The sequence below is a fragment of the Amblyomma mixtum genome, chromosome 4, assembly GCF_055824585.1.
Source record: "Amblyomma mixtum isolate Tamu chromosome 4, ASM5582458v1, whole genome shotgun sequence".
Classification (NCBI taxonomy): domain Eukaryota; kingdom Metazoa; phylum Arthropoda; class Arachnida; order Ixodida; family Ixodidae; genus Amblyomma; species Amblyomma mixtum.
The window spans coordinates 28,507,284-28,579,372 of record NC_143015.1 but is presented as its reverse complement, the minus strand read 5'-3'; the positions used below and the strand labels follow the sequence as shown (position 1 = coordinate 28,579,372).

General features: G+C 46.8%; 1 protein-coding gene and 1 long non-coding RNA gene across 5 annotated transcripts; both read right to left on the bottom strand.

Annotated features, from left to right (window-relative positions):
• Nucleotides 1–17,763: 17,763 nt before the first annotated feature.
• LOC149346029 (uncharacterized) lies at nt 17,764–47,806 on the bottom strand. Of its 4 annotated transcripts, XM_089586315.1 has the most exons (4): nt 47,194–47,506; nt 45,140–45,181; nt 23,323–25,204; nt 17,764–18,101 (listed from the first exon to the last, which is right to left on the bottom strand). In XM_089586315.1, exons 3-4 carry the CDS (start codon nt 25,164–25,166, stop codon nt 17,819–17,821), a joined length of 2,127 nt encoding a protein of 708 aa, XP_089442441.1. In that variant the 5' UTR covers nt 25,167–25,204; nt 45,140–45,181; nt 47,194–47,506; the 3' UTR covers nt 17,764–17,818. The 4 variants fall into 4 exon arrangements, 3 of the variants coding, with proteins under 3 accessions (XP_089442441.1, XP_089442440.1, XP_089442442.1); XM_089586314.1 differs by lacking the exon at nt 45,140–45,181 and having other exon boundaries at nt 47,194–47,503; XM_089586316.1 differs by lacking the exon at nt 23,323–25,204 and having other exon boundaries at nt 47,194–47,501.
• A 20,117-nt stretch (nt 47,807–67,923) lies between these two features.
• Nucleotides 67,924–71,670, bottom strand: LOC149346028 (uncharacterized). The gene is made up of 3 exons (XR_016292354.1): nt 71,344–71,670; nt 68,456–68,515; nt 67,924–68,204 (listed from the first exon to the last, which is right to left on the bottom strand). It is a non-coding gene; the product is annotated as an uncharacterized LOC149346028 (long non-coding RNA).
• Nucleotides 71,671–72,089: the final 419 nt, after the last annotated feature.

Genomic DNA, 72,089 nt, shown 5'->3' with positions numbered 1-72,089 from the left:
TGCAAATAACCACAAATATTGTGTTCGCACACTTGTTCATGAGAAATTCGTAGTCCTCTCGTATGACAGAAAACTCAGAAATTACACCAAAACAGAGATCGTGTTTTACATAAAAAGCGACACCACCCCATTTCTTACTTTTCCGGGAAACTGAGCAACACCTGTACCCTGAAAAGTGAACTGCATCGTAATCGTCGCGAAACCATGTCTCAGAAAAAGCCAGGACATCAAATCCGTGCTCTAATTCATCTAGGAGCATACAAACAGATTCGTGCTTGCTTTTAAAACATTGCCGTTCAAATGGAATAAGGACATCTGATTGTTGTCAGTTAACGCTCTACTCTGCTTGAAAGAAAGCTTATCATAGTACTTGCATCCATGATGGTTTGGTTTGGTTTATGGGGGTTTAACGTACCAAAGCGACTCAGGCTATGAGAGACGCCGTAGTGAAGGCCTCCGGAAATGTGGACCACCTGGGGTTGTTTAACGTGCATTGACATTCGCACAGTACACGGGCCTCTAGAATTTCGCCCCCATAGAAATTCGACCGTCGCGGCCGGGATCGAAAGCGCGTCTTTCGGGTTAGTCGCCGAGCACCACAACCACTGAGCCACCACAGCGGGCGCTTGCATCCTTGAAAAGGGTTGCCATCTTTAAAAATTAGCATACAAAAATATGCTAACTGGCTCTACCGTATCCTATCCAGATCTTCCATTCAGGTAATTCTGATGACTCGGAAACGAGGACCACGACGTAGAAAAAATTTCCCATTCTTGTGCCAAGCAAACTTGTACTCCTTTTCAGCCGCTCGCGTCTTCATATGCCAGAAAAGTTCTTGTTTTGCGCTGTGAGATTTTCATTCAGGAAAAGTTTTCAGTCTGATTCTTTCAGTTGAGCTTTTTTTCCAAGCCAAGCATCTCTCGTTGCGCGAAATGTAAAGCGAACCAAAACAGGCGGAACCTTTTCTGATTTTTCTGTGCTGGGTTTCTCTTTTTCATCGCCTACTGCATCAGCCCTGGACTTCAACGGAATGCGGTGAACGGCTTCAATGTCATGTGCCGAAAGGTGGGGAAGATCGAGATCGTCTGTCAGGCAGTTTAGCTTTTGTAGGAGGTTTTCACTGACATGATGGGGCACACCATGCACTTCTAAACTGAGTTACTGACACAATCCTAGGGAACATACCTTATTGCACCATTTACTGTTTAGGTTTCCTGCTAATCCAGGTTGGGTACGACAACTTCACAAGCTGATATGGCACGGCTAAGGCATTCATAAAGTGTTTCAAGGAGCTGTCTTCCAGTGAAATCACGAGTCATAGCAGAACTACTCATGGCACTCATATTGCAAAAGAACGCTTGCAGTACCTTGAAACAAAATCCTCACCCAGCTTTTGCAAGGTGACTTCGCAATAACTAAGCTTCAAAGAGACCCACGATGGGATCATCACCATAAGCATGACAATCGCAGGAAAGACAGAAACTATGAAATAACACATTGAATTTTGCGGCGTGCAGTCGGCGAGTAGATAATCGGTACACATTTTTAGAGAATAATATGTAAGCCATGCTGAAGAGCTACCGCCACTTGCAAAATGTGGAATGAAATTTATCAAATTTGCCTTTCACTGAATGGCAGATTTTTAATCTTAACATGCAATGTCTCACCATGGAGTACGCATATTAAAGGTAACAAAAGGCAAATATAGTAATCAATACAAATGATTCCATTTTTAGATATAATATTGTCACGGCTATACAGTCGGGACAGCCAGGTCACGTTTTACTGAACAGCGCCAGGTAGCAGCGAACTCCCGAGCGGAACCCGAAGAAGAGACGACGAAGAAGCCCCGCCCGCCACCATGGCTAAGGCTAGCCAGGATGGCGGTTGAGACAGTTCGGCCAGGAGACGGCGCCACGAGAATGTCCAGGAATGTGGCATTGCTCCCCCCCTCTGGAAAGCGCCGCCCGCGGCGCTGGAGGGCGTGTGGTCCGGCAGCCGCTTCCCCGGGCACAGGCTTTTGGGGCACGAACATCCGCTGATCATAGAGTGCCCTTGCAGAGGCGCAGTAGTCCTGGTGTATATAGTAGGTATCGGCGACGGGCGCGGAATCCACTTTCTCGGCCGTCGTGATCTCGTACGCGAGGAGAGGGAGGCATTAAGACAATCATCATAGATGCGGATAGCTGGAGCATATGGACGGTCAGGATGGAGAATGCCATGATCTTTGCGCTCTTAGTCGTCTGGACATAGGCTACTTCCAGTGGGAGCAGCACGCGGTCGTTCAGCGTTCGCGACAGTGAAGCGTGGGTACTCCATCCGACGAAATATTCAAGCTGCAGCGTGTTGTGGTCGAACAGCACGGCAAGTGTGGAATGGATGTTCACGTTGCCGAATTCCATGAGGCGGTTCTGGCCGATCACCATCTCGACGGGTGCGCACGGTGAAGAGCCGAGTGGAGAGAGAGAAGGTAGAGACGAGTGAGCTGCTAGCGGGCGTGGTAAGGCTTCATTCGGGCGACATGCACAACTTCGGACGTTGGTCGCCTAGAGGAACAAACAGTTCGTTGAGGGAGAACTTCATAGTTTACCTCGCCGAGTTGGCGTAACACTTGATAGGGGCCAAAGTACCGCCGAAGAAGCTTTTCAGAGCGCCCTCGTTGACGGACTGGGCTCCACACCCAAACATGTTCTCCGGGCTGGTAAGTGACATCCCTGTGGCGATGGTTATAACGGCGAGCGTCTTTTTCTTGTTGATGCCGGATATTCTGCCGAGCAAGTTGGCGGGCGGCCTCGGCTTCGTGAACAAAGCGGTCGGCCCCCACGACAGTGGAGTTTTCACTACCAGGAAGCAGCATGGCGTCGAGCATTGTCACGGCCTCGCGACCATGGACTAAGCGAAATGGTGTGAAGTGAGTAGTCTCTTGCAGCGCGGTGTTATATGCGAACGTAACGTAAGGGAGTACTGCATCCCAGTTGCGGTGGTCGTCGTCGACATACATGGAAATCATGTCGGCGATCGTCTTATTTAGGCGCTCAGTGAGTCCATTAGTTTGGGGGTGATAAGCTGTTGTTCGTCGGTGACTCGTGCCGCTGAGTCGCATAACTTCCTGTGTCAGCGCCGAGGTAAAGGCCGTTCCTCTGTCAGTTATAACGACCGTGGGTGCACCATGACGAAGCACGATGTTGTGCATGAAGAAGGTGGCAATTTCCGCAGCTGTTCCGCGGGGAAGAGCTTTCGTCTCACAGTATCGACTGAGGTAGTGGGTGGCGACCACAATGTACCGGTTACCCAGCGAAGACTCCGGAAAGGGGCCGAGTAAATCCATGCCGACTTGGTAGAAAGGAACTTGTGGTGGATCAATAGGCTGCAAAAGTTTGGCCGGCTTAGTCGACGACGTCTTGCGACGTTGACACTCGCGGCAAGTTCGGACGTAGCGTTTCACAACCTCCGCGAGCTTGGGCCAGTAATATTTTTGCCGTATGCGGGCCAACGTTCGGGAGAAACCAAGGTGACCAGAGGAAGGATCATCGTGGGACGCCTGCAAGACTTCATCGCGAAAGGCATTAGGGATAACGAGCAGATAGGCAGGCTCCGTCGACCTATAGTTCTTTTTGTACAGGATACCCTCCCGTAAGCAGAATGATGACAGGCCGCGTGAAAAGATGCGGGGCGGAGGCTGAGCGCTTCCTTCGAGATAGTCAATCAGGGACCGTAATTCAATGTCGTCTCGTTGGCGGTGAGCCAGGGTGGACACGGAAATGACCCCAAGGAAAAGGGAATCGTCATCGAGGTCCACGGGACTGGCAGGAAGTGGGGCACGGGACAAACAGTCTGCATCACTGTGCTTTTGCCCTGATTTATGCACGATGGTGACATCAAATTCTTGCAGTCGGAGGCTCCAGCGTGCGAGTCGCCCTGAGGGATCCTTGAGATTTGCCAACCAACACAGCGAGTGGTGGTCGCTCACCACTCGGAAAGGGCGGCCATACAAATAGGGTCGAAATTTCGTTACTGCCCACACAATAGCTAGACATTCTTTTTCGGTGGTGGAATAGTTCACCTCAGACCGTGATAACGTGCGGCTTGCGTAAGCGATTGCGCGTTCGACACCATCCTGCCACTGTACAAGTACCGCACCAAGGCCAACGTTACTCGCGTCTGTGTGCAGTTCTGTGTCAGCGGCCTCATCGAAGTGCCCAAGTATGGGTGTATTCTGAAGACGCGTGCGTAGCTCTTCAAAGGCATGTTGTTGCTCCCGACCCCAGACGAACGGTTCGTTATCTTTGGTGAGGCGAGTAAGGGGCTCAGCTATTCGGGTGAAGTTCTTCACAAAGCGCCGATAGTAGGCACAGAGACCCAGAAAACGGCGCACACTTCGCTTGTCAGCAGGAATGGGAAAAGAAGCGACGGCGGCAGTCTTGTCGGGGTCTGGACTAACGCCCTTGGCGCTCACAATGTGGCCCAAAAACTTCAGCTCCTGGAAAGCGAAGTGACATTTCTCGGGCTTAAGGGAAAGACCAGCTGAACGGATATCTTCGAAAACAGCGCGTAAGCGGCTGAGGTGTTCTTCGAAAGTGTCGGAGAAGATGACAACATCATCCAGGTGCACAAGACACGACTGCCATTTGAGATCAGAAAGCACAGTGTCCATCATCCGTTGGAAAGTTGCCGGAGCTGAGCATAGGCCGAAGGGGAGCACCCTGAATTCGTACCAACCGTCCGGGGTAATAAATGCGGTCTTCTCCCGGTCACGTTCGTCCACCTCTATCTGCCAGTAGCCGCTGCGTAAATCGAGTGATGAAAAGTATCTGGCGTGGCGCAGACGGTCTAGGGAGTCATCAATGCGCGGCAAAGGATAAACGTCTTTCTTAGTGACTTTGTTCAGACGTCGGTAATCAACACAAAACCGGAGGGTCCCATCTTTCTTTGCAACTAGGACCACAGGCGACGCCCACGGGCTCTTCGATGGCTGGATCACGTCGTCGCGGAGCATTTCTTGAACTTGCCTTCGAATTGCATCCCGTTCCTTTGAAGATATCCGGTACGGCGACTGGCGTAATGGTCTCTGGCTTTCATCAACTATAATTCGATGTTTTGTTATCGGCGTTTGCCTAACTCTGGAGGTTGACGCAAAACAGTCCTGGAAAGAGTCAATGACAGTCTGCAGGTTGCGTTTTTGACTAGGCAGGAGATTCGGGTTCACGTCGAGTTTAACCGGAGCATTCGTTGATTCCACGGACTTCGTAGTCCCTGTCAACGCGTACTCTCCGGCGCATTCCCCGAGTTCTTCAAAATAAGCAATCGTTGTGTTGGCCGCTAAACGTTGGGGTTCACCACCGAAATTTGTTATCAGTAGTTCGGCTCGCTTATTGTTCAGTTCTATAAGCCCGCGAGCTACACACACTTGCCGACCCAGGAGCAGTGAGATGTTGGCTTCAGCGATGCCATGAGTGCCGGCGCTGTCATCGCACTCCACAGTTACTAGCATGGTGGTTCTCGACGGAATCACCATGTTATCATCGCAGACCCGCAACTTAGTCCTGCGTTGCTGCGGTTCGTCGCCAACAGTACGGTGTGCGGCAAACGAGACGATCAGCTCCTTAAAGTCGATGACAGCCCCATATTCCTGTAGGAAATCCAGACCGAGAATCAGGTCTTTAGAACACTCAGGAAGCACAGCAAAGCAGCCGGGGAAAGTGACGCCGCGGATCTGAATTCGTAAGGTGCCAACGCCGGTCGGCGTCACAAGATGGCCGCCGGCTGTGCGCATCTGGGGCCCAGTCCAAGGTGTCAAAACCTTTCTAAGGGTCGTGGCTAGCCGGCTGCTTATCACAGAGAAATCAGCGTCGGTATCTACCAGTGCGGTTACTTCACAGTTATCGGCGTTTACTGGAATTTCCGTAGAAGCCAACTGCTGGCTCTTCGTCGGCGGTGACCTGGGCGCGTGAAGTACGAAGGGAGTGTCAGCTCCAAAATGTTGAGTGGTCTGGCTAGCTGTGGTTGATGTCATATCTCTTGCCGGTTTTGTCAGGCCGCTGAACTCTGGCTGTAGGCCTCGCAGGCGGCGGCTCGCTTCGTGGACGGGGGTTGTGTCCACGCACTGAGGGCTGGCTTCAAAGGTGTCTTCAGAGTCAGTGTACATGGGACGTTACCCAGCCGGCTCCACCAAATATGTCACGGCTATACAGTCGGGACAGCCAGGTCACGTTTTACTGAACAGCGCCAGGTAGCAGCGAACTCCCGAGCGGAACCCGAAGAAGAGACGACGAAGAAGCCCCGCCCGCCACCATGGCTAAGGCTAGCCAGGATGGCGGTTGAGACAGTTCGGCCAGGAGACGGCGCCACGAGAATGTCCAGGAATGTGGCAATATCATACCAAAAAGGCGCTCTTTTTTTTGTTTTTTAATTCCAGCAATATTATGGCACAGGTGGTAGCATCTCCCGCCTATGGACGTCAATAGATCTACTTCAAGCAATGTTTTTTCTGGATGCAATAAATTATTCCACGCAAAGACCGCTTGCGCAGTTTTGCAGAATGCGCTGAACGCAGGAGACTGAGGGCACCCTTGCTTTTGCAAAAAAAAGAAAGCAAATTGCCTATCTGCTTCGCTTCACGTGCATTTAAAATGGGAGAAAAAGTTTTACTTGAAAACCACACGAAAACACTCCTCTGAAAGTCCGATGTTTTTTTAGTTCCGAGAAAACTTGGACAAAATCTGCTCGCACCAAGAATTCGGTACATTCTGGTAGGCCTGCAAATGCCAAAGGAAAAAAAATCATGAAAATTACACATAATCTGACTAAACTACTCCTGTGGAATAAAAAGCGTTTCTGATTCCCATTTTGCACAAACGGTAGACGACCAAACTCTTCAAGAACACAGCATATGTCGGGCCGCCGAACAATCCTCCCCGCGGATTGAAAAGGTGGTCAACGTTGGCTGAATTCATTTAAGAAAAGCCGAAAAATAAAGTTCTCAAAATTCTGGATGCATTCCTTTGCGTACAACGTCAAGTTAGAAATTTCGCGATAAGAGTTGGCAAACAGAAGTTGTCCCATCGCATTGTCGCTTTCTCTTTTTCCCCACCCAGAACCGCATTCATTTCCGAACGCATTTCAAGCTACGAGGACGGTGATACTCACCAGTAGGATCTTTCAAGCCAGGCTACTGTATTACGTCAGATTGTTCATAACGTACAAGATGTGGATTTTCGCCTGCGCAGAGTACGATCGGCTTAACCTCTTGGGTGCATGCTTTCCCGGTGCGCTGACAGTACTGCTGTTCGCCCTCGCGCCAGCCACAGGGGAAAACCTTTGAGTCGGGGCTGCGGAGTGGTGATGTAGTCCAAGGAGAGTAACAAGGGAGTCGACGGTGGGTGGCTGGGAGGGGTCATTTTCTTGTCGGGAGCTTTTCTTGCTGCAAGAGAGCGTTTGCACCTGTAGGGCACATAAGCGCATATGAATAGAGGGTGCATGAGCGGAGAAACGCGTAGCTGCGTACGAGAGAAATTAAGCTGGAGAAAGTGAGTACATAAAATCACAAAGGAGAAATACCGCCGAGCTCGGTGGGGCTCAGGCCTCTACCGAGAAACAGGCTCGGCCGGGACAAAAGGCTTCGGCATGGGACTTGAAAGAGAGGAGGAAGGGGGGAAGCGAGTGCTTGGAGAATGCGCTATATCCAAATCAGAAGGTGATAAGAGGCAAGGAAACGACGACATGGTGTCAAGCTACTGTCTCAGTGCAAGAGCAAAAGCAAGAATGAAAAGCTGAGCCTCATTTTCAGTGCATTTAAAATTATGAAATACCTGTAGTTCGGGGTGCTTTGTTCTCTATTTAATTGGAATATGTATCGTATAGCCTCTTTTTTTGAAGAATAAAAATTTTTTAGAGATTACCCATGGACGTGGTACCCCAGACAAGGTGACAGTATTGTAGCTGTGAACAGAATATTGAGTTATATAGAAATTTCTTAAAATTGACTCGAAGAATAGTTCTGTGCCTATACATTTGCCCTACTACTCGTGCAAGTTTCGGAAGAATGCTGTCAATATGACAATCACACAACATTTTCTCATGAAAGATGACACCAAGTGATTTGAAGCTGCTTACAATTTCGATTGCGTTAGAGTTGAGTACTAGATTTTTCTTTATGATTACGATCTTTTTTTTGGACGAAATATAACGGCCTTGCTGTTATTATAATTGATTTTTAACGCATTATGAGCTGTCTAGACACTTAGACGGGAGAGTGTGTCGTTAAGCGTAGAAAGTTGGGCTAGTTGGTTGCTAGTACTATTGTGAGACATTCCAGCGGTTAAAAAGACAGGGACAGAGGTAGACGACACAAGACGAACACCGGCACAGGCGCCTTCTGCATTTTTTGGATTATGGGTTTATCTTATCACCGATTTCTTTTCTTTGCGCCCCCTTTTGTATAATATAGCTGTTTGTGAAATAAGCCTCAGTTGAAATCCGGCGTTCGTCCTGTACCGTCTACCTTTGTCCATGTCTTTTTAGCCGCTGGAATGTCTCACAAGAGTGTGTCGTTAGCCTTGTCTATTGGGTCATCACAGTCATGAGCTGAGAAAAATAGGCTGGTATCATACGCATCTTTTATGATAGATATATTGGTCGCCGTCGTTTCTACGACTATGATTCTCTCTTGGCAGACATCAATATGTGTACCCTTGGCGACAGGCCACTGATACATGACATGCAGTTTCGGCAAAAAGTCATGCGCGGTTTCATTATCTGTGGGATCTTACTGATGTCGTTGAGTTTTCGTGGGCCGCATACAAAAGCCGCACAATGTTTTGACACATTTTATCCTGATTTGCACGCCATCTGTCAAATGACTCGTTTACAAATCCTGTATAACAAAACGTTTATTTACACGGACATATTTGCCTAATTGTTGTTTTCATGCCCGGATTTAAATGTTTTAAGTGGTCATTACGATGTATCTGACCTAGTGTGCGCACGTTTCGGCCACTTGGCTGTTGAGGCACACTCAAATAAACATCCATCCATCCATTCATCCATCCATCCGTCCGTCCGTCCGTCCGTCCGTCCGTCCGTCCGTCGGTCTATCTGTCATCGGCATAGATAAAGAAAGCCGCTTTGTTGTCTATGTTTACTATGTCATTAATATAAAAATTAAAGAGAATAGGTCCGAGTACGCCTGTTTGAGGCACGCCGCAACAAATTGGCCTTGTTTCTGAAACAAATCTATTTATATTGACGTATTGTTACCGATGAGAGAGGTACGATTGGAGGAGCTGTAGTGGGAGGCCTCTTATGCCATACAGTTCAAATTTCTGTAATAATATATTATGGTTCAAGAAATCAAAGGCTTTTGAAGATCAACAAATACCCCTAGTACAAATTTTTTGGTTTCAACGCTGCGTAAAATATATTCTTTTTGGTGAAGTAGTGCTTATTCTGTGGATCTATGTTTTGGAAAACCAAATTCAGAATTTGTTATAAGAGAGTGCTTATCACGGAACTTAGACGCGAGAGGATTATTTTCTCAAGTCCTTTAGAGAGACAACGCAAAACAGAAATAGGCCGGTAGTTCGCTAAAAGAGCACGCATGCACACTGTGTGCTCTTCGAGGTTTTCATATCTGATGCATGTGGCAAAGAAGGATAACACACGTCCAAGCAACACCATTCATTTATACAATGAATCGCTGGTGCAGCGAAGAATGTTGTCCTTTTTACAAAGCAAGGTAGACAGGTCGGCCATAGTCATGTGGCCCATTAGTGCGTGTCTGGGCTAGCTCGGAATGACGCGACGCATTACTCAGCAATGCAATAATTTCGGATTGCTGGTATTAATGCTTCGCGTAAATAAATAGCAAACAAACAGAAACGAGTTGAATCCCTATTAGTAACAACTCCCGATGATTTTATTAAATGAACGCGATGTTTATAAGCAAACACGTATGGAAGAGCTATCAGTACAAAAAAAACTCAAAAGCACAGTGACATAGCAAAAACAATAAAGAGCATTAAAAAGCTAGCCACCTTCATCATCATCATCAGCCTGACTACGCCCACAGCAGGGCCAAGGACTCTCCGGTGTCTCTCCAATTAACCCTGTCCTTCGCCAACCGCGACCACCGGACTCCCGCAAATTTCTTAATCTCATCCGCCCACCTAATATTCTGCCGCCCCCTGCAACTCTTGCCTTCTCTTAGAATCCACTCCGTTACCTTTAAGGACCAGCGGTTATCTTGCCTTCGCATTACATGCCCTGCCCAAGACCACTTCTTCCTCATGATCTCAACTAAGATATCATTAACGGGCGTTTGTTCTCTCACCCACTCCGCCCGCTTCCGATCTCTTAGCGTTACACCTATCATTTTCCTTTCCATAGCTCGCTGCGTTGTTGTTAACTTAAGCTGAACCCTCTTTGTTAGCCTCCACGTTTCTGCCCCATAGGTGAGTACCGGTAGGATACAGCTGTTGTATACTTTTCTGTTGCGGGATATTGGTAAACCTCCATTCACGATCTGAGATAACCTGCCATATGTGCTCCACCCCATTCTTATTCTTCTAGTTATTTCCCTCTCATGAAAAGAAGGCAGATACGTTTTGCATTTATTTCTTTTTCAATTAAGGTATATCTCTGTTTTCTGTCCTGTCACCTGCCTCTTCATGCAATAAATGTACACCAAGTGACCACGTCTGCTGTTATTTATTTGTGAAAACGTCTAAATCCCGCTTTGTTGACATTGTCTCTTCTATAAAAATCCGCCACGCATATATTGTTACGAGGACGAAGAGGAGGGCAGTGGCGCGGGACGGAGCGCTCGCGCTAGGCCCACAGCCATTAAATCATATTATCATCTGTCATCATTTCGTCCTTTTCCTAGGCTTGCCACCTCGTAACAATATGGCCGAGGATTCATCATCATCATCATCATCATCAGCCTGACTACACCCACTGCAGGGCAAAGGCCTCTCCCATGTCTCTCCAATTAACCCTGTCCTTTGCTAGTTGCCGCCACTGTATCCCCGCAAACTTCTTAATCTCATCCGCCCACCTAACTTTCTGCCGTCCCCTGCTACGTTTGCTTTCTCTTGGAATCCACTCCGTTACCCTTAAGGACCAGCGGCTATCTTGCCTTCGCATTACATGCCCTGCCCAAGCCCATTTCTTTCTCTTGATTCCTACTAATATGTCATTAATCCGCGTTTGTTCCCTCACCCACTCCACCCTCTTCCGATCTCTTAGCGTTACACCTATCATTTTCCTTTCCATAGCTCGCTGCGTTGTCCTTAACTTAAGCTGAACCCTCTTTGTTAGCCTCCACGTTTCTGCCCCATAGGTGAGTACCGGTAGGATACAGCTGTTGTATACTTTTCTCTTCAGGGATATTGGTAAGCTACCGTTCATGATCTGAGAGAACCTGACATTGGCACGCTCGAAAAGTGAAAACAGAAATGAATGCCCGACACGATCAAATGCCTTCGCAAGGTCAAATCTGCCGTAAAATAAGCTGCTCATAAAAGCCGGAGCAAGATTCGAGAATTGTACATGTGGTACGTATGTTACTTTGTATGGAGCGGCTTCTCAAACCGCACGTCTGGTCAGGGCCAATGAAAAGTGGCATCACGCGTTGCAGACGATTTGAGAGTACTTTCGCGAAAATTTTGTAGTCCACATTTGCCAACGTGAAAGCCCTGTAGCCGTCCACTGAGCGCAACTTTTTTTTGTCAGTGCTCTTTGAAATTAAGACTGCGTGATTCTTAGTAAACGGCTGACTAAGAACATCTGCTTCTAAACCTAAATCGAAAATCTGGAGCAGGACTGGGCTCAGCATAGATTTAAAAGCTTTGTAGAACTCGCATGAGGTGCCACCAGGACCAAGGGCTTTGGAGAGGGGTAATTTATCAACTGCTTACTGATTACTGATAAAAAAAAATAAAAATAAAAAATCAACCATTACTGATACAAAAAAAATTAGGCAGTGGCAAGCTCTGTTTAAGCCTGGATATACAAGCGAAAAGCTGCAGTTGTACTTGGCTTGACGTCATGGCTGTCGCATGTGGCGCACAATGCACTGGGAGCACCCCGATAACGGTGGAGGCGTTCGCCCGTCCACGCACTGCCTGCACAGAGGCGGAGGGGGAGACGCGCGTGTAGTGAAAATCGTAATTTGTGCACCTCCGCCCCTCACAGAAGTGCACAACTAAAATCTCTCTTTCTCTTTAGAGTAGTCCCATGCGCGAAAGTGACGAGATACGGGTACTGGGACTCTACAACCACAAACACAGACGACCAGACACTACATTGGCCAAACTCCTTGCTCTCGCGGGCTCGCATTCGGCTTCAAAATACATAATCACCGACTCGCGAGGGGCCTGTCGGAACGTCGAACAAGGCTGCACTCCCGTCCTAGCCTATCGAATCTAGCAAAATTGCATACGGGATACGGATCCCGCACCCCGTTACCTTATATGGGCCCCTGCTCATCAGGGCTTGGCAGGAAACGAGGCAGCAGACGCAGCCGCCCGCGTGCTCTCTCACTGGTCTGTTTTCTCCTCCCCACCCGACCAGGAACCCGACTTATTCCGGTCTATACATTCAAAGGTATTACAACCTACTATCAAAATAGTCATCGCATTTACCTTAGCCCATGTAAAGGGCTGGAGAAGGTGGACGAGCGGCTCCTTCTCCGTCTTCTCACCAATACATTGCTGTGCCCGGCAGCACTAAAACATTTCGACCCCTCATTTAGCGGCAGCTGCCCGCACTATAGTGCAGTGCCTTCTGACACCTATCACATGGCGTGGGCCTGCCCCTCCAACCCCGCTATTCCCCCCATCCCCAACCCAACCCGGGTGGACTGGGAGGCGACCCTGCTCTGCTGGCGCGACTTACAGGCCCAACAAGCCTTAGTCGGGCGCGCCCGGGCGGCGGTCACCGCCACTGGGGTCCCATACCAGGGACCTCCACCTATAGTGCTTGTCAGGATCGGTCCCTTACGGACTGATCCAAACATACCTCCTGTCCCTTCTTAATAAATGTTTTCACCACCACCACCAATACGGTGCTGTCTTAGAAGGTTGGATGGATGGAAAAACTTTATTTTCGTCAGAGAGCATGTGTGGACGATTCCGTGTTAGATGGCCATCAACCCGTGGCTGACGGCGACCTGGGTGGCCCACTCCACGGCCCTGGTCTGGACGACCGGGTCTGAGCTGGCCAGCACGGCCTCCCACTGCTCGAGGGAAGGATCACGCATAATGTCCGCCGGTGGCGGTGCTATGCTACAGCTCCATAATACGTGGTCATAGGTTGCCAATTCGTGACACCATTTGCACTCCGGCTGAATGTCCGGGTAGATTTTGCTCAACACGTATGGGTTGAAGAAACATCTGGTCTGCAATCGGCGCCAGACGCATTCCTGCGCCTTCACCAATTGCTTGTCCGGGGGTGGGTAAATCCTCCGGTTAAGTCTGAAATGAGTAGTAATGTCATGAAAGGATACCAGCCCATCTCTCGTGGACCTTCCCGGGACGTCCGGCTCACCTACTCGGCTGACGAAACCTCGAGCATTCATGTGAGCCGTCTCGTTCCCAGGGTTCCCAGAGTGTGCAGGTACCCAGACAATTTCCGCCTCTGTAATCCCTCGCTCCGTGGCCCGATTCAACAACCGCGCCGCTGTGACAGATATTCTGCCCCTCGCCAAATTTCGGATGGCTGTTTTTGAATCGCTGAAGATCAGGTCAGCATTACTACTAGTCATAGCTAGTGCTATTGCCGCTTCCTCTGCAGTTTCTGGGGAGCGGGTTTTGACTGATCCAGAGGCGATCAAGTGGCCCCGCCCGTCCACCACCGCAATTGCAAATGCATCCTTGTTCTTATACTCGGCGACATCTACATAGACTGCCCCGTTGTACTTCCCGTACTTAGCATGTAAAGCTTTGGCTCTTGCCTTCCTGCGGTCCTCGTGATGTATTGGATGCATGTTCTTGGGCAAAGGTTTTATGTACAAGCCCTTGTGCATTTCCCGCCTCACCTGAATTTTCGTGTCACCGGCTGGAACGTCAACTCCAATGCCGATCCTTTCCAATATGTCCGTCCCTGCTTTTGTTTTTGAAAGCCTACCGAGCTGCATAACCAAGTGCGCCTCCCGTAGTTCTTCTAGGGTGTTGTGCACCCCTAATCCCAGCAGCCTTTCGGTAGACGCATTCTGAGGCAACCCAAGGGCCGCTTTATACGCCTGCCTAATCATAGCCTCCACCTTTCCTTTTTCCGCCGCGTCCAGCTTCAAATAAGGCGTCGCATACACTATTCTACTGAGCACAAATGCCTGCACTAGCTTACACAAGTATTTTTCCTTAACACCTCTCTTACGATTGGCGATTCTCCTGATTAGCCGCACGGTAGCATTGACCGTATTTTTAAGCCTTTGCAATGACTCGCTATTCTTCCTGTTAGTCTGCAGATACATACCCAGGATCCTGATCGTTTGGACCTCAGCGACCGGTACTCCCCCCACTCTCACCTCTAAAGGTGGTGGCGGCACATAGTGCCTCGCATGTATCCCTCTTGGTTTATCCCTCAGCACAAAAAGGTCGGACTTGGGCTGAGAACACGAGAGTCCTGCTTCCCCTGCTAGCTCCTCCACAATATCCACCGCCTGTTGTAGAGTTTCTTCCAACTGTGCGTCACTGCCTCTTGTTACCCATAGAGTAATGTCATCCGCATAAAATGTATGTTTAAGTCCCGATATCCCTTGCAGCCTGGGTGGTATCTTGATCAGGGCGAGATTAAATAGGAAGGGCGATAATACCGACCCTTGCGGTGTCCCCCTGCCCCCCAATGGGAAGGGATCCGATTTCATTTCTCCGACTACAATCTCCGCAGTCCTACCCTCCAGAAACGATCTGATGTACCGGAAGGTTCTACCCCCCGGTCCTATGTCCGATAGGTTCCTCAATATTGCCTCATGGGTAACATTGTCAAAGGCCTTAGTGAGGTCGAGCCCCAAGATAGCCTTGGTGCCCGTGCCGTACCCAGGATCAACCACGTCTGTTTTGAGCTGTAACATGACATCCTGCGTCGATATATTAGCCCTGAAGCCAATCATTGTTTCAGGTATCAACTCATTGTCCTCTACATAACCCTGAAGCCTGTTCAGGACTACATGCTCCATCAATTTGGCCAAGCACGACGTTAGCGAGATGGGACGCAGATTCTCAATGCAGAGCTTCTTCCCTGACCTTGACGCCATAGGATCCGAACCCAGCCTTGAAGCCATAGGAAGCATAAGAGGGTTCTCACGCAGCTTCCACCCTCTCCGTTCGATGACGTTCTACGTCACACCTGCGGTAACTCAGGATGTTCTACATCCGCCGATTATGAACGTGGATGGCGCTGATGAACACTCTCAAGGGTAGGTTACTTGTAAACATAAATACCCCCGAAAGCAGATGATTTGACAGCCGTCGCCGTAGCTCAGAGGCAGAGCACCGGACGCGTAATTCGGAGGTCGCGGGTTCGGATCCCACCGGCGGCATGTGGTTGTTTTTTCTTCTGCTTTTCTAATCAATTATCTTTAAGCGATAACATATTCAGTAATATTCTAAATTGATCAACACCACAAAATAAATAAATAAATAAATAAAATCCCCTGTGCCCCTTGGTTTCTGTGGCTGTTGGCTTCTTTCATATTTATAACGAGCCCCTCATCCCCTTCCCTTGTTTGCTTAATTGCTTAGCGAGGGCCTCGGTTCTGGCAGCCTTGACGCCATAGGAAGCATAAGAGGGTTCTCACGCAGCTTCCACCCTCTCCGTTCGATGACGTTCTACGTCACACCTGCGGTAACTCAGGACGTTCTACGTCCGCCGCTTATGAACGTGGGCGGCGCTGATGAACACTCTCAAGGTTAGGTTACTTGTAAACATAAATACCCCCGAAAACAGAAGATTTGACAGCCGTCGCCGTAGCTCAGAGGTAGAGCACCGGACGCGTAATTCGGAGGTCGTGGGTTCGGATCCCACCGGCGGCGTATGGTTGTTTTTTCTTCTGCTTTTCTAATCAATTACCTTTAAGCAATAACATATTCAGTAATATTCTAAATTGATCAACACCACAAAATAAATAAATAAACAAAAAAAAACCCTGTGCCCCTTGGTTTCTGTGGCTGTTGGCTTCTTTCATATTTATAACGAGCCCCTCATCCCCTTCCCTTGTTTGCTTAATTGCTTAGCGAGGGCCTCGGTTCTGGCAGCCTTGACGCCATAGGAAGCATAAGAGGGTTCTCACGCAGCTTCCACCCTCTCCGTTCGATGACGTTCTACGTCACACCTGCGGTAACTCAGGACGTTCTACGTCCGCCGCTTATGAACGTGGGCGGCGCTGATGAACACTCTCAAGGTTAGGTTACTTGTAAACATAAATACCTCCGAAAACAGAAGATTTGACAGCCGTCGCCGTAGCTCAGAGGTAGAGCACCGGACGCGTAATTCGGAGGTCGTGGGTTCGGATCCCACCGGCGGCGTATGGTTGTTTTTTCTTCTGCTTTTCTAATCAATTACCTTTAAGCAATAACATATTCAGTAATATTCTAAACTGATCAACACCACAAAATAAATAAATAAATAAAAAAAATCCCCTGTGCCCCTTGGTTTCTGTGGCTGTTGGCTTCTTTCATATAAATATATATAAATATATATATATATATATATATATATATATAGGAAGAGTGGGCAGGGAAACATGGGGAACAGCTGCTAAGTTTGCTACTCGCAAAAGATAACAAAGGCGAAAAATGGACTCGAGATAACAATGTTATCTCCCGGCAAACTCTTCGTGGCCAAAGATCTATCTACTACTTGCGTGGAAACTGATTAGTTTAACTCCTATGTATTGGTTTCGTTTCATTATATGCAAAACGTTTTGTCTCATGTGCAAGCAACAGAAAGAAGGTGATTTGCTCGTTATGACTAACAAAACAAACATACCTATATTATTGTTAAGCAAGTTGATTTCGGGCCGCAGCAGCCGGATTTCAATTGATAAAGCACACAGAAAAACATCCTGTGTGCTACCCTTTTTCTACACACCTTTAGGCAGACCAGATACTCGAAGCTACCCCGCAGCTGCCCACTATCAAGAAATGAAAATTTCTTATATAGTTTCAGGTAATTAATCGTTTATATATTCCTCCATATGAGATACACAATGTGAGCACCGCTATAAAATCCGGGTGAATATACCGCACCAACCTTTCTCTCATATCGCTTAAAACAAAAATCTGCAAAGGTTCAGAACATCACCCTGTATACGTAAGCTCACCTAGGTTACGCCGGAGCTCGCACGTATTTATAATCATACAGTAGATAATAGCTCCGAACAACAGACGAACAACAACCCGCTCGGCTAAAAGTCTCTAGTGGCAACGATACAGTCTTTATCAAATCTCTTCAGGCAGCACCGCATTGTGGAACACTCAAGGAAATAATAAAAAGAATGATCGAAAGGCAAGGAGCAGGGCTCTTACCTTGCAGAAGAGTACAGCTTCACGGGGGCTTTGCATGCTTCTCTGCTTTCCTTTTCAACTCTGTAGCCTAAACGCTTTTGATGGCGATGGGGGGGGGGGGGGGGGGGGGGCATTTCCTGCCTAACGAATACACTTGTGTTAGACTGTGCCTGAGGATAATCCGCTGGCAACAGAGATTGCTGTGCAAGTTCGAGTATTTCGCAAGGAGAGTATGAGGGAAGAAAATAAAGGCTGTAAGCAGACTGCTTGAACATTTATTCTCACAACATTTTTCGATGGCCACGCTCACTTCACTAAAGAGTGACTACGTCGTCCAGCGAGAGGTATCGCCTCAGGGCACTCCAGCAGTGCTCATTGAGGTCATCGAGCTGCGTGCAGCCGTCTTCTCGCGCGTGGCACGCGACCCGGACTCGAACGACACCCGCCAGCCGCATGAAGTTATGCATGTCATCGAAGGTCCTGAGTGCAGCCCTGAGCGCGGCCGCAGCTTCCACTTCGGAGATGCTGTTCACGTCGGCGAACTCTTCCATCAGCGCCCGATGCCGACAGACCCGTTCCAGAGCTCCGGCAGTGAGCCTGCAGGCGAGACGCATGGCAGGGGATACGATGACCACTAACAAACATGGCATATTTACATTTATTTAGTTATTTATTTACTTATTATACCCTCAGGGTACAAATGTACATTATAGAGGGGAGGGGCGGATGCATACACATTGTACACAAAAATGTATTAGTAAAAAAAAAACTCAATCTCTGTAAAACCAGTACAAAAAAGAAAAGTAAGCATACAAAAAGAATCAAAAAGAACAGAGGTACAAAGAGTAAATTACGAAATCGGTAACGGTGTTAATAAATACAGAAAAATATGACAAAGAAAACAAGTAATAAACAAGAAATGCAATTCTTAATAAACAAACAGCCGTAATGGGAATATGAACGCCATCTATGAAAGCCATGATGATGATATGAGCACCAGCTATGAAAAACTTATAAACGTTATAAACGAGCACTACCTATTTTCGCATGATCTCCCAAAGTATATCTTCATGTGGATTACTTTTTCCGAGAAATGAAGACATATCCTTACAATTATTTCGAAAAGTAATAGATTACGCGGGTATATAGTTTTCAAGCACTGTAGAAGCACACACTCAGAGCCTTGCAAGCGTTTCAGGTTTCTTAACATATACAAAATGGGCGTCCATAAATTTGAACTGCGCTCAGGTTAATGTTCGTGACCGTGCAAAATAATGGCTGTGTTGACGCCCATTGTTTAAAGTTTGAATTATTTTCGAGGAAGTTTTAGTCGAGGCATCCAGACACCGTTGCCCCTCATGTGGACAGGATGTCAGTGAGGTCATAAATCATCTAGAAAAAAACCACTCCGTTATAACTGCGACCCCTTATATGGAGGAAATGGATTTTTCTAGGAGGACTATAAGCCTAAAACCTTATAGGTAATAGCTAGGATTTGTACCGAATTGCTGACAAGTTCCGGTCAATCCAGAAGATATTTTAAAAGTCAACGGATTTTAACGGAAGAGCACATTATCTTGCCAAGTCACCAGACATGAAAAACTACAGAATGTTGCAACAGCGAAACTTACACACAATCGTTCACTCGGGATCCACTCTGTATAAAGGAGGGAAATTTAAATTCGCTAAATTCCGTCTCTCTTTTTTTAAGCAATTCGGCGGTTCTCTGAAAGAACTACTAAAAACGTCCTTAATGTTGCCGGCAAACATAATGTCTGCAGAAAAGAGCCGCAAAAGTAATGTGGTACATTCATTACCGCTCTGTTAAAAAAACGACAAAAAGACGACTAAAAACTATGTCATATGGAACTTTAAAATCAGATGCAAGATATTAAGGTTTTGAATCACAATACCTGAACGCTGCTGGACAGTTGCATCGTGCGGATTTTAGGTTTTCAGTGGGTGACAGATGCGTGGGCGCTTTTAAGGTCCAAAGTGGACGCAGCAGGGTCAGTGAACTCACACTGCCCACCAAAGACGGCAGGCAGGGCTGGGTCTGGGATTTCTCAAAAGCACATGCTTGGCCTGTGCAAGGACGACCTGTTCGTAACCCAGCCTGAGGCCGCTGGCCTCAGGCTAGGCTGGGCACGGAATTTAAGGTAAGCCGACGCCAGTGCACATCTTCTTCATGCTGCAAGCTTCTCGATAACTGAGAACGTCTTCGGTTGGGAACGCACGACCCAGCATAATTATTTCCATACTTGCCGATTCGGGTTCGGGCTTCCAAAGTGTAGGTTCTGGTTTCGAGGCGTCTAGCCAGGCATACGAGAGGCTAAAGCTTTGTCGTTACAACGTCAATTGTAAATTTTAACAAAAATTAATGAAAGAGTACAATATTGCTTTTACTGCAATATTGCTGCCCTACAGTCATTTGTTACGATGCTAAATTTCTAGACTGGCTAACTTATTCATCGCCTAGAAGTCTACAAAAAAATGAATGGATAAAATTATTTTTAATGGATAAATTTGCCGTTTTGTGTTATCAGTGCCCTTTTACATTTAGTTTAGGTGTGTGGCCTATAGACCAGATTCTTTTACCCTCACACGCAGGCTGCTGGCGCGCCCTTACTCTCGACACCAGTCGCCATCTATCGGCGCGCGCGGACCGATGGACTGCGGGTCGCGCCGGCGCCGCGCGTAGAATGCATGTTTACGTGCTCGCTTCTGTCGTTGTAGTGCTTCATCATAACGTATGAGCGTGTGTGCTGTGCATCACTACTCACAATTTCCCTCTACCAGACAGTACTGCGGTTATCTTGCGCGCAGTTAGTCGTTAACGTGACATCTCCGAGTTTTTTTCCGTTCATTTGGATGTGAGTAAGTGCGGCGAGGCAGTGCGCGTCTGTCTCGTTGTTTGGGCCCATCATGATGATATTGATGATTAGCGCTCGTGTCCTGTCTTCACCTTTTCTGTGTCTCGTTTTTCGCGCTACGTTTTTCAATGATAATATTCTGCTGGCTCAGGATTCTAAACGCTGGTACCGCAGCGGCGACGCTGCTCAGGGGAATTCTGGAATAGTATTGCGAACAGCAAGGATTTTTCCCGCGGAGTAGTCGGCCAGGTAGCGTGCGGACTGGAAACCGGCACTTCTAAGCAGATTTCTGCGCTGGCGTGTCGTTTGTTGGCGTTTTTTACGTGCGCTATCATCTATGATAATTTTAGGCGCAGGAATGTGGATTTATTGATTTGAATCAGTGGTGTAGTAACTAGATAGGCGAGCTGCAGACTGAAGGTTGTCCCGATGAAGCGCGTGTTTTCGCTCACCTCCTAGTGCTGAGCTTGCTCTAGTTCCCATTAAACACATTTCATGCACAGGATTGTAAGCACGACCGCTACCGATTTCAGTTCCTCTTTCCGCACGCATGTCATAGGGATCAAGGGGGGGGGGGGGGGGGGTAAATGGTTTACCGTTGTGCTTTTGCTATCTACCTTAATCATCGGAAAATGCGCGATTTTAATCCATTCATTCACACTTAGCCAAACGCCTAAGCAACGCTGTCACACGCGGCGAGAGCTACCGAATAAAATGAACGCGACTTCGGACCTCAGAATTCGTGAAAGCTGGATTCGCTGCTAATATCTATTCAAGCTTTGATAATTTGAGGAAAAGTACGTTTTTATGCGCCAGGTTGCATAAACCATGAGAAATTTTGTTTTTTTGTTGACGCTGCGACTCTGTTAAGCTCACAGCGGTAATTTGTTTTGATAAACTGGCGCACCACGCATGCGACAAGAAAGCCCTGTTTGTGGGTGGTACTTTATGGCCGAAGGATTAAGAGTGCATGGGAATTGGAACTGCAAGCTAGCCGCACACCAAATACTTGATATTGAGCAAAAAGTATTTTTTTTTTTTGCAGTGGAGCACCAATACGGTAGCGATATAAGCAGGAGCGCGTTCTAAGCGTCAGCACAATTCACGTGAATGTCAAACTAAATGTCATTAAAACGCATCAATGTGCTCCCTTTGATAGCGTGAATACTTCCTGCAACACAGCCACGCAGCGGAAGTATGCTCGGCAATGTTTTTTTAGCGCCCGAAGCGCGGCTATATGCAGGCGCGGCCGCGGAGCTGCCGCCGCCCCGCAGTCCCCAAAGAAACGCCCGCACCGCGGCGCACCAGTCGGCGGAAAATGGCCGCTCCCAGGAGCGGCTCTGGATTCTGGTCTATATAGTCTACGTAAAGTGGATTCACACAACGCAAACCAGCGGAATCCCAATTTGTTGCGCCGATTGTGTGTCACCGCACATCACGCTTGACAAATATTCAACCTCTTTCTTTCTTGCATAGCCAGAGTGACTTCAGCACGTACGCCATATCAAGGACTATATGACATGCCACGATTCTGTTTTTCGTTCTGAAGCTCTTCTAACGAGGTATAAAAATGTCCCGCTGTTTCAATTTCCTTAAGTAAGAGGCGATAACAGGTGATGCGAGGTCGCTGTCAGGGGTGCTATTCTGAAGTGATTTCTAAAAGCAGCGAAGAGTTGTGCAAGTCACCAGATTACATAGCCTATTCTATATTGTCAGAAAAACGGAAAGTATCAATGCTCCCGGCAACAATAGCCCCCAGTCTAAACGCGTTTTTTGGCAAAGAACAAAAATACCTCCCAAAAAAATCCGTCCTTGTAAAAAGCCGCGCACGTGGCCACTGGTGAACAAATTTTATCACAGTTTATCAAACTATCAGAGTTTTTTTCCTGCTTGCCACGACTAGCCCGCAGCAGAGTGTATGTATAAACGGTGCCCAACGGTTCATCCGCATTGAATCAAAAATCGACCACAAATCTCGCCTCACGTCCTCAGCAGGTTCCTTGTCGGACTAAGGTCAACTCTCTAACTTTTTAGTCTCTGCTCTGATAATTTTGAACAACGTTACCTGTTTTTCTTTAACCTTCAAATACAGGTGATAGCCAAAAACTATACAGTGCTACCCTCAGCTCGTTTCAATGGAATCGGCATTACTGTAGCGCGAGGGCCTGTAGAAATAGAATTGGTTATAGAAAGGAAGACTTGACATTCTATTTATTTGTTCTGCGCTGAGTTACAGGACTCCGACCACTACCCAATATCACTTTATTGCTGATACGTGGAGACATTCACTATATGTCAAAAGATCCAACTACTACTCCTTGCGTGACAACAGACTAGTTTACCTCATATGTATTGGTTATATTATACGCAAAACATGTTTTGTGTAATGTGCAGTTAAGAGAAGGAAGGTGATGGCTCGTTGTGACTAACAAAACATACCGACATTTTTGTTAAGCAAATAACTTTGTGGAATCATGTAATGCTTCTTTGTATACTGTCGACGATAATCAGGTACGAATTCACGCTCAGAACCAATAATGTGAAATTAATGCAAGAACGCATCTGACACGCCGTAGATCACGGCCGTCGGCGTTTCAATGAAGAAACTACGCAAAAAATATCCTGTGTGCTACCCCTCGTCTACACACCTTTAGGCAGACCAGATACTCGAAGCTACCCCGCAGCTGTCCACTATGGTGATAGATCCACTTTATGTTTACATTCGCTCCTACCAGCCCTCCTCCTCGCCAGAATCTGTTTTAACGGTGTCGTTCCGGCCGTCAACCGAATAGGCCGTGTCCTATTCTGAAGTTCATTTCCATCAGTATTCAGCATAGGGTCCCGAGTACCGTAAACAAGCAAAGCATATACATTATTAACTTTCTCCTCACTGTGGTCTGCCTTGCTGTTACGACTAACGTGGTTATTAAGCAAGTGATACCCACCTTTCGAATTGAGCTCCATTCAGGCATTGAGAAGCACGCGCCACGAGGCTGCAGTTTCGCCGCACCGTATCGCAAACAGCAAACGCGTTCCAGTCTTTGTAAGCGGGAAGCTTGACGCTTACAAGGGAGTAGTTCTTGCCAATACCGCTCGACAGGTGTCCAAGGAAGGCGTCCAACTCCTGCCCTTCAGGAATAAAAACACGCAGTCTCCTTATATTTTCGCTGCATCTGATTACATCGCCAAAATATTCCATAACTGCTGTCTCTGTGATCCATGTCTTCAGATCAAGGCTTTGGATGCTTGTATTTAAGGAGAGTGACTTGATTATCGGCATCCAGCGTAGCTTCTCGTCGTCAGAAGCACCGCGTATGGGAAGGTAGGTGAGGCGCAGCTCCTTGTGTGTACAAGTTGATCCTATGTATTCGGCGAGCGCACAAGACAGGTCCTTGTCGGACGGGTCCCTTTCGGTAGTGAAGCTTAGTGACAGTGACGTCACGTGTTTCAAAGAGGACAGCTCACGCAGAAACTTCCAAAGCGGCTCAGTACCGCCGCCGTTATAAGACGAAGTGGAAATGTGGTGGAAGCTCTTGTATCGGAGCAGGCTGGAGTTGTTACGACAGTCGGAAGCACTGAAGTGCAAAAACTTCACCTTTCCTTCTGCTCCACTTTCACGCAGGGTTCTGCAGAGTTCTTTCATGTCCGTATCTTGCGTGTAGTTTAAGTCTATGGTGACATGTTTTAGGTTCCGCTTCATCGAAAGGACCGCAAAAAAGAGCTTCCACTGCTCAGGCCGCCATATACGGAAGGGCAGAGTTAGTTCTTGCAAGGTGTCGTTCTCAGTCAAAGGCTGAAGCCAGTCATCGCAGTGGTGGTGCGGTAAACAAAGAAGCATGTAGAAGTGAGGAGAAATGCAGAAGTTGCGGATAACGGTGTTTTGCGCGAATATGCGAGCTATAAGTTGGGTGACTTCTTTGTCGGCAGTAATTTCCTCTATTTTCAGTTTTATTATGCTTTTATTTGCACACAGCTCTCGCAGGATCAGCTTCGCGGAAGGGGAGCTAAGCTCACAATCGCCCGTTAGACTGAGTGTGGTTAACGTGATATTATTCCTCAGGTACCTAGCGAATGCTTCACAGCTTTCAAATGAAGCACCGTTCAGTGCGCTGAAGTGCAGTGAAAGGTTTTTTATAGACTGGCAGTTAGTCAGCGCAGCCAAAAGCTCTGTTGAATCTGTTACCATCGTCCAGGAACAGGGAATATGGAGCGACTGGAGCTTCTTTGTCGTTCGTAGGAGCGACGAGAGCGTCTCTATCAGCAACTGTTCGCCTTTGCCATCGACCGTACATTCAAAGTATTCAAGATTCTTCATGGACGGGATGGCCGATATAAAGTTGTAAGTTCCAAGGTCGATTGAACCCCGAATCTTGAGAGTCTCGATATGGTCATTACCACGAAGGGCATCGCTCAAAATTGCATCGTACATGCACGGTCTGCCTAGGATGATGTCCAGCGTTTTCAAGCAATGGTGATTCTTGATAACGAAGTACAGCATCGTAGCCACCCTGTGTAGCGTTTCCTGCGCGTACATTTTGTAGTACGGGCTGTCTATGCTCACTACGGTCAATTCTGAGCTCGTTGGCTGCTCCCGCAATTCCATGTGCGCCTGGAAGAGCACTTCATTCCACGTGGACAGAGAGTGGAGGATCTGGCATGGCCGTTTCTTTGTAGCAGTACAGCACAGTGTGGGGTCAATGGGTTCTCCCGTGAAGAAGCCCTTTGCAGCTTTAAGGCTTGCCAGTGGAATTCCACATGCATATAAAGGAGCCGCCGGGCCAGACGACATTGCGTCCTGCCTAGGCTTTTCGCACCTTGACGCTGCACCTGCAAAGAGTCAGAGTTCGTCTCAATGTTGCACAACTGTGGCTGATATGTATTCGCAGTTCCTCGTCATGGGTATTGTCTAAAACGGTGTAAAAAAACAACCGGTTATTGATGGCTCTAGTTTGAACAGTTTCACTTTCTGGTGTACTTATGGCCGCTGCACTGCTACAAAAATTTTAACAAAACTCAACAAAGAAGAAACGTGCAGGTAGGGAGTCGGATGACATCACAAACTTTCACTTGAGTATATAATTCTACGAATGATGTCCTTGTGGCAAGGGCATGAACCGAATCTTAAAGGTAAGAATAGTTTTGACTTTTTGTTGAACTGCATTTTTTCTTTGCTGATATTCGATAATTGTGGGGAGATGAAGTGTTTCCTCTTGCCAAGAATAGTGTCTCAGAGATTAAACGTTGCCTGCTCTCGGCACTCTACAAGCACGCTCAGGGCTGTCATGATATGAAATCTTTTTACGGCTTTTTTTTTACAGCGACTCTCCCACGTCACGCTATAAATATAAGAATGCTTCCCATGTTTCGGCGTTTAACTGGGAGAGCAGTTATTGGCGAGAAATCCCAGGGGACGCCGGTTTATTTGCTTGGCGCAACCCTGTGGAACTTGGGAAGGTACCAAACAGCTGAAAACGTATAGTTATTCCCACGGCTCAAACCTCATCGGCACCCTGGGGGAAACAACGAGCAAGAGAGTTCGTGTAACAAAGAAGCCTTGTTTGAGGGGGCTACGTAATATTTCGGCAGAAGTGATGTTTTCTAACCCTCGTTTCCATCACACAACACACGGGCGCCGTTTGCATATCGCCTCTTATGGAAAGCGGGCGCCGTGCGGTGATCCCTTTATGCGCTATAGAACGCTGCCGCTGTAGAACCGTACAAGCATATGGAAAAACCGGAGACAAGGTGTTCAGTAACGGATCTGGCGCCCGTTTCTCGGTGGAGACGGAAACATTAAATTGCCGGGGTGTGCGATGCCTGAGCCGGTTAAACAGGGTATGACGCGAAAGCGGCAATGGGTACCTTCAGTGAACTCTCAACACGCAGGTACGGATACAGAACGAAGACGAGGTGCACTTTATGCTGCTCGCGCGCCATCTTTTGGGGCAGCGGCGTACACCAGATCGCGGCGTTTTTCCGCTGGTCGCCCCATTTGTTTGTTTATTCATTTTGTAGCGACAGCTACATTGGCCATTAACTTGTAATTTTGCTGTGGCGGTGCTCCGCGGAGGAACAGAGACCCACCTGAGCCGTTGCCTAGCAAACCGCCGCAGCTGACGGACGCCGCGCGCTCGCCGCGCCACCTGGCATGACGTCACACCGCGCGCATCGCCACCGCCGCCGTTTGGTATGACGTCACACCGCTTGCCTCGTCGCTGCGCTCGACTCCGCTCGCTTCGCCAGCTGCGTCGCATGCCTGATAACATGCCGGAGGATTGAAAAGGAGAGCTCGCGTGCGCCGCAACCACAGCTGAGGCGGCAGTATGGCAGGGCATATCAAACGGAAACGGGCGGCGGATGCTGCCAACGTCTCCGCGTCGACATCGGCCACTGGTTCGGTTGCCTTTCGCTCCGTATGACCAGGCAGGCTGAGCCGAGCTCAGCCGCAGCCATTTTTTTTCAGTATGAATTAATCGCCCGCTGGGCGTCTGTGTTCAGGGGTACAAAAGTAAAAATTTGCTCAAGTAAACCTGTCCATCCAAGTGGCACTGCCAAGGGACACTGCAGCGATCACGTAGATGCGGCGACATCTGCGTGATCGCCGACCGCACGACGGAATTTCCCCTTCCCACGATGCACCAGGAGAGTCCATGACGTCTCAAATGTTTCCACAGGCAGGTAAAATCCCTGTCAATGATTAGGATACTGTTAATCACGTGTCACATCAGATCGTTGCTGACACCACCAGTCCGGAAATCCCGTAAACCTGTCTGGAAGATCTCAACTACCATACCACACCGAAAGTGAAAAAAATTGAAGTTACGTGGCTTGGTTTAGAACGGCATGCCTGACTTCCCAAACTGTCTCAAATGTACAGTCTTTGTCAAAAGTTTAGAGCCCAGGGGGTTTACTTCTTAGCTTTGCAGTGGGACTCCTGAAGCATTCTGGCAAGTCCTACCCGTTGAAGGTGGCAGAACCAGAAATCTTCTTACACAGAGGAAATTTGGAGCGCTGGAGATGCATCACGAACCACACAGTGAGGCTCAGAAGCAAACCCCCTGGGCTCCAAACTGTTTACAAAATCTGTACCATGCCTGTTTCTTGCTAATCTGCATGAGATGTAGCACATAGCTGATAGCGGCCTGCATGACTCTGGGCCACCTCTGCACTGAGAAATCAAGCCAACAGGCCAGTTTCGGCTCCCGAGGCCACCTCCGAACGGAGATCGTCGAAGCCACGAGGCAGACGACGCACAGACACTCTCCTCCACTCCCGCGCTTTCATCCTCGATTCTTCTCCCCGCCGGCTGTGCGCGCTGCAAGGTAGATGTACTATGGTAGCGTAAGCTGCATAGAAGCCCATACGTTCAAAAAATGGCGGCTCATGGTGCGCAGCCAGCGCCGTCTTCGAAATGCGTGGACAACTAAAAAGTGACGTCATAATTAAAACAAAAACGCCACGTTGAAGTCACGTGTTTTAGTGACGTCATATTCGTGACGTCAGCGTCACGTGCTGCTTGGCGGGAAAAATAAACTGCTGAACGCCGCGACGCTTCATCCGCCGCATAGCTAACCGCAGACAAGGGGTGAGGGAAAGAGATTTATGCCGCCTAGTGCAGGCCCTTGCGCTAAGCAGGATACTCTGTGCCACCCCTTATCTCAAATTTTCGAAAGCAGAAAAGGACAAATTGGATAGCATGATACGGCAGGCCTATAAGGCTGCGTTAGGACTCCCGCTAAATGCCTCAACCGAAAGGCTTATGAGGTTAGGAATACATAACACCTACAATGAACTGAAAGAAGCCCATTTAATGGCTGAAACAGAGCGATTAGCCAATTCCAGAACTGGCAGGAGTATTCTTACCAGGCTCGGAATTAACTTTCAACCTACGAATAACGATGCTAAAGTAGACTTACCCCGCGACTATAGGACGGCCCTACTAATCAAACCACTCCCCAAAAACATGCACCCCATACACCATGAGGGCAGAAGACAAGCACGAGCCAAAGCCTTACATAAGAAATACAGACAGTGCGCTGCAACACTTTATGTAGATGCGGCAGAATACAAAAATACCAATGCCTTTGCAATTGTGGTTGTGAACGAGAATGGTGACCACATCGTCTCGGCGACAATCAAAACGAAATCCTCTGAAACGGCAGAAGAGGCGGCTATAGCCCTCGCCCTAGCACATACCCAAGGGAGCATCATCCACAGCGATTCCAAAATGGGTACCAATAATTTCGCTAAAGGGCGAATTACAAACACCTCCCTTAGAATCCTTAACGCAACCAAATTCTCACCAAATTATTCCGAATTAATATGGGTCCCAGCCCATTCGGGGAATCCGGGGAACGAGGCAGCCCATAATAAAGCCCGAGGTTTCGTCGACCGGGCAGTGGATGAGTCTGGCTCCCTGAATTTCACGAAGGACTCAATGATCACATATCATGATCTCACCAATCATTTTAAATTAGAGAGGAGAATTTTCCCCCCTCCAGACAAAAGACATACTAAAGTACAAGAGGTTACGTGGCGTCGTCTACAGACGAGATCGATACGCACCCCATCACTCCTCGCGCACATTTATCCAGATCTTTACAACCCAAACTGCAAACACTGTGGCCAACGTGCTACCTACGATCACATCCTGTGGGACTGCAAAATAGAGCCACCTCCGGGTGATCTAGTTACAGCTCCTTCTCTCGAGCGGTGGGAGACCGTGCTGGCTAGCTCTGACCCCAGAACGCAAGTTTTGGCGGTGGAGTGGGCTGACAAAGTCGTCGAGGGCTATGTACTCTCGACCACTTAACGCGACCTCTTGCCAAGCTCTTCCCGGCGAATAAGATGTTTTACAATAAATCAGCGCGACACCAAACACGAGAACGAAGAAAAAAGACACGACGAGTGCCGACCACCAACGCTATTTTTAGGTAGTCAGTTCTCATTGTGCCTTTTTCCTTCGTCCTCGCCTCAGGTGTCGCGCTGAATGTCGCAGGTACGTGTAGCGCTGAAGCGATGAAATGTGACGCCGCCAGTCAGGTTATCGCTCGCACATCGTGCAACCGCACACCTCTCTTTTGCGTACGGGGGCCTCATGGCCACAGACAATGCCCTTTTGGGGCAAAAACGACAGAACCGCACCCAACCGAACGAAACTACACAGAAGCGCTGGCAAAAGGGAAAAGCGGAAACTGTACACGAACGATGCACACCAAGAACTCGAGCAACAAGCAACGAGGAAAAAGTAGGGCTAGCAGAATCGAGTTTCAAACAAAAGCAAGCAGAATGGTCAAAAGATATGACAAGGGTATGACATCAGAGCACCGTCAACCTTGGCATCGTCCCGCTGCCATTGCCGCTGCTCTGAGCGAGCGCTGTCATAAAAATTTCTACAAAGCAAGCGCTATACTTTCTAACAAAATGCACACAACTAAAACATTTTAAAAAGGAATCACTGCAATTGTTTTCGAATGCTTTTGAAACACAAAATATGTCCTAATTATTTTCCTCTTCTAGTCGTGTTTGTCCACTCATTTCATTTTGGCGCTTTAGTTTCGCCACTAATTTGATGTCGCTAGCACTTTGTTCTGGACCGCATTCAGGCTCCGGCTTCGCGACCTATTTCAATTGACCTTGCGCGCTGCGCACGGCACGCTTTGAAGGCCATCGAGCGCTCGCCAGCCCAGTGCCTTCGCTTGTACACTTGAACGCGCCGAAGTCTGCGCTTTTTTCACCGTCTATTATTATTAAACACACTCACCAGAAAGTGATGCGACATGCTCGACTTTACCACGAGCCACATTTATCATCTTCTCGTTTGAGCACTGACAGCGCTAAATCTGAGCGCTTGGGGCATGAGCAGTCAAAGCCTACTCCGTCCTTCTCAATACGGCACAGTTTCTGTTAGGACAAGAGTAACGTTAAATTTATATATCTTGGGAAAAACACATCGCACTCCTAAGACAGGGACCAAGAAAGACAAGACGATACAGCGCTGACTTCAACTGATTATTTTATATATATATATATATATATATATATATATATATATATATATATATATATATATATATATATAGCGAAGTATACGCTTCGTTAAAGGAAACATATTTATTCAACTCGACGTTTCGATCGGAAGACCGATCTTCTTCAGGAGTGATTTTACATTGTGAATGCACAGGTTATCGCTCGCAGGTTATCGCTCGAGCTTGAGGTCTTCAAGTCTAACAAAACTCAGCAAATTTGGACGAAAAAACTTACTAAATTTTCCCGTGATGGCATCCTTGTCGACGATTGTATAGAGCTCACAATGCCATTACAACTAGCAAGCCACATACCCACACCCGACAATTACAAGGAAACCGTAAACCAACATCCAACCACATTAGACCAAACACCCGAAGAGCCACACCTTCCGGAAAATATAATTAACCTGTCAAGCTCACAGCTCACCCCCGAGGAAAAGTCACTGCTGTCGCGTGGCCTTAAATTCTGCCCAAGCCATAGCAAGTATAACGAGTACAAGTTACTCCAGGATCTAGATAACTTTTCGCGAACTCTCAGATTACGGGAATATTTCTTCGACAAACCGAACACAAATAATGTGCGGTACCCCCAATCTCAGGAACAGTGGACACCCAAAACTGGTAGGGACAGACATCTAGACCTATATATAAAAGCGGTACAAAAGGAGATTCTTCAAGCTTTTGGGACACGAAAATCTGGGCCACCTAACCTCACAAAAAAAGAGCGTAACGCCTTAGGCTCACTTAACAAACGAACCGACATTGTCATCAAGCCCGCCGACAAAGGTGGAGGCATAGTTATTTTAGACACAGATAACTACATTCAGGAGGGCAACCGCCAGCTCAACAACCCAAAATTCTATACTAAACTCCCATCAGACCCGACCGCTAAGCAAAAGAACATCGTAGAGCAAACTATAAAAAAACTAACAGATGAAGGTGAATTACCACCGCGAGTAGGTAAGGCGCTCACGCCAAGAAATTCCTCCGCGGGGCGCTTCTACATGCTTCCGAAAATACACAAACAGAATCATCCAGGGAGACCGATTGTTTTTGGTATTGGCACAATAACAGAACCGATCTCAGAGTATATCGATTCGCTCATCAAACATATACCTCCGAAACATCCATCTTACATACGCGACACTAATCACTTCCTGAAAGAATTATCGAATGTCACCTTCCCTCAAGGCGCTTTCCTAGTTACCCTGGATGTGGTATCACTTTACACTAACATCCCACATGACGACGGAATTCAGGCAATGGTTGGATCATATAAAGAATACAAAATTCTAGACACCCCTAGTCCAAGTACCGTCGAGACACTTGCAAATTTGGTTCTTAAACTTAACACCTTTGAGTTCAACAACTCATATTATCTTCAAACTAGCGGTACAGCTATGGGCACAAAAATGGCTCCAAATTACGCCAACATATTTATGAACAAAATTGAATCTGACTTTCTGTCCTCATATCCAACAAAACCAGCTTTTTACAAACGCTTTCTGGATGACATATTCATAGTTTGGACAGAAACCGAGGACGAACTCATCCATTTTATCGCCTCATTCAACAAAATCCATCCCAATATCTCTTTCACACACACCTACTCAACCAATAAAATTAACTTCCTGGATGTTCTGGTTCGAGTAGAAGGAAGTACATTAATCACTAGTGTCTATAAAAAACCCACAGACAGACAACAGTATCTTCATTTCAACAGCTGCCACCCACGCCACTGCAAAACATCAATCCCATACTCACAGGCCATCAGATTCAAACGAATTTGCTCACGATCGGAAGATTTTCACGAAAATGCTAATCGCATGCGGGACACTCTAAAAAAACAACATTACCCGCCTTCTATAATCAACGATGCCATTAAAAAGGCAGAAGCAACTAATATTAATCATGTCATTAAGGAATCTCAGCCATCATCACAGCGCTGTAATCTTATACTAACCTTCACAAATAATCTCCCGAATATTAACAACATCCTAAAAAAACACTTTAATATCATAGAACAGAGTGACCGTCTTTCAAATATTTTCACAACGGTCCCCCAAGTAACATATAGGAGACCAAAAAATCTGCAAAACCATGTTGTCCATTCGACAGTCAATAAACCGAGAGCTGTAGGTTGCACACCATGTAAAAAAAGCCGATGTCAAGTCTGCAAACACATGGAAACCACGGCACTGGCTAAAAGCACCCATTCAAATTTCAAGCATTCTATCCGGGAAGACCTGAATTGCGATTCCAGCAACGTGGTTTACATGCTCGAGTGTGGCGACTGTCGAATGCAATACATAGGCCAAACAGACAATTCCTTCCGTTTCAGATTTAATAACCACCGCTCACATACCCAATCCCTCCCCAACCTCCCTCTTTCGAAACACCTCCGCGAGAAAGGTCACGAGTTTGACAAACTTAAAGTAACAATACTACAGAGTGGCTTCAAAAACACTCGTGAGCGCGAGCAACGAGAATCATATTTTATTTTTAAATTTAGCACAGTGCAAAATGGCATTAATGAAACTTACGGCACCCTCACCTCTCTTCCGAGGTCAGGGGCCTACGAAATTAAACAAAGCAATACTGACTAAGTCGTCTGAGGTCATACCCCTTTCTGCATGCCACACCTGTGCCACACCTGTGCCGTTTCCCCCCCGGGTGTGCTCACCTTGTGGTCACGCGAATGCCGCACAATTTCTTTTTTTTTTCTTTTTTTTTTCTCCTTTTTAATCTCACATTTTTTTTTATATATTTTTTCTTATATTTTTTTTTACATTCCTTCCAATACTTCCCCTCAACCAGGGGTGGGTGCACTATATCTGGGTGCGAAGAAAAAGCACTACTTTAAAGGTTTTTTTAGCTATTTCACTTTTTTTTTTCTCGAGGTTTCTTCCTTGCTCTGTTCATTTTCCTTTTTTTTTCTGTTGTCTGCTCCCTCTGTTGGAGGGTCATATTTTATTTTTTTGCTCTCGCGGCCAGGAGAAGGAACAAGTTTTCGCATTTTTCTATGAAAGTTGTTGCACGGCCACGCACCTGTCGAGCACCTCCCAGCTGGACACGACTGTCAATAAGCAAGCCTGTGGTGCTTAACAAAGCAGAGGCCGCATCTGGACGTTGTATTTTCTGACTGAGCACCTGTTCCTCCCACTCTTTTTTTTTTTTTATGTGTGTGTGGGCCGCACTGCCTCTAATAATTTTTTATGCGTATTTTTCTGCTATGCGCTTTGTGTTTCCCACTTTCCTGTTCTGTGCCCGCCCCTATAAAAGGGGATGCATTCACAATGTAAAATCACTCCTGAAGAAGATCGGTCTTCCGATCGAAACGTCGAGTTGAATAAATATGTTTCCTTTAACGAAGCGTATACTTCGCTATATATTCTTATAAGCAGTCTAGTACTTCACGCTTTCGCAACCTATATATATATATCTATATATATATATATATATATATATATATATATATATATATATATATATATATATATATATATATATATATAAAGTTAGAAAAGTGGGCGGGAAGATATGGGTAACAGATGCTGAGTTTGCACGCGACCGAAAGATAACATACAAAAGTTGAAAAGACATATGAAGGCAAGGGTCAACCTTGGAGGCAGCTAAAAATGAAAGCAAAACATCATAAAAAAGACAAGTGAAAGGGCGATTAAAAGGATGGCGGCACGAACAGGCAGTACAAGGGAAACAAATAACACTACGAGATGACAAGTGAACAAAATGCACTAGAAGGCCAAAAAGGCCATTAAAAAATAAGAACAAATTTAAAGGCGATAAAAAAACCAAGATAGGCACTAAAAGCAGAAGACAGAAAACAACCTAGACCTAAAGGTCAAAAAGGCTAAAGAACGTATTCCGGAATACTATTCATTAAAGTTACTCTCTGCCTGGCTCAAGTAGTCTAACTCACGTTTCGTTAGCGCTATGGAGGGTGTGCTAACACAATCTTCAACTAGCTTTAGAATGTGGGCGGCTTCTATGATTTCACGTGTGGTTTGATGCACATTTCTCGCGATGACAGAACAGAGCATTCATGAGGCGCGAAATAGAAGCCGCCCACATTCTAAAGCTAGGTGAAGATTGTGTTAGCACACCCTCGATGTCACTAACGAAGCATGAGTTAGACTACTTGAGCCAGGGAGAGTAACTTTAATGTGTAGGATTCCGGAATACGTCCTTCAGCCCTTTTGACCTTTAGGACGAGGTTGTTTTCTGTACGTTGTTTTAAAGTATGTTTCAAACTCAACATTATGAAGCACAACAAGATGCGTCCTCAGCTTTGTAATTAAGTTTGCTCTTCAGTCACTTTTGCTGCCGCGAGGGTACGCTGACGGCGGAAAAGCGTCGGCTCGGTGGCGTGAGCTGTCTTCCGATTCAATGGATTCAGCATTCAACACTATAGCCAAACGGGCGAGTTGGTGGCACATATTGAAGGCAAACAGCACAACGACGCAGACAGAGTGGAAGAAAACACAGGACAAGCGCTGACTTACAACTGAAATTTATTCAAGGAAAGCAGTACATTTTATAGAAAAAGTGGCCAACTTATCAGCTAGTACACAGACAAAACCCATGTTTTTATGTGGCATCGAGGTATGCAACCTCACTGTCAAATAATGAAATACATGGCTTACTGACGCATAACCTTGTTTTTTTCCTCATGTGATATCCCCAGCCTTGAATCCCGTCGAAAAATAGCCAGACTCTGCCTTTTCCACAAGTTTTATCATTCGCATTTCAGCCAATCCGTTATCACCCCTGCATACCGCCTTTCACTTCGCATCAGTCATCCGAAAGCCGTTCATACACCTCGAGCATCTACTTCTGCGCACCTAAAATCATTCTTCGCCCAGACCGCAAGAGACTGGAACAACCTCCCCGCTGAAGCTTTCATCCATCCTGGCCTGGAATACTTCAAATCATTCACCACTGATTTTTTTTTTTCAATGATATGTATGCCCACCCCTCATGTAATGCCCCTAGTGGGCCTTTGAGGTACTAATAAATAAATATGCTTCCATAATCTCACGTGTTAATCAGGACGGGTGTTTGTAGAGGATATCACAGTAAGGAAATGAAGGAAAACAAAATTGGCTGTCTCGAACATCGTCAACTAGATTATTAGACTTGTTAGCTTCCAGATTATTTGCATGCTCTTTCAAACATGTATTGACGCACGCCCCGTCTGCCCGATATATATTTGTCCGCAGGACATTCGGATTTTCTATACTACCTCTTCTGCGCATGGCACATACATTGTTTTGTGCTTAACCCCACAAGTTGTTTCAGATTCTTTTCGTTGCTCAGCCTTTTTTTTCCAAAACAGCACAAACCCTTTTAAGTTTCTTGGGTGCGGAAAAAACAACCCCTACGCCATACCGTCTTGCCACATTTTTAAGATTATGTGACAGGCGATGTACATAAGGGAGAATGGCAAACTTTTTTCTTTCCTTCTCTTTTCCCGGACTAGGCATCAAATATGGATTCTTAAGTTTTTGGCTACCTTCTTACAACCCAATAACATAACACCATCCGGGTATCCAGCTTTCTTTAACCTTTCAACTTGTTCATTGAAGCTATTGGTTGCCATATGGATACAGGATTTAGATAATGACGACAAAAGAGATGAGACCACAATTCCTGTTTTAAATGTTTTGGAATGATGCGATTTATAATTTAACAGCGGTTTTCCCATCCTTGGACGATATTCCCAACAGGCGTGTCCCGTCTCAACCTTCAAACTCAGATCTAAAAATTGTAGCTTGCTACCGACCGTGACCTCAGTGGTGAACTCTAGACCTAAAGCATTTTCTTTAAATACTTTTAGTACATCAGTCATGCGCCTAGAAAAGTTAGTTTTTTCTACAAAAATTAAGAAGTCATCGACGTACGAAAGATGCGTGATGCCATTCCGGACAGATTTTCCTATATGCCACGATCAACAACCGCATCCCCCCGACGAGTGCGTATAATGCCATTGTAGACGAATAACACCAGAGGCGAACATAATCTGTGCAGCTAGGGTGGCCTAACTTTCCATGACGTCAGCGCAGGCGGCGCGAGCAAACAGGTGGATGGCGCATACAAACTACGCTTCCGCTGGCATCATGTAAAGCTACCGCACGCTTACCTATAAACCATCCGCGCGCCGCCCAGTAAATGGGGATTATGGGGCGCCACCGGGTCGCCTGTTGCAGCCGGCGGCATCCCTTCGGCGGACGCGGTTGTTGCGACGCGCGTACGTATGTAGTGACGTTACACGCGGCACAAAAAAAAATAAAAGACAAATAGTGCCCCAGGAAACTCTCATATATCGATGGACACCCGAACCGCGCCGTAAGGGAAGGAAAATGAAAAGAAAATTGGTTTTAAGAAAAGGAAACGGCGCCTGTCTCTCATATCTCGGTGGATACCCGAACCGCACCGTAAGGGACTTAAGGAAAATGAAATGAAATGAAAATTGCCTTCAAGGAAAGCAAATGCCTGTCTCTCATATCTTGGTGTACACCCCAAATGAACACACACCGCAGTACATCTCCCTAACGCAACCTTCTAAGACAGCACCGTATTCACTACACGCGCGTCTCCTCCTCCGTACAGGCAGTGTGTGGACGGCCGAACGCATCCACCGGTATCGTGGTGCTCCCAGCGCATTTTGCGCCAACTGCGACAGCCATGACGTCACACCAAGCGTAACTGAAGCTTGTCGCCTGTATATCCAGGCTTAACCAGAGCTAACCCAGTGCCTACTTTTTTTTTCTTCTCTGATCTGTCAGCTCTCATCTATCCGCACGGGGCAGCGATTGTGGCTGAGTTGAGCCAGTGAGCAGGTCCGTGCAATGTCCTTCTCATCCTTCCTTAAGTCGCAGCAAAAACAATAGCCAGTCGCGTCGGCCTCGCGCAAAACATCGGCCAGGAAAAAGGAAAAATTAAAAAATAAAATTAAAATGTAAATCAAACTAAAAAACGAATCCCAACTGAAAATAAAACGGAAATAAAGAAGTTTTTCACGATGGCAAACAAAAGGTATTCGCAGTGGTTCGAAAAATCGGTTCGGTTTATGGGGCTTAACGTCCCAAAGCAACTCAGGCTATGGGAGACGCCGTAGTGGAGGGCTCCGGAAATTTCGACCACCTGGGGTTCTTTAACGTGCACTGACATCGCACAGTACACGGGCCTCTAGAATTTCTCCTCCAAAGAAATTCAACCGCCGCGGCCGGGATCGAACTCGGTATTTCGGGTCAGCAGCCGAAAAATAGTCAAGCAGTCATTCGTGTGATCAACTGCTTCCTAGGGCTTTCAAACGTCGCTCTTGCAGAGCATGGACTGATTTTTATGCGAAGCATATTACTAGAGGTACACTACAGCCCTTCGCCGTGGTTACGCGCCGTGCACACCACGTGGTACAGTGACGTCACACCACGTGACATACCACGTGACACATGACGTCACGACAGAGGAAGACGGGGGTCCACCTCGCGCCGTCACTGTGGTTCCACGCCGTGCAGACCACGTGGTACAGTGACGTCACACCACGTGACATACCACGTGACACATGACGTCACGACAGAGGAAGACGGGGGTCCACCTCGCGCCGTCGCTGTGGTTGCACGCCCTGCAGAACACGTGGTGCAGTGACGTCACACCACGTGACATACCACGTGACACATGACGTCACGACAGAGGAAGACGGGGGTCCACCTCGCGCCGTCGCTGTGGTTGCACGCCGTGCAGACCACGTGGTACAGTGACGTCACACCACGTGACCTACCACGTGACACATGACGTCACGACAGATCGCCGTCACGCGCTGCGAGAGGGAGAACGATGCCATCGCACAGACGCCGGAATGTCCTCGAGCGGCATTCCCGCGCATTTCGAACGCGCGTTCATACTCGGTGTAGGTGAAACGCTCGCTCCACCGGGCAGGCGGACGCGGCTTCCGTGGCAATCCAGGCGCTCACCCAACGCGCGTCTCGGGGTTAGTCGGCGTTCCGCTGTAGCCATGCCGTTGTCTTCCCCCACGACGAAGGCTTCAGTCGTTGTATTAAAATGACTAAGTATTCAACCAAGGAAAGCCATGTATTACCAAGCCTAGCCACCAATATGCTTCGCATCTGACTAGGCTTAACCTTAGCTAAGCCTCAGCCATTTTTTCTCTCACAACGCGCAAAAAAAATTTGCGGGGGCTTAGCTTTGGTTAAGCCTGGTAGGTGGATGGAATGGAATGGAATGGAATGGAATGGAATGGATGGATGGATGGATGGATGGATGGATGGATGGATGGATGGATGGATGGATGGATGGATGGATGGATGGATGGATGGATGGATGGATGAATCGAATGGAATGGAATGGAATGGAATGGGATGGGATGGGATGGGATGGGATGGAATGGAATGGAATGGAATGGAATGGGATGGATGGGATGGATGGATGGATGGATGGATGGATGGATGGATCGATGGATCGATGGATCGATGGATGGATGGATGGATGGATGGATGGATGGATGGACGGACGGACGGACGGACGGACGGACGGACGGACGGACGGGATGGGATGGGATGGGATGGGATGGGATGGGATGGGATGGGATGGGATGGGACGGGACGGGACGGGATGGGATGGGACGGGACGGGACGGGACGGGACGGGACGGGACGGGACGGGACGGGACGGGATGGGATGGGATGGGATGGGATGGGATGGGATGGGATGGGATGGGATGGGATGGGATGGGATGGGATGGGATGGGATGGGATGGGATGGGATGGGATGGGATGGGATGGGATGGGATGGGATGGGATGGGATGGGATGGGATGGGATGGGATGGGATGGGATGGGATGGGATGGGATGGGATGGGATGGGATGGGATGGGATGGGATGGGATGGGATGGGATGGGATGGGATGGGATGGGATGGGATGGATGGATGGATGGATGGATGGATGGATGGATGGATGGATGGATGGATGGATGGATGGATGGATGGATGGATGGATGGATGGATGGATGGATGGATGGATGGATGGATGGATGGATGGATGGATGGATGGATGGATGGATGGATGGATGGATGGATGGATGGATGGATGGATGGATGGATGGATGGATGGATGGATGGATGGATGGATGGATGGATGGATGGATGGATGGATGGATGGATGGATGGATGGATAGGAGCGCCCCCTTTGAAACGGGGTGGTGGCAATTGCCACCATGCTCAGCTTTTCTTCTTTATTTTTTTGTTGTTTACTGTGTTGGCAATTCTCATTAAGAATCGCCACCATCTTTACCTACGGTTTCCTACAATTCTAACCTTATGCCATATCTCTGCTTTTCAGCCACCAATCCTCCAATCGCTTTTTGCTGACTTCCACTGCAGATTTATTTACATGACCATTGTTATCTTTAAACCCTAGGGCCTCAGGAAGAGTGATTGCGCCTGCATCGACATCCGGATGGATACCGTCACATTTGATTATGAGGTGTTCAATTGTTTCCACAGATCTACCGCACACTGCACATGTGTCATCTTCTTCGTTAAATTTCTTTTTGTAGCTGCGCGTTCTAAGACACCCTGACCTAGCTTCAAAAAGTAGGGCACTGCCTCTTGAGTTACCATAGAAAAATTCTTTCCTAATCTGCCTTTTCCAGCATCGATATAGTTCTACACTATGTTTCTTTTCCATTGAATTAGTCCAATTTTTAACTTCCGCGTTTTTAACCTGTCGTTTAATGCTCTTTCTTTCTCCGTCCTCATGACCTGCATACTTACTGGTTAGTTTTCTAGTTCTTTTCCGCCACTGTGAGTCAACGCTCTTTCTGTATAAATATTTAAATACCTTAGCTGCCCACCTGTTATCGTCCAATTTCCTCAGGCGTTCTTCATATAGTATTTTACTCTTAGCTTCCCGTGCTTCGAACGATGCCCAGTCCATATCCCCTTGTACTGCCTCGTTTGTGGTTTTGCCGTGGGCACCTAGGGCTAATCTTCCAACCGCTCTCTGATTTACGTCTAATCTCGACTGAACTTCTGCCCTTAAGCACAGAACCGCATTGCCGAAAGTAAGTCCCGGCACCATTATTCCTTTCCAAATACCTCTTAGTACTTCATATTTGTTGTACCCCCATAATGCCCTATGTTTCATTATCCCGGCGTCTCTTCGTCCTTTTGCCCTAAGAGTCTGTTCGTGCTTTTCCGTGTATATCTGCCCTTCGTTTAGCCATATCCCGAGGTATTTGTATGCGGCCACTTTGGGTATTTCGTGGCCTTGTATTGTAAGCACCTGGTCAGTTGTATCGTTAAAAAATATCACACCTGATTTAGTTGCGCTAAAACTGAATCCTAGAGCGTCTCCTTCGTCTCCACAGCAATTAACCAAAGTTTGTAAATCTTCCTGGCTATCTGCTAACAGTACAATATCGTCCGCATACATTAAACCCGGGAGTGGCTGCTCAACTACATTTTCGCCTGATCTGTACGACAGATTATAACCTAGAATACTTTCTTCTAGCCTTCTTTCCATATTTATCACGTAAAGCATGAACAGCAGCGGTGATAGAGGACAACCTTGCCTTAATCCTTTGTGCACCCCCACAGTTGTGGTACTTTTTTTCCCTTCCCATGTAATTTCAACTTCATTATCTCGGTAGATTTCCTGTTTATACTGCATATGCAGCGCCTCTAGTGGGAAGAGCACGGCGCGCCGTGCCAAGCGGCCGCCGTTACCCGACGAGCCGAGTTGGTAGCCCGTCTTTCGCTCCTGGTATGACGTCACTCTGTGACGTCACTATGTATGGTATGACGTCAGGGGTCATTCTAAATGTCAAACGTGTAAAGTGGCCGCCGCTACGCGAAAGGTCGTTCTTGGTAGTAGTATTGCTTTCGCAATAAAATTAACGGTGCACCTAAGTCTCCTTACGTGCGGAAATACGAAAGCATTTTGAGTTCCGTTACCGCCTCTGTTACTTAAGAGTATAATTAATCATTTATGTTAATTAATAAATCAGTCAGTTAATTAAGCCGGTTACTTAACTCAAACTTAATCTATCATTATTAGTTTAGCTTAACCATCGATTACTATTTGCTATATTAATAATTGGTTACTTAATAAATTGGTTAGTTTCACTACTTCACCATGGAAAATTTTTACTTCACCATGGAAAGACCCATGTCTAACGATAAGGCTGCAAGTACTGGCCTCATGACGCCGCATGATTTGATGGCACCAGTCGCCACTAGTAAGGACCAAATTTCATGCCTACATATCAATGCTCAATCAGCTCGAAACAAAGGTTTGGTTGGTTAATGGGGTTTAACGTCCCAAAGCGACTCAGACTATGAGAGACGCCATAGTGAAGGGCTCCGGAAATTTCGACCACCTGGGGTTCTTTAACGTGCACTGACATCGCACAGTACACGGGCCTCTAGAATTTCTCCTCCAAAGAAATTCTGCCGCCGCGGCCGGGATCGAACCCGCGTCTTTTGGGTCAGCAGCCGAGCACCATAACCACTGAGCCACCGCGGCGGCCGGGCTCGAAACAAAGAAGACACGATCGCAACGTTGCTTGATAGTTTTACCTTCAGTTTCGATGTCATAGTGGTCACCGAAACATGGTACCGCAATGAATGGGAAGTGTTAAAGCTACCTGGCTATATGTCGTTCTTTTTAAACCGCTGTAATAAAAAAGGTGCCGGCATTATGCTACTAATCAAAAACACATTTGACTGTGACGTGGTTGCCTCTCTGTCAAAAATTACAGACGAATATGAAGTTCTGGCAATACAAAGCACATTTGGTATTTTTTCTACTGTATACAGGCCACCTGGAGGAGACATGGAAGCGTTTCTTTTGTTTCTTGACGCACATTTGGATTGGATTAATGACCATAACTACAATTTTATACTTGGTAGAGATCTAAACATAGATTTCTTGACTCATTCTGGGCATCGGGATCAGCTTCAAAACTTATTAACTGTTCATGCATGCACAAATGTTATTACGACTCCAACTCGCATTCAGTCGAACACGTCAACGCTGCTTGACGTTTTGATTACGCACTCTAAGAACACACTGCTTTGCTCTGGCACTTTAGATGTACATGTGAGTGATCACTTGCCAATATGTGTAGTGCTTAATGGGCGTCCACTCGAGTTAAAAGAATCAGAGGCTCGTGTAACTACATTTAGAGATATAAACAATAGATCGATGAACCTCTTTTCTACTTGTCTATCTGAAATCGGTTGGCAGGAAGTGTTCTGTTCCACAGGTGCTGACGAGGCATACGAACATCTCGTCGAAAAAAAGCGTCCTACAGCAGCTGTTTTCCGTACGTGACGAAAACGCGACCGCGATCAGCGCGCAAGCCTTGGGTTACGTTTGAATGCCTCAGCGCAATTCGCGAAAAAAAACTCCCTGTTTGCGCGCTTCTTAAAGACCAGAAATATTGAAGACTTTAAATCATTCAGGAAACAAAGAAATAGAACGAACAAGTTTCTGCGTAGAAGTAAGCAACGTTATTTCGAAAACCTGCTGAACAACGACATATCCAAGCGATCTGACCTTATCTGGAGGCGACTGAATTCTGTTTTAAATCGCCATTCAGCCCACAGTGATTGTCCTGTCAAGTTGGCTATCAATGAAGAAATCCTTACTGGTCACGAACTAGCTGAAGCATTTAATAGGTTTTTTGCCTCTGTGGCGTGCAGCAAGCATGACCCGAATTGTACACGATATTTGAAAAACGGAATGCGAGAAAGTGCATTTTTGTTCCCGGTTACTGTGCCTGAAGTCAAAGAAGTGTTCTTGTCTCTGAAATCCAGTAGGTGTGTTGATGTTGACGACTTGCAGGTTCATCCAATTAAGCATGCCATTGATACCTTAGAGCCTTTGTTGGTACATGTTGTTAACTTAATCTTTTCGACAGGGCATTTCCCGTCCCGCCTACAAATGGCGAGAGTGTCGGTTATTTATAAAGGAGGCGACAAAAACAATATGACCAACTACAGGCCGATATCGATCCTACCGGTCCTTTCTAAGGGAATTGAAAAATTGATGCATGATAGAATTAACCGTTTTCTGGCAAAACACAACTTGCTAACACCCTTGCAGTTTGGATTTACTAAACACCGTTCAACCGAGGCAGCATTACTAAAACAAAAAGAAATTATCCTGGACTCTTTTGAACATGAATATTACGTGCTAGGAATATTTGTGAATTTCTCGAAGGCTTTTGACCGAATTAATCATACTACTCTCACAACTAAGTTAGAACACTACGGATTTCGCGGCACATTCTTGAAACTTTTGCATAGTTACTTAAATAATCGACAGCAGCTAGTACAGATACACGGGTACACATCTAATTTTTCTGGTCTCGAGAGTGGCGTCCAACAAGGCAGTATTCTCGGGCCATAGCTATTCAATATATATGTAAATGACATGGTAAACATTAACGACGACACTAAATTTATCATATATGCCACCAGTTTGTTCTTTCCAGGGCCTAGTTTCAATGCGATCGAATCTAAAGCCAATGATGTACTTAGGCTGTTAGCGGACTGGAGCATGGTAAACTCATTACTTCTAAACGTCTCTAAAACGAAGGCAGTCTTATTCCGCCCCAAAAACAAGCCGATGAACGCAAGCTTCATTCTTAGCCTAGCTGGATCTAACATAGAAGTGGTGCCCGTTGTAAAAAGTCCCGGTGTTCTTTTCCAAGAGAACATGACGTGGGACGATCACGTTCAAACGACCTGCTCTAAATTATCTCGTAGTGTTGTTATGTTATCGCGCCTGCGATTTCTTTTGCCACCAAACATAAAATTATTGCTTTATCATAGCCTCTTTTTTCAACTTTAAGATATTGTTACCTAGTCTGGGGCACCACAACTGCTACTAACCTTGCTAAAATACACAGGTTGCAAAAGAAAGCTGTGCGCATAATTTCAAATGCTGCTTATGATGCCCACACCAAGCCCATTTTTCAAAGCTTGAACCTAATCTCATTACCAAATCTTTATAATTCAGTGCTTGCATCACGCTATCAGACCTCGATGAAAAATAATGATTTTTATCTCAAGGAACTTGCAGAAATGAAATTACGGCACGCTGCTTATAACACACGGAGCACAGAACAATGGCAGTTACCATATACACGAACCAATTACGGTCGCCAGATGCTGCGCTACACCTTACCAAGTGTATTAAATGCTGCCCATATCGCTCACTCGTAATCAATGTGCTCTGCAACTTCTGTGATTTTTATTTCTATAGGTATTTTTTGCAGTTTTTCAAATTTCCTAGCTATGCCTTGCCTTGTAACTAAATAAATTGGTAAATTGGTTTTTGAGGAAAGGAAATGGTGCGGTATCTGTCTCACATATCTCGGCGGACACCTGAACCGCGCCGTAAGAGAAGGGAGGAAGGTGGGAGTGAAAGAAGAAAGAGAGAAAGAGGTGCCGTAGTGGAGGTCTCCGGACTAATTTCGACCACCTGGGGATCTTTAACGTGCACTGACAGTCTTTTTCGCCTTTCTTGTATCTTGTATTCTTGCATTGTATTTTTGTATTGTATTTGTGTATCTTGCATTCTTGTATTTTTCGCCTTTCTTGTATCTTTGCTACTTGACCTGTAATTCCTGCCTTGATGTGTCTTTTTTTTCTTTTTTGTTGTACATGAAATAAGAATGCACTTGCCTTTCTTTTCTTATCATGTCGGTTTCTGCGTCGCTCCGCCATCTGCAACGGGGTGCAGGCCCTGTCAAGCCTTTTTCAGGCTTTTTGCTTGCCCCCCCCTCAACATCACACCTGTCTAGCGGACGTTTGATGTTGAAAATAAATTTGACTTTGACTTTGACTTATTAATCAGTATCATCGCTATTTTGTTTTTTTTAAATTCTAGCGGTAATTAGCAGTACTTCACCTAGTTAGTGAATTACTCGTGGTACTCAGCGAAATTAATTGCCTCATTATTTTATTTAGTTATTTATTGGGTCATTTAAGCTTTCCATTAATCGTTATTAATCATTACAAATCATAATTGCACTTTTACTGAATGATCGACAGTTCATGAGGGCACGCTCTGTCCACAGCGCGTGGTGACACGCCCTGCCCGTGCCACTCATGAGGCAAGAAATGCTTTGGCATTAAAACATGATCCCTCCCTTTGAAATAATTGCAGTGGTTATTGTGACGCAATCATGCGTCGTGCAGCGTTCCAGTAGGTGTCATACGAGTTTTTCATGGAGAAATTCGAGGCCCGTGTACTGTGCGATGTCAGTGCACGTTAAAGAACCCCAGGTGGTCGAAATTTCCGGAGCCCTCCACTACGGCGTCTCTCATAGCCTTAGTCGCTTTGGGACGATAAACCCCATAAACCAACTAAACCAACCTTTTCATGCGGTTTCATAAGATCGCCAAGAGCTAACGGGCGCGTTGCAACGAGCAACGCCGCTTACAGCTTCGAGGTGAACGCGAGTCTGACGATCCCGAAGTGTTAGCAAAGCGACGACGGAGATTGGGGACCGCGAGAACGAGAGAACGCAGTCGACGTGCGAACAAAACGCCGGAGGAACGCCAATGCCGCTTGAACGCATATGCCGAAGCCATGGGGGACGCCAGCGCTAACGAAACAAAGCCGCGGTGGCTCAGTGGCTATGGTGCTCGGCTGCTGACCCGAAAGACGCGGGTTCGATCCCGGCCGCGGCGGCTGGAATTTCTTTGGAGGAGAAATTCTAGAGGCCCGTGTACTGTGCGATGTCAGTGCACGTTAAAGAACCCCAGGTGGTCGAAATTTCCGGAGCCCTTCACTACGGCGTCTCTCATAGCCTCAGTCGCTTTGGGACGTTAAACCCCATAAACCAAACCAACCAACCAAAAAAAATTACGAGGAACTTTAGCGGCTAAAGTGGCGAAAGACGAAAGCCTGAGTGCTGCATTCTGCTACGCGACTGTTCACTTCCCATTCTGTTGGTGCATTAATTAACTGCCAATTAATGACGCTTAATATTTGCCTTTAGGAGTGGAACGCGAGACAGCGTGTTGTAGCGCTGCCAGGGGGTCCACGGAACGCCGCCTCCCGTTCGGCGCGATGCGTTGCCCTTTGAACGCAACGCTTTTCAATGAAAGGAAATGGCGCTGTAATTCTCTGTCATCTCGATGGACACCTGAAAGGCACCGTAAAGGAAGAGAGGAAGTGGAGTGAAAGAAGAAAGAGGGGCCGTAATGAAGAAAATGAAAATTGTATTTGAGGAGAGGAAATTACGCAGTAACTGTCACATATCTCGGTGGACACCAGTCGAAAATTGTATTTGAAGAAAGGTAATTGCGCAGTAACTGTCCACAGGAAAGGGAATTGTGCAGTAACTGTTTCACATATTTCGGTGGACACTCGTCAAAATTCGCGCGCAGTGACGTCCCGACCATTTCGGGCAATCTGAAACGCGGACAAATTTGCTAACACATCTTGGCAACGACGGTATGAGCCATTAAAGGCTTTCGCCTTAATATGGCCCATGTGACAGCCGACAGAAGAGCCATAGGTGCAGCCGACAATTGTGGGACGTCACAAGCACACCAAGAATAATGCTAGCACACTTGAGGCTGCTCTTACAGGGCATCTCGTCCTGGCTGCTTTTTTTCCTTACTCGTCTCGTCAGTCAGTGTGCCATGATAGACGATGTGTTTTACTAGCTACAGAAAAGCAGCGTTTCCCAAGCTCCATGCACAAGTTTCTCTCGGAGGTCGCTTACCGAAAGCGTCCGTCTCTGCCACTTTCACGGAGTGCGGAGACCTGGAAGGAGTACACGTCGTCCAGCCACGGCTTCCTCGTCGACTGGTACAAAGCTACCTCCTCGGCAATGGAAGGCGTCGGTCCGTACTGTTGCAGCAGCCGATCTCCTCCTTTCGCTGCGTGCGACTGGAAATCAGCGTCGGCTGCGCTTGCGTTCGATGCAAGATGATGATGATGATGTCCTCAGGCTTAATGGCACATACCCACGGCGGGGGATTGGTCAGAGTGCATAGCGCATACAAACGCACACATGTACAAGGAATAGAGGATAAATTGGTCAATTGGTTTTGAGGAAAGGAAATGTAGTTGTTGTTGTTGTTGCGACTGAGAGAAGGATGAAAAGGAAATTGCACGGGCCTGCCTAGTGGCTCGAGCCGAGCCACCACCGCTACCACGTGCATATAGAGGAGAGTTAAAATATGAAAGGAAAGAGAAAAAGAAAAGAACAGACGGCGTCACAGCAACAACCGCGTCCGCCGAAGCGAACGCTGGCTGAAAAACCAGATAAACGGCCGTAACCGTGATTCGCCACCGCCTCCTAATAAAATGGCGCAGTATCCGTCTCACATATCTCGGCGGACACCTGAACCACGCCGTAAGGGAAGGGAGGAAGGTAGGAATGAAAATTGGAGGGGTCTTAGCTTTGGTTAAGCCTGGTAGGTTACGAAAGCAAAAGCGCAGCGCCTCCAACTGAAGGAACGCAGTGCGCCGCGTCTACAGGTCACGCGTGGCTACCAGCCGCAGCTGTGCGACGACTGAAAGCGGCTTGGAACGCATTGCGCCGCGTCTGCATGTCACGCGTGGCTACCGGCCGCCGCTGCGCGACGACTGAAAGCGTCTTGGAACGCAGTGCGCCGCATCTACATGTCACACGTGATTACCGGCCGCCGCTGCGCGACGACTGAAAGCGTCTTGGAACGCAGTGCGCCGCGTCTACACGTCACGCGTGGCTACCGGCCGCCGCTGCGCGACGACTCAATGCGTCTTCGGTAATTTTTTTGTATTTTGTTTTTGATGTTGTTGCGACTGAGAGAAAGAAAACATAATCTACAGCTGGTATGACGTCACAGCGGCAGTAGCGCCGCAGGTGCGCAGCGCGGCAAACACACACCGTAACTGCAACCGGGCTCTCTGAAGGCGAGAGTTGGTCGCCCATAATGGATGGATGGATGGAAAAAATCTCTGCGCCTCCCGTAACCGAGAGTAGAGTAAGCATGAAATGTTTACGGGCCTAATGTCATCTCTGTGGACACCCGAACCGCACCGTACAGGAAGGGAGGAACGCCACCACCCGTTCAGCGCGATGCCTTGCCATTTGAACGCAAGGTTTTTTGAGGAAAGGAAATGGCGCAGTAATTCTCTGCCATCTCGGTGGACACCCGAACCGCACCGTAAAGGAAGGGAGGAACGCCACCACCCGTTCGGCGCGATGCCTTGCCCTTTGAACGCAGCGCTTCTCCCCCGGATCACGTATGACAACGAAGTGTAACGTGGCATTTATGTGCTTCTTGCACGCGTTATTAGAAATCGGAAATTATAATTCCGTGCATTATCAAACCCACAGCTCCACTGATATCTTGAAAAACATTGAGAAGGCACTGGCAGCAGTTATTTTTTGTCTCATTTGGAGACCAACCGGCGCTTGCATGCCGGTCGCGTAGGAGGGCTTAGAGAGTCTCGTTAAATCTCGTTAAGTCTCGTACGGTGCCCGGATGTTGTCGTTTCAGAGCCCGGATGAGTGGATTTCAGTGCCCGGATCACTGGAATTCAGTGCCCGGATGAGTGGATTTCAGTGCCCGGATGAGTGGATTTCAGTGCCCGGATCATGGCTCTCGGTCTCGGCGTGACGTCACCACACTGCCGACAACGGGAGCTAAAAGCATTTCATGCTTAAAACTTTATTGTCAATAAATTGGTGTTCTTGACCCTTACGGGTCACTGGGCGCCGTGGTCGATCCTTGGTCCAGGATGCCGCACTTGACTGCTGCCATCGTGGCTCGGCGCACAAGGAATCGTTGCCCATAATCTACAGCTGGTATGACGCCACAGCGGCGGTAGCGACACAGGTGCGCGGCGTGGCGTAACTGCAGCCGGGCTATCTGAAGGAGCGAGTTGGTCGCCCATATTCACTCCGCTAAAGGTCAAACGTAACTGCGGCCAAGTCACGCGAAGGCTTGAAAGTGCGAGTGGTATTGCTTTCGCAATAAAAGAAGAAAGAGAGAAAGAGGTGCCGTAGTGGAGGTCGCCGGAATAATTTCGACCACCTGGGGATCTTTAACTTGCACTGACATCGCACAGCACACGGGCGCCTCTTGCGTTTAGCTTCCATCGAAACGCGGCCGCCGCGGTCGGGTTCGAACCCGGGTACTCCGGCTCGGTAGACGAACGCCTTACCGCTGAGCCACCGCGGCGGGTCGTTGATAATTTTGGGACGTAGAGCTAGAATTTGTACAAAACAAAAAATACAGAAAAGTGTTGTGTTGTGATGGGTTTTATGGCACATAGGCACAGAAAAGGAAACGTAGTGAATTCACATTCTAGCAGAGGAATCTACCAGACGAAATTATATAATCGTGAATATAATCGCACACTGGTTTCAGGGCATAAAGCTTCGAACGCTCGTTGCGTGAGCCCGCTATTCTTCACGTCTTTGTTTTCTCTTTCTATCCTTGCTGGTGGTGGTGGTGAAAACTATGTATTTAAAGTGGAAAGAAATGTGAGGGCGGAGACAGTGGTAGTGGCCTTTAAAATTCTGGGACAGGTTAATGCACCTTACGAGGGGAATGCGATAGCAGTGTGGTAAATTTGGTAAATTGGTTTTTGAGGAAAGGAAATGGCACAGTATCTCTCTCGCATATCTCGGTGGACACCTGAACCGCACCGCAACGGGAAGGGAGGAAGGTGGGAGTGAAAGAAGAGAGTGTGGACTGGATCAGTTCCGCACTAACGGAAGTTTATGAAAACGACATTCAATGCACAGCGCGAGAGTGTGGCAGTTAAACACGTTGCATGGCAGGTTGCGGCCATAGGATTGGATGGATGGATGGAAACAACTTTGTTACACACACAAAAAAAAATCTTCCAGGGTGGTCCCCTACTGGTCCAGGAGTCCACGGGCTTGTGCTTCACGTAAAGCCCGATCCACTATCCACTTCTGGCCGGTGGGCTGAGCGGTCCGTAAAGCAGCCTCCCAGGAAGAATGATTGGGATTGGGGATGGGGGGTACTGCCTTAGGGGAAGGACATTCCCAAAGGTAGTGGAAAAGTGTGGATTTGGGCACGCCACAGGTGTTACAATCAGGAGGAAAGGTGGGGTGAAAGCATGAGAGACGGTGGGGTGAAATAAAGCAGCCTGTCTGTAATTGCCGCCATGTGGCGCTGGATAAGGGCGACAAGGTACTGTGGGGTGGTGGCAGTGTCATGCGGCTGAATTTGTAAAATGTGGTGATTTGGTGATATTTAGAGAGGACCGATGGGGCTTCTTGCGCAGGGTTGGGTGCCTGATCCTCCGGGGTCCGGAAGGAGAGTTCTCGGGCCAGCGCATGAACGCGCTCATTACCGGGGATCGAGGCATGCCCAGGGACTCACGACAGAGTAACCGTTCGGTCGAGAGAGGTGGCCGTGGTAAGAATACGGTGTGTTGACGGAGTCGCCACGCCCTTTAGGTAGTGGCGGTACGCGGCCTGTGAATCTGTGTTAATTTCGGTTATGTTTTTGTCAATGATGGAGTGGGCCAGAGCAAGTGCGATGGCGGCTCCTTCCGCCTCTACAGGCGAATTAGTTCGGATAGTGGCGGCGGCCCCCACTGTGCCGTCTTCATAGGCTGCGACTGCCGTGAAATATCCTGGTTTAGAATTTTGTGCCGCGTCGACATAAAGGATATCGGAGCGGTTGCTGTATGTTTTGGTGTAATAGCTCGCTCGTGCCTGCCGCCTACCGTGATGGAGACTAGCACTCATATTGCACGGTAGGGGCTTCTGATATATGTGATCCTGCGAGAGCAGAGAAATCATGTAAGGTGTAGGACTTGTTGGGGTGGGAATTGGTGGATTGAGACGTAGATGTCGCAGTAGGCATTGTCCTGTTTCCGTACGACTCAGGCGGACTAATTGGTTGGTGCGTTGAGCCTCTATTAATTCGATCACTGTATTGTGGGTACCAGTGGCCAGGAGACGTTTCGTGCCAACCGTCCGTGGAAGACGTAAGGCAGAGGTGACAGCCGTGCGTATTAGGATGTCTGCCTGTTGTCTTTGCCGCTGAGTGAGTATGTGGTATGGAAGGTGGTATGTAATGCGGCTAATGATTAGTGCATTTGTCATATTGAGGGCCTCGCGTTCAGAGAGCCCATGATTGCGTGCTGCCACCCGCCTGATAAGTGCAGCGACCTGTTTGGTCTGTCTCTGCAAGAGCTGAAGGGTGGCGGTTGCATCGAGTGTGTTGTTAATTAGAAGGCCGAGAATCTTCACCTGTGGCACAATGGGCACTGGATTCCCGTACATGTGCAGTTCAATCGGGGGGTCACTGGGGAGGGGTTCCAGCTGCAAGAGTTCCGATTTATTTGGAGAGCAACGGAGGCCTGTGTTTGCTAAATGAGTGGTGGTGATGTCTATGGCAGATTGCAGGATATCCTGGGCTGTTCCAAGGGATCCTCCCGTTGTCCAGAGGGTTATATCATCTGCGCATATGGCTGTGTGGAGCCCTGGGACAGCAGCAAGGGCCTTTGCCAGTGGCGCTAGAGAAATGTTAAAGAGTAAAGGTGATAGAACCGCCCCCTGTGGGGTTCCCCTGTTAGGCAGGGGAAAGGCTGGGAGGCAATATCCCCAAGGTGGAGGTCTGCCATGCGCCCCTGAAGGAAGGCCCGAATATATTGCCATATGCGGGTGCCACACCCCGTGGTGGCTAATGTCGTGAGGATATTATGGTCATGGCTTATTGTGTCGAAAGCCTTATGGATAGCCAGGGCCAGTATGGCTCGCGTAGAGGCTGTACGGCGCTCAGTGCAAAAGAGGGACACTTTAAGCGCGAGAAGTACGTCTTGCGCCGAGATGATTGGGTGGAAGCCGAATTGAACGTTTGAGAGAAAGCCTGTTGTTTCTAGGAACGGTTGCAGGCGATTGAGAATGACATGCTCGAAGAGCCTGCCGACACAGCTCGTTAAGGAGATGGGGCGCAAATTTTTAAGAGTGAGGGCTTTGCCCGGTTTGGGTATAAATCGCATGCTGGCATGGGTCCAGGCTGATCGGAGCGTCCCAGCTTGCCAATGGTTATTAAAGAGCTCCGTGAGTTCCTGGAGGGAGACATCGTTCAGATTGAGTAGTGCCTTGTACGTTATGCCATCCGGCCCCGGCACCGTACAGCGGCGAATACTAAAGAGTGCTCGGCGGACTTCGTTTAAGGTGATGTCGGCATCAAGTTCTGGGTTAGGTGGAGGTAGATTGGGTGGATCTGCCGACTGAAGAGATGTGGGTATATAAGTGTGCCGTAGGTGGCCAATTACGTCGGTGCCCTTTTGTAGCTCTACTTGTATCAGACGTTGTGTGTTTACTTCTGTCTGAGATTTAGTGGTGTTTGGATCCAAGAGAGCGCGTAGGAGGGACCACGTGCGTTTAGTGCTTAATGCACCCTTGAGGTCGTTACAAAAGGTTGCCCAGTTGGCGCGGGTTAGCTTGTTCGCGTATTCTTCTGCCTCGCGAGTGAGAGCGGCTATGCGGAGTCTCAATTTACGATTGTGTCGCTGGTGACGCCAGCGCTTGAGAAGTCCCTGTCGGGCCTCCCATAGATGAGCCAGATGCGGATCAACCTGCGGTGCCTTAGGGGTATTTTGAATGCTTTTGCTGTTCGCCTGGATGGCCTTCACCAGACGGTCTGTCCAGTCAGTGACAGTACGGGGTTCTGTAGAATCAGTTGCCAAATATGAGCGCAATTTATCCCAGTCAGTGAGAAGCTGCGAACGAGGGTTGAAAATCTTGGAATCATAAGATATAATAGTGGATACTCGAAAGTGGTCACTTCCAAGGATATCCTGGAGCACCGTGTGAGATTTAACGATTATGTTCGGTGTGGCCCATGCGAGATCGGGTGTGGTGTCGCGGGTGACGCTTGTGCCAATGCGAGTGGGTACGGTGGGGTTTGTGATGAGGCTAAGGTTGTAATCAGCCATTGCGGTAGAAATCAGGTTACCTTTCGGGGTATCCGAGTTGTGTCCCCAGTGCGTGTGCCGTCCATTAAAATCACCCACCACAAGAAGGTTTGAGGAACGGAAGGAGCCCAGGATACCCGGAATAACTCTGCCTTTATCTTTAGGATTGCTGTATATGTTAATAATAGTGAGGCCATATGTGTGTTCTGGTGAGCTGAGCTCTATCGCGGTATATTGAGTGCCCTTGTTGTCGGGCGTTTGTCGGTGTGCGGTCTAGTACCGGCATGGATGCGAGTGTCAGGATTGCCGTACGTGGTGTAAGGGCTGCCGTGTGATAGCCGCGGATATGAATGGTATTTGTTTCCGTCTCTTGCAGAGCGATGACATGGGGGGGATTAGAGGAGTTTGCTATATATGCGGCTAGTTGTGCTTGTTTTCGGCGTATGCTGCGACAGTTCCATTGCCATATAATTGTTTCTGCTGGTGTATTGCACTGGTGTCGCCGCCGACGTTTTCGCGTGTTATTGTTCTGCGCCATGTTGCTGGTCTGTAGAGAGTGGATGAGGACAGGCAGCGGGTTCAACTGCGCGCTGCTTGCGAGGCAATTCCTGATGCGGTACAAGTTCGAAAAGATTGTTGATGCCGGCTTCATGTTTTTCCAAGCGTGTGTTAATCGTAGCTTCTATCCTGTCAGCCATGGACTGTATCGACTGTGTCTGGGCTAGTATGAGCTGTTGCTGCATCGCTCCGAGTTGTTCAGCAACTATAGTATTTATTATGGTAGTGATTTCTGAGCGAAATTCAGCGGAACGTATGTACTGTTTGACCGCCTCTTGAGGTGTAATAGGGGAGTCAGGGTTTCGAAAAGAGGTAGGAGTGGAGGCTGCTTGGACGGACAACTCACGTGACGCTTTTAGCAGAGCCGGCTTCTTTCTCGAGTGCAGCGTTCCGGAGTGACTGCGTCTCCTGGGTCTCCTGGATGTGGGATGCGCAATCACTGGCTTTCGAGGTACAGGCCCGTGGCTCGGTGGCGTCTGTCTCGGTACCACTGGACACCCGAAGGGATTGAAGTTGTGCGAAATCACGTTGTAAAGTTTTATATCCGGCGTTCACGGTGTCCACACTGCGCTTTTCCGTGTGGTCTTTGCTATCTTGGTTGTCCGACGGTTCTGATGTCTCGGTCTCCATGGCCTGCTCCAAAGGTGTCTGGGCAGCCGTGGTGGCCACTGGGTTTTCCTTCCTCAGTGGTGGGAGGGGTGGCCATTGTTCTGTGCTTTGGTTCCAAGCTTTCTTTGGATGGATGGCGAGTGCCTTGCTTGGACCGTTTTTCTGAATCCCTTTCATGGGAAGTGTCGTGCTGTTGCTATATCCTTGAAGTTCTCCCGGCCGGTCGGCTTGGGTTTGGTTCAATTTGGGCCGATGCTCATTCCTGGGTCGATCCTCAGTCTTGTGCTCCTGCTCAGTCTTGTTCTTCTGCGCATTGTTTTGCTTCTGCTCAGGCTTTTGGTTCTTCTGCATTTGGCTCTGTGCAGCAATGTCTTTATAATGATGACGTCGGATTACGGCTTCATCAGCTTTGCTTGTCTTTTTCCCTCTTGTGGTGTAGTTCTTCTGTCTTGCCGGGCAGTTCGTGTCAATGGTGGAGTGGTCCGATGTGTCGCAGACGATGCAGTACTTTTTGCAATCGACATGTCCTAGTGTAGGATTGCGTACTCCGCAATTGTAGCATCTTTTTTCCTGCGGAGTGGGACAAATGTCAGCACGGTGCCCTATTTTGAGGCAGCATCCGCAAACCTGCTTCACTGGTCGGAATGGTTTGCACGTGTATTCGATGCCGCTGAGGTAGACAAACCGTGGCACTGCTTTGCCTTCAAAGGTATATAGACATGCCCCCTTGGTGCTGAAAGGCCTCGCTTGAATGATGTTGATTTGTTGGGGATATGTTTCCGTGCAGTTTAGTAATTCCTCTTCTGAAGGTATCGGTAAGGCGCCGGTAATGATGCCTTCACATGAGTTATCTGGTGAGGCTGCATAAGCGCTCATTGAATATTCCTTTCCTCCTAGATTGATTGCTTGGATGTGGCATATCTGTTCAGTGAGGTCAGGATCTGGGGAGCTCAGAATAGCGATGTTTTGCTCTGGCTTGATCCTGACTCTGGCCTCGTGGGTCAATTGGCGGCTGAGCTTGAATTGCAAAGCAGCAAGAAGTGACCTACCGGAGTTGTTATGCAGCGTCACCCCTCCACGCAGACGTATTACCACCTTGTAGTCATCATGCGGCAGCCTCGGTAATTTGATGGGGCGTGCGGGTCGTGATCTTTCGGCAGGTGTGTGTGCTTCTGCCTCCGTTACAGGTTTGAATCGTTTTTTGCGTGCGTCAATCATCCTGAACCATGGTGTCGCCTTCGGGTAGGCGGATAAACCGTATTCTCAAGAATATGGCTAAGAGTGTCATCTATTCAATACCCCATAAACAGCAAAGTGTATTCCTTTCTTCAGGTCTGCCTTCCTTTGACATTGTGTTCAAACAAATCACTGTGCTCAGATATTTCTGGAACTCTGAATTTCGGTTCCACAACGTTAAACCAATCCCATTAAGAAAAGTTTCTCGATATATTGTCCCTGCAGTGCGAACTCATTTTGGTATGTCTATGAGGTCATATTATATCCCATGTATATTCAATGAAATGCCTGATAATGTTTTCAACTTGAACACTCGCAGACAGTTACGTGATGCTATTGCCGAGCTTGAACAGCTCTAGTGCATATGTTTTAATGTACACAAAACAAAGAATTGATTTGGTAACAGAGGTTGTTGCTGCTGCCGGACGGCGCCCTACAAGCCCAATTGAGGCTTTGGCGCGTCCGCGTCTTGTATTGTTTCTTTGTTGTGAATAAAGTATTTATTATTATTATTATTATTATTATTATTATTATTATTATTATTATTATTATTATTATTATTATTATTCAGTCTTGTCTCGTTGCGTCCCGTGCGGTAGGCGCCCCTCCGTTGTGTCGGTGGTAGAAATTCCGGGCATGGCGTCCTGGGTATCCATGTCGGCAAGTTCGTGGACTCCCTCCGTTGCCGTGGACAGCGAGCACGACCCGCTGTGGCTGGATGGGAAGGCAGCGGCGTCGGCCGTATGAAGCGTTGACGTGAAACGCGGCTCCGCCGCGCGCCTAGGCGGCGTTGACGTGGAACGCGCTCCGCCGTGCGCCGCCAAGAGGGGTTAGGCTTAGTGCGGCGACTCCGCTTCGGAGATCTTCGTAAGGTGCTTGTGCAAAATACAGCATACTCACGGACAAAGGAGTCCTCGTAAAGGTCCCTTGGGTGTTCACGAAAGCCTGAGGTATGAATTTAGGGCGCTATGAAGGGTAATTGGGAAAATAAAGGCGAAAGTTCACAGCGCCCATGTGAAGCGCGTCCGCTCCGCTCCGCTCGGCTCCCCCTGGTGTCCCCATAGGATTGTGCTATCGTGTGAAGCTGATCTGTCTGCTCCGCCGTGGGTTCGAAATCGAAGCGCGGTGCAGCCGCGGCCATATTTATTGTATTATTGCTAAAGCGCTTCTAGCTGCCCTCCCGGGGTTTCAGAGAGAGTGTGTCTGAAGCCCGTTCAAGTGAAACCGAGGAAGAAGGCCAGCACCTCCAACAAGTGTGCAGACCGGTAGTGTGTCAGATGCGCTGTAGAAGCCGACGAAAAAGGCCAGCAGTGGACGACACCTCAGTCGTGCTGTGAGTAGTGGAGTAGAAAATACTTTGTTGCAGAGGAGAGGGTTTGGGGACTGCTGGCTGTTGCTCAGATGCCGTGGAGGCTTCTGGCTCGACCGGCCCACTCGATTACCTTGACTTGCGTGTCCTGGTCTTCAGTGCTCCGTAGCAGTTTCCAGGTTTCCTGTGAGGGATCTTAAAGGACGTCCTCGGGAGGTGAGATCAAATGAACACTTTATTTGGAGAAACTCGACGCACTTCTCTAGGGGGCTCGCAGAAAGGCACAAACATGCCTGACAAGTGTCACCCCCCTCCGCCCCCCCCCCTTTGGCACCACATTCTTTCTAGAATGCTAAAGTGAAACACTTTCTTTCAGCATGGTGAATACAGCAAGGTGATTGTTTAGAAAGTCAGAGATTTGATATGTCAGTTTCTGTGCGCCATCAGTGTTAGGTACCACCTTTGTCAAAAGTAACCGGGCACAGGTGGTTTGTTTCGCAGCCGCGTAGCGAAGCACTCATATGGCAGCCCTTGAGCTATGAATATGTATGGAGTGAGGTGAGCCCTTGTCCTCAAGTTCTGACACCTTTCGGACCTGAGGGGTGCCATAAAGGCTCCGTGATACGGTTGAGAAGCAAAAACCTGCTGCTCGGTCACTTTTGACAAAGGGGGTTAATTTTCTTTTGTGCAAGTTTGGTATCGCATATTGCAATTATGTTCATTGTAAACGTGTGCGGTAAAAGGCAGCAGAATCAGACTGAATTTGTTTAAACTCGGTTACCGCTAATCTATTTTTCACAACATTGAAACAGTTAGCACTCTATGCTTGTTGAAAAGTGGAGCAGAGTGGAACAGATATTGTACGTTCTCAAAAGGGCGCACAGCTTTCGTTTGTAGGATGTGTACATTTTCTATATTTGTTTATGTTGTTGTTCCCCACACAAGAAGAGAATAATGTATTCTAGAATAGCCCATTGTGCAGTAGAGCTGCTATTTTAACCAGGGCGGGAAAAGTTTCCTTATTTTTGTAATTGATTCTTATAGCTCGCCAGATCTCTGATCGGAGGTTATGAACGTGGATAGACCAATTTAGGTTGTCATTGAAGAAAGCTCTAAGGAATTTATGAGATGTACGTTACTCGTTCAAGTGTGTCATCTTGGAATTTAATTATGTTCGCTGTTTCGATAAATTTGCTTCGAGGGCGAAAAACTGTATACTTAGTTTTATTTGTATTTAATTCAAGTTCTCTCTTCCGAATCCATCGAGAAAAATCTCTTAGCCATATGTGCGCTTTAAATCCGAGGACATCGAAACCTTTTGCATAAAAAAATACATTCGTGTCCTCAGCGCATAGAGTCATGTCTGGCGTATGAGGTACATCTACGGTGTCATTTATGTAGATGTGAAACAACATCGGACCAAGTATGGATCCCTGTGGCACGCCATATCTTAATGGCGTATGCTAGACTAAGCCTCGTTGATACAGGCATACTGAAGCCTATTTTTTAATTAACTCTTGATTAGTTCGTCATTCCTTTCACTCCATAATGAGATTTTTGCAACATAATGTAATGTTTATTAGCATCAAATGCCTTCTTAAAATCGAGAAACTCTCTTAGTCTATACGACTCCTCTTCGAAAATCTAAATTATTTTATTTTTTAGACTTAAAAGCACCATTTCCACACTTTTTTGTTTTGGGAAATCATGCTGCTGGGCCTTTATAATGGGACTTTTCTGGCCGAAATTTCACAACTATGCACGGACAACTTGTTGTATGACCTTAAAAGAAATCAATAAACATAAATGGCCCTGTAATTACCTAAATCATTTCGATCCCTTCCTTTGTGAATGACAGATGATTTGCGATTTTTAGTTTGGCGGGAACTATAACGGTGCTTAGAATTAAACCGCATATATGAGTGAGCGACTGACTGATTACATAGGAAACTGACTTTACGGGCTCCGATTTGATTCTGTCCGCCCCGCACTCACTACTTGCCTTCAGATTCAGTAGTAGGCTTCTGATTTCAGAACCAACAGAGCAAATTTGTGACATTCGATGCTGTGCACATTCTACGGTCATAACCACTGAGCGAGAAACAACCTACTTTTGCTATCGTTTTTCGGTGCTTTTGGTTTTTGACAACTATTGCTTGGCTGTGTTGCTGCTGATTTTTAATTTATATTTTATATCTTGTTGCGCAGCGGGTAACATTTATTGTATAATGACCATTTAGTTTTGTGTTATCTTTTTGCTGTACTGTGTTTTACTTTTTTTTTAACCCCCACTCCCCTCTTTAATGCCCTTGGGCCCTGGGTGTAAATAAATAAATAAATAAACCTGAGGCCCCAGATTCTAAATAGTTGTCGTTAAATCTGCTTGCAAGCACTTCGGCCGAGCATGATGTGCCGTCAACTATCAGTTCACAAAAGCCTCCTGTACAGCTTTTTGACATTAGCGCATTTGCAGTTTGCCTTACTTTTCGTTGTTTGTTAAAATCATCGGCAAACTTCTGTTCATAATATGTGTTCGCGCCTTTTTCATATTATAACCTAATTTTTGTCACGGACTAGAAGACGACATAGTGGGCAGTGGCGCGGCACGGAGCGCTCGAGCTAGGCCCGCCACCATTAAATCATTGCACCGCCATATGTCACGGGTCCTATCTTAATCGGCTTGCGGTCAGGTAGCAATATCAAACTTTTTTATTCGCAGCGAGACATTCTAGTTGTTTATTTCCAATGAAGGCTGCAAAAAGCTTATCGCAGTGTTTTATTATTTTCGAAAGAGTGGTGTCAATCCTAGGTTTTCTGCATTTTTTATTTTTCCTACGTTCTAAAGGAGGAAATGCCATATTGTACAGGTCCTTGATAATGTCTTCAAATACGTCATATGCTGTAACAGGGTTGGCTACATGAAAGATAGGTGTCCAGTGTGCACTATCTGTTAGGTGTTGGAAATCTTACATTCTTTTTCATTAATAAGTCTGCAGAGTATGACCTGAGGAGTAGGCTCATATTGTTTTGAAACTTGAGGATTACAAAAAATAAAAATGGGCAAGTGGTCACTAATGTTCGGTATCAGTACCGCTCTCATCGAAAAGCAGCTATGACGAACAGAATTCGCATCCTTATCGAAACTGATTACTGATGAGAAGTAATTTCACTGTTATTTCTTTTTTTTTGGGGGGAGGGGATTAATTTTCACAGACGCTAAGCATTTTCTGCTTTTCTGCTTTACCAAACAATCTTAAAAATGTAAACCTTATATAGTCCACACCCATAGATAGTCCACACAACACTATTTTTACATTTGAACCTTTATAGTCAGCGGACTATAGTCAAGAAAATACGGCAGTTGCGGCGGTGTTTTTTAAAACATTACGATGTTGACATTACACGTTGTCAGTACAAAGACATTTTTCCTTCATGAAAAAAAGAAAATCATTTATGTTGTTCTGCGTTTTTTTTTTTGTACAATTGTGTGTTCAAGAAAATTCACTGCACGTTAATTTGTCAGGAACAAACGTAAGGGAGAGTGGGGCAAAACTCGACAATATTAATTTGACGCACCCTAACGCTTGAGTGAGCAATTATATTAGCTTCATATTTACGTGGTATAATTTTCATTATAGCCAGTACACCTGGATAAAACTGTAGTTGGCAAAGCAGGGAAACAATTTCCCAGCTGACACTAGTTGAACGAGAAAGCGGTTGCACAGGTGAAATAGTCTGCACAGCACAATTTTTCAGAACTATACAGCTCGGTCCGTTAAGCGTCCCAGGTTAAGACGAGCATTTAGCTATTAGAATTATTGTTAGTCTTTTGTTGGGCTAAGGTTAGGAATTTTTCACCTCGGATAACTGAGTCAAAATTATTTTATCTGGTAAGCGTAAAGCGCGGAAAACACAGGGATGTAACAAAGTCGACGGACAAGCTGTTGTCATCCTTACGTCCTTGTGTTTGTGGAGTGTTACGTTTACCATTGATTACCAACTAGCCTGCACCCATATCTTACTAAGCCTTATTTTGGAGCACTCTGCAAGTAGGGCACGACGCGACTATATAATGTTCTGGAGTGATTAAAGTGAATAGTTTCTTCCTTGTTCTGAACTCTATCTTATTTCCATACTCTCTAGGGCAATCTCAGTGTACAATTTGAATACTTTTAATGCTTCCTAGCCAACTGAGAACATGACGAGAGTTCTGGAGAGACACAGGCAGCGCGTTTTGGTGTTTTCGCAGGCGCCCACTACAAGACAATAAATAAAGTTATGAAATGAAAAGACAGGACTGGTATAAAGCGTATTCCGGAACTAAGAATAGCGCTCTGTCCGGCTGGCATGAACAGCTATTTCATAAAATACTTTGACAATGAAAGTAGCTCCATTCATTTTCACTTGAACACATTTTCAGCACATTCAAACCCACGTCCTGGGCGGTACGAATCGGACCAAATCACTCGTCCATTCAATACGGCTGAGTGTAAGAGCAGCAACTGTGACACGGAAACAGATAAAGTTGCATTAAAGGCAGGAAACATTAGATAGAGCCCTGCGGTAGACTTCCGCAGACTGCATTCAGCCTCGGAGCAAATTAGTGCCGATTTTTGCCTGAATAGAGTGCTCATCTTTCAGTACGCTCGTAAAGATTGTCTGGATGTTCACGAAGCCAACTTCAAGTGCATTAATCGCAAATATAAATTATACGTTCATTGTTGAAGTACGTCTTATTTCCCTGATCGGGAAATTGCCCTAATTGCTCTATCTTGAAGTTTAAAATCTCATTCAATGTATTCACCTATGGGGAGGAAGCGTGGAAGCAAGCGAAAAGGATTCAACTGAACAACGTTGAAATTCGGGCTTGTTGGTTCATACTTCGCAGCAATAGCGCGAACAGGACAAGGGACCAAGAACGAGTAGACACACACAGCGCTACCTTCCAACAACTTTATTAGAAGCAAAAGCACAAGAATTTATACATGCATTTTTGCCGCGTCATCCCCAAAGCATGCGCAAATTCACTGCGAGCGTAGGTAAGCAATTTCTTTTTTTGAGTGTCTGACAGAAGGAGTGCTTACACAGGCACTTTCTAATCTGGCTATTTTTTCTCCTTCAATAATTTCACGAGTGGGCTTGTCCTTACTTGTCCCAACTAAAGAACACTTGTCTAGTAACGGCTTCCATTTTACACATGCGTTGCAATGTTTCACAAGTTCTGAATGGCCGCCTCCGTGAGCATGATCGCAATATAAGTAATAAAAACGAAAATGATGGAGAACTTTTACTGCGGGATGCTAATCATCATTATCATCACCCTGACTACGCCAACTGCAGGGCAGACGCCTCTCCCATGTCTCTCCAATTAACCATGTTTTTCGTCTGTTGCGGCCACTGTATCCCCGCAAACTTCTTAATCTCATCGGCCCACCTAACTTTCTGCCGACCCCTGCTACGCTTGCCTTCTCTTGGAATCCACTCCGTTACCCTGAAGGACCAGCGCTGATCTTGCCTTCGCATTATATGCCCTGCCCATTTTTTCCTCTTCATTTCGACTAGGATGTCATTAACCCGCGTTTATTTTCTCACCCACTTCCGGTCGGCAGCCTGGCCCCTCTTTCTATTTCCTTTTTGCTATTTCGGTTTCCAATGGCGTTGTTAACTACTCGACGCAAGTGATGGAAAATCTTTTAACACAAATATTTCGCTACGCATCGAAAGAATATGAAAGAATAAGAACCATTACCTTCACTATTTCACCAACATAGAGGGCCTTACACTATTCCAAAGTTCCAATTTATGTCCAAGAAAGCTGGACTTGAAGTCACTGTTGCCTTAAAGAGCGGGCTGGCTCGATATGGCGGGCCATTTAGCTTTTTACAGCGGCAGGGAATATCGAAGTGCCCGATGAACTAGTTAAAAATGTTTTCATACGCGACTACCACGGTTTCGTCTACATTTTTGCCTCTGGCCAGTTATTTCAGATAGGCCTTTCACAGCGAAAAAAAAAGCATGTTCTGAGCCAGGTGTTTGAAAGAGAAAACAACGCGTGCATGCCACTCGCGACTATGGGTGGCAGGTAACAAGAATAACGTCAGCCTGACATGTTGTGTCAACATTCCTTGTGTACGAAAAAATTCTGTGGATGTCACTTCTGACAGCTCAGAACTGAGAAGTTTCGATGGTAAAAAAACAACCCCAAAATGCTCGTCATGCAGCATTCAAAGTCAATATAAAAAATTTCTTCGTTACAAAAACTTTCGAGAGAACGTAAGGCAACAGTGATTGAAAGACGCTCAGACATTTCTTAAACGCTCATGTTCATGCATTTTGTTTACTCAAACTATCCTTTAGTTCACTGATGTCTGACTGTTTAGGATCATAAATCAGCGCTCAGAAGGTTTGCCAAAACAAGGCAGAAAAAACGTTTCTGTTCTTGTTCTTCAAGACATCTCATAGCAGACCTCGTGCCGCTGCGCTACAGTGCTTCGGACCTTGAAGGAAAATTTGCAGGCCGTGTTTTATTATCCTAGAGCAAGTACTGGCACGTTTTTCGGGAAAGTTATTGAATTTGTCAAACGGGGGTTGCCTACAGCAAGTGCGCTGACGTGACTAGCAGGCCGTCATAAACCAAATAGCACGAATCAGCAGCTGACATTGCTTTGTTCTCGAGAGATCATTCATTTGTCTCCGTTAACATAAACACTACAGCGGGCCAGAATCCTCTATTTTGTATCGTAGATCTCAAGCGTTCTTGCATGAAGTACCTAGCAATCTCGCCAATCTCAGCGGAATTAGAAGCCAGACTTAAAGCCGCACCTAAAGCCCAACCATTTTTAAACATTCTCAGAATTTTCCATCCAAAGGGTATCTACCAGAAAAAGTTACCATACCACTGCTGCGAGCGGGATTAGAACCAGAACTGGCGCAAACAGGGCCTCTTAGATTCTCCGCATCACTCGGCCACCATAGCTTTGCTTTTTACTTTAATAAAGAAATTATGTACGCGCAAGAACACTTTACGGAGTAACTAGGAGGACGCAACAATATAGCCAACAACGCATCATAACAAGGCACATACACGCGCATACTCTACTCTGGCCATCTCTGCACTCTCTAGCACTGTGTTACTGGCAGTTTGCCGCGTTACGTGTTAGACATCGGCGTGTCCATAATCTTTCATCTCTTCGTTTTCTGCTGAAAAATGCTTGGTGTCAGTAGCAGTGGCTCCCTGGCTATACAATGCACTCGGATGAAACAACAGGTAGAAAGCCCATTGCACCTTTGTGCAGCTACACACGGAGACGAAAAGGCATCGCTGAGGCAGATGAAGAGAGGCCGAGCAATGTGGCGCATCTAACAGCCACAATAGTTTCGGACACTGAGTGCCCCTCCGAGCAAGGCCGAGGAAAGCAGCTTGACATGGCGGTCAGCAAAGCCCCCTGAGCAGTGAAGAAATTCGAGCTCTTTGCTCACTCCAAAGAAAGGTGAACCAGCGCTATACACGGCACAGAGGAAGAAAACGACACACAGCGCGCTGACTAGCAACTCAAGTTTAATCCGCCATGAGTGAAATATATACCCAGAAAAAAGAAACATAACAAGCAAAACAAAACACACAACATGCCAGACAACTCTAGGCAAGAGATATATTGTTATCGCCCGCCGCGGTGGCTCAATGGTTACGGCGCTCGGCTGCTGCCCCGAAAGACGCGGGTTCGATCCCGGCCGCGACGGCCGAACTTCGATGAAGGCGAAATTCTAGAGGCCCATGTACTGTGCGATGTCAGTGCACGTTAAAAAACCCCAGGTGGTCGAAATTTCCCTAGCCCTTCACTACGCGTCCCTCATAGCCTCAGTTGCTTTGGGATGTCACATCCCAATAAACCAAACCATATCTTATTATTGAGCCAACAGGAGAGATAAGTGATTTCTTTCTCGATCATATGAACCGATGGCTTGCTGACACAACTGTGGCCCCTCTGCTGAATGATCAGTGCCTCGAAAACTTCCCTTTTTATCTTGGTTTTGTATTTCTTGATTCCGCTCGTGCGGTGCGGGAAAAGCCTGTAAGTTTTTTAGGGACAGTTTTTTAGGGATGATTATGAAACGTGCAATTATGTGCACAAATCTACCCGACAGCCAAACAGACGCGCGACATGCGCCGTAGGAGGTGTAATCCCACTTCAAGCACCTCGGGGCCCCCCGGTCTCGAAAAAAATACGCCTACATTCTAGATGGCCGAAGATGTCCCCCTAATTCGTAGCGTTCCTTATGTATTCCCGGTTCGGGCACTTGACACGGCGTAGTCATGGAAACGCATGCTACACGGGGATTCCGCGACGTTCCTGGTAGAAAATTTAATGACGCTGAAAGTCTCGCTTGTCGCTGCGCCTAGTCGGCCGCGTCGATTCATTTTCCCCTTTTGCGATGCCACGCTCAGCATGGCATCAGTCCGCAATTTATTGCCAAAAGCCAGCTGCGTTTCTTTTGCGTTCTGGCTGCGCTTTACGAGCATCGCCTCCCTGCTGAGGCTGACAACTTGCCTCCCGCGATACCATACCCCGGAAATTATGGACAAGCGCATTTTAATGCAAGAGCATTACTAGTCGCATTACGAGATAAGCCGGTGGCGTGTGTGTGTGTATGCGTGTGCATCGCAGACGGCGCTGAATATTCCAGCGATGGCAAGAAAAATAGGGTGGCGTCATCAAGAGGTCGTATTACGCGCACAGTAAGCCAAGAAGCGCCACTTCAGACGACCCTATACATGTCGTTCCTCTATATAACTCTCCCCTAACCAACCTCCATGTGGCGCCAGTGTTCCCGGCGTTCGTACCAAAATTGTGACGCAACCGTTTGTCGCACCGCGTCTCGGGTGGTGTCATATGAGCGCATGTGTGTGTCGCCGTGCAGCGAGAGGGTCCGAATGTTTGCACTCTGATCCGCGACAAATATGCAATTACCAACTCTTAGAAAAGAACTTTAATGCAATACAAACGTTACGCACACAGGGACAGTAATGCTTCCGCCTTCCTACAAGTAAGCAGTCGTGTCGCTACCGACTTTTTTTCAATGTGAAATAGTTAATGAACGAAATATTTTCATATATCATAAGATTTCACTGCAACAATCAATACACTTTCACATCTTCCCCCGGCAGGCTGTCATTTTTTTGTTGGTGAAACTTTAAAAGAAAAATTTTACTACAAATCAAAAGAATAGCCCGTTATTTTCAACGTTTCCATAACAGTACCTTACAAATATTGCAATATTGAAACGTAAGATGCTGGACATGGGAGGGGAAAGATGACAGACAGTCCGGTGCCCTGCTTCCTTTCTTTGGCCTTCAAATGCATCCCCTTGGCGTGAAGCGCGACTTTACTACTTCTGGCGCAGTTGGCTCGTCTTGTGCTCAAAATTCCGAGTTCGATATCTCGATCCTCAATGTCGATTTCGAAATTTTATGAATTCAGCTCGCCTACGGTGTTGAATGCCTCCGAAACCGCTGTATAGTATTGTGCTCTAAAACCGGAAATCTTGACTCCAGTTTCCGGAAAAAGTGATTGCTGGAAGAAGATAACCAGTTACAAATAGTCAGATAATACTTTTCACCCACCCCCCACGACGGACCTACTGTCCGCCAAGCCGCACAATCCCGCTCAACACGGAACATTCTTGTATATTTCACACCGTTTTAATGAAAAGTATGTTAGATTCGGAAAACAACTGGTTTATTCTGGAATGGAGTGCACAAGTGTTGCTGGAAAGGCTTACTGGGCAGATTTCAGGGCAGTATGGATGGTTGGGCGGCTTTGAACGAGCTAGTGCACGTAGGCAGTGAAATTCGCGGTCATGGGCCTCATCACTTCTCTACTGCGTACTATCGTATCTCTAATGTTTTACGTTGCCTGTGCTATGGGAGAAATTATTCCCATTCCGCGGAACTCGAAAAGCGAAACTGGGTTAACTTGAACACCGCGCCTCTGTTATTCTTTTTTCTTCTTACATCCTGGGTGCATGCTCAGATCCTAACGTGTGCTACAATATTTTCACTGGTCCTTAACGCTGATGAAACTGGTCGGTCCCCTGCCTCTGAGTGCTTATGTGACCCGAAGAGATCCCTCGTATACCTGCACAAATATATGGTGCTGCTGCAGACTGTTTTTCAACAGTGGGCTGAATTTAGTGAGATCAACGTTTTGTTCTTTCATGGCAGAAAAACTTCTAGTTTAATCTACGCCCAGTATCTTATGTAGCAAAGGACTACCTACCATTTGAACTCTTTCGTTGCACCGTGGAGAACAGTTCAGATCTCGTGTTGCTGTTTCCAAAAGCTCAACCGTCTTCGCCACAGACTTCCTCTCTATTTCACACCCGAAGACTGGAAAATTCTTTCGTGGTGCTATTTACCAGGCGCGAAAGAGGTCCAGCTTTGCACCAGGCAGGTTCCATGTAGAGAAGTGCATGGAGCCGGTCTTAGTTTTAATGCGACATTATTTGGGTTGTCTTCTTGAAAAAGCGACCCGCTTTCTCCGTTACGAAACTCCTTGATTGGTCGATCTGGTCACGGCTTCATCAGCACCACCAAATTTGAAAAACTGAGCACTACATTGGCACCGTACCTTCTACTTGACTATCATATCGAATTATGCTAACCCGACGCACTCTTCTACCTTAATCTGCTCACTACTCGCCACTGATCTACCGCATTCATTTTTTGGGGCGAATCTACTTCGAAAATGTGGGACTTACATTGGAATATCAGGGGTGGGGTAACTTCCAAATGTTATCGCATTTTTTTAAGAATGTGATCAATAAGTCCCAAGTTTTCTTTTTCATATTCAGAAGCTTTATTGTGGTTCCACCAAAACGTTACTACACTTTCATGGAATGGATGGTTTCATTCTGTGATTGGAATCAGATCATCGCGATACAGCATCACTTATCTGCATCTACATCCATCCATTCGCTGATACGCAGGAGAAATCTGAGTAGGGCTCATTCTTGTGGCTTGGGCTCAGGTTCATTGTTGCGTCCAAGACTGGTTGCAAGGCTGATTACGGTATTGAGCAGATCTGCGCCATTCACCTCCGGCACGGCCACAAGAAGCGTAACTGTAAAGGATGAGCAATCTTGTAAGAAGTGCTGTTGCAAACCCGTAAAGCATGTCGTTAATGAACCCAACATTGCCTGTGCAATGTGTGCTGCGAGCGTTTTTTTTCTCTCTTTTTTTAATTCGACTATCTTTGGTAATTATTTCTTCGTGTATCTTTGCACACGTTAGCAATGGAAACACGAATGCAAGAGAGCTGCACATTCATAAGTTGCGGTGCTTACGCTGGGATTTTTAAGAGGTGATGCTTACCAATGACGGCTAGAAAAATGTGAAGGAGGTTGATAAGCTCCATTTTTCTTCCTTGTAAGCCTGCATGAAAAGTAATATTTGTTCACAAGTGCTAATGTTAGCAAAGTGGGAGCACAAATTGTTCTCTCGAAGATTTTGCGTTTGAGACTTTTTCATTGCCTCTAATCTTGTACACGGAAATCCGAAATAAATCTTATAGAAATTAAAGCTTGTTGGTGTCTGATTTTGGCGATATCTCTCGCTTTAAAAGGCATTCTTTCTCTTTTTTTATTTCAGAGGTACTGCCAGCCTTCGCAGAAGGCCTTTGGCAGGAGTGAGCATACATTGTGAAGAATGTGCAAAAAAAGCGCAACAAGACATGATAATGACAACAGTGGTGTCATCTGCCTGCTTGAGCAGACTAATACCGAGAAGAAAAATTAGAAAAGAGAAGAACTAAAAGTGCTTTGTACAAGCTCGCGCTGTTCAGAGATATAGAGGCAAGACGGGCACATAACACCAGAACACTGGCATCAATAGCACACTTTGAGAGATAAACACTAACGGTAGACACACGCTGTTCCGTCAGCCAACACAAGATGCCAACCACGAAGTAATATCAATAGCGGGAACCAAAAAAGCTGAGGTTGAGTTAACTTTTGCACTTCAATTTTGACAAGAAAGATTCGGCAGTCGGACATTCCACAGCTTCAGAAGGCAAAGCGTTACACTGACGGACGGTTCTTGGAAAAAAGGAATTTTGAAAGGTATCTGTTCGGCACATGTATTCTTTTAATTTTTTGGAATCGTTTGATCGTGTACAGGGTCGTCCACTCTTAGTTAGAACACGCTAGCGCATGACCGTGCTCTTTGGAGGGTCACTGCGTCCGAAACGGCTGCGCATCGAAGCGAAGTGGCAGATGACGCGAAGCACCACGTCCAGGTACACCTTCTCCTGCGCCACTTTGCTGCGATGAGCGACTGTGTCGCACGCGGTGGCCCTCTGAAGAGTGCGGCCATGCGTTAGCGCATTTTAACTAAGAGTGGATGACCCTGTAAGTCGCCGTATAACAGGTTCGATATAAGTGCTACTGTCTATACCTAGCTTACTACTGTAGAGTAGATGCATGTATTTCATTCGTTCATAATACCGTCGTAATTGTAATGGTTCTAAATAAGCTTTTTCCACAAGTGCAGTTGTTGAGGTACGCCAACTATACGAGCTACAGATGAATCGAGCTGCCTTTTTTTTTGGACGCTTTCGAGTTTGGCAATATTTAATTGAGTGTACGGATCCCAGACTACAGAAGCGTATTCAAGAACGGATCTGATAAAAGGGAATTATGCAATTATGTAAGCATAAAGCGGTTAAAATCTTGACTTCGGGTTCAACACAGTTTCGTCAATTCCCGTGCAATAAAGAACTCCACCTACAATGCATTGTGTGCCTCTGGGAGCAGAATAACAAAGTTGTTTTTGCGGCTTCTTCCGCAAGACCATTTCCAGATCAGATGGCGCGAATGCACTTACCTATGGCAGGAGGCTATTTTAAACAATAGCCATATCCCGGCACATTGTTACAACGCATTACCTAAGCACTCGTTTAGTGTAGCCTCTTGGATCGGTGTTCTTTTGGGCTGTGTCAACGTGTAGTCTTGTCATTTGCTTCTAACAAACAAATGGTGGGTCATCAATTCAAACTAAAGTTTAAAATCATAACAGGGAACCTATGCTGTGTTGTCGGTTTATAACGTGTCCATTGCTTGTGGTCTTGGGTTTTATGGACGCGGGAACAAAACGAGGATAAAAATGGCCTAATCCACCAGCACCATTTTAGTGTAAATTGTTTCCATTCGTGGGAGCCGAAGAAATAATTGTATTTTCCTTTTTACATTTACTCCTTATGCTTGCCTAACACAATCCACCATGTGGTACCTGCAAGAAATTAGTCATGTGCAATGCAATCTACTGGAATGTATTTTGCATATACTAAGCACAAATCAAGTGATGAAAGATACCCTTTAAGAATTTGTATCTACATACCTTTTTGAGCTCTGCAACTATAACTTAGGACTTTATAATTTATGCAACAGCAGATAAAGTTTCAATTTCTTTAGCGTTCCACATATTTCTACAAACATAAAGCACGTTTTAATGCGGTTGTCTTCGTTCCTCGACCACCTACGTCAAATTATGACATCGACATTTTAAGCAATCGGGTTGCGCATTATGTATGACCATCCGTACGTGTTACGAGTCAACCGAAAACCTGTCGCTGTTTAAAGTTTTAAAAAGCAATTTACCTTCCTTTTCGAAGAAGTGTTAGAGTTCTCCCTTAAATTCGCAAGCTATCATAAAGACCTCGAGTTTTCGTTATTTTACTGTTGCATTCCCGTTGTTTTTTAATGACTGCTCTTCAGCCTTTTGCTGCCTTTCTGGATTTCGTCTGAAAAAACATCTAGAGTTTTGTCCCTGGGTGCATTTCGTACTTTCTCATTCTAGTCACAATGTGTGAGTTGAGGTAAGTTCTTTCTTAGTGGGTGTGCCTATAACCTGCCACCTTCTGCCTTACCACAATGTCGCGTCGGGCGCAGCCTTCTCTCCTAGAAAACTAGAGATTTTAATGCTACTGTGTTTCTCTGACGGCACGTGCTCAGTAATGTTTCTACCTTAAAGTAGAAGGAAAGGCTTTCAAAACAGCAGCTTTCAAACAGAGCTGCTTTTCCCCTAACACGTATTTAATAGCCACAGTTACATTTCGCAAACATAAGAATCCAGTGAAAGCAAGCAGTGCGCGTTTGAAAGCATTGAAGATGCAGTTTTCTTCCAGTTCTGTAATTGTTTTAGGTTAAAGCTCAATCAAGAACTTTGTAATGTGCATGTTGCGACGTACAGCCAAGAATTCTTACCTCTTTTTGCACGTTGAAGTGGCTGGAAAACTGTTAGCGGTGTGAATCAAAACAGCGTGCACTACAGCTTTTTATATTGCTATGAAAAAGGTCCACACCTGAAGTAAACAGCGTCAAAATTCCTTCATGAGGGAATTTGTTGGTCTCCTTTTGTGTGTGTTTAGATCAGCTCTGGGACATACATGACACAGGCACAAATAAAGTGCCCTCCACTCGCTAATCTCAGAAAAAACGACGCGGCAATGTCACTCCCAGATAACTGGCAGGTGTCAGGGAAAACGCCAGCGTGGCATTGTGTGGCCCAAATTCCGCGTTCTCGGAAAACGCTACGAAGGTCACCCCTCGTAGCTCAAAAATAAATGTTTAGAATGGAAGGAATAGCACTCCTGGAATGCTTTCCATGCATCATCAGAAATAAACATCAAGAGATCTAATTTTGGCGAGAAAATTTCGTGTGTATGTATTTGCACAACAATAGAAAGCTCGTCATGCAATTAATTAGTAAGCACACATACTTACCAGCGCAGTTTTGGTTTTTGCCAGTTCCTCTGCAGTTTCTTGAAGACCAAGTATTTAGGTTTGCGTACCAGCGCTCAAGAATATTTTCGAAAGACCGCAGGAACCTTGTTTCTGGGCTAATTATTGGTGAAAGTATTTCATAGAATTCCTCGCGTCTGTGCTTCGAACATGTTAAAAACTTCAAGGAGTATTAAGGGAAATGTTTTGTGATATTTGGACGTTTTAGA

What these genes read in the sequence shown, in the direction of transcription:
- LOC149346029 (XM_089586315.1), bottom strand. Translation starts at nt 25,166, where the DNA reads ATGTCGTCTGGCCCGGCGGCTCCTTTATATGCATGTGGAATTCCACTG. An exon ending in AATGGAGCTCAATTCGAAAG is followed by an intron (nt 18,102 to 23,322) that starts GTGGGTATCACT and finishes TCTCGCCTGCAG; the next exon opens with GCTCACTGCCGGAGCTCTGG.